At 44.6% G+C, this 54,530-nt stretch overlaps 1 protein-coding gene across 1 annotated transcript; it reads right to left on the bottom strand.

Moving 5' to 3' along the window:
- Window positions 1-10,763: 10,763 nt before the first annotated feature.
- Window positions 10,764-53,284, bottom strand: SHISA5 (shisa family member 5). Its single transcript, XM_066615938.1, has 6 exons — window positions 53,123-53,284; window positions 38,432-38,603; window positions 35,668-35,742; window positions 18,547-18,665; window positions 17,954-18,172; window positions 10,764-13,835 (listed from the first exon to the last, which is right to left on the bottom strand). Exons 1-6 carry the CDS (start codon window positions 53,190-53,192, stop codon window positions 13,765-13,767), a joined length of 726 nt encoding a protein of 241 aa, XP_066472035.1. The 5' UTR covers window positions 53,193-53,284; the 3' UTR covers window positions 10,764-13,764.
- Between the last annotated feature and the right edge of the window lie 1,246 nt (window positions 53,285-54,530).

Genomic DNA, 54,530 nt, shown 5'->3' with positions numbered 1-54,530 from the left:
TAATACCCTACCAGTCAAAGTGATAGGAATATTTCCCTTGCATGGCAGACAAAGTTGTGCAGTATTCAACACTAGACTTTCATTCAAACCTAGCAAAACATAGCATAGAGTGAGACTGAGGACATTGCATCTTGTAGTCTGCATAGTGGCACTAAATAACAGAACATAAGAACCCCACTGGATCAGGCCAAAGGCTCAGCTAGTCCAGCTTCCTGTTTCTCACAGTGGCCCACCAAATGCTTCAGGGAGCACACAAGACAACAGCCATCAAGACAAGGCAACAAGACAAGAAGTTGCATCTGCTCAAGTCCTATTAGAGCAAGGAATCAGGAAAGACAATTTGTCCAAAATTCAACATCTGGTATGCACAGGGCAAATTAGGAGGCTTCTGTGTCATGTTTTGCAACAGCTATTTCTATAAAACTTAAAAACCTACTTTTTTGTGAAGTCTTTGGAATGTAAGTCCCTTGAGGCAGGCACCTTTGTTTTCACATTATGTTAAGTACCATGCACACTGATAATGCTGTATAAATAAAGGAGTGTGTTCATGGAAATAACCTCAGAGCATCATCCTAACTGCTCTCTCAGCTGGCACAGTAGCCGCTACACCTGTGAAGGTGTTGTGAATGTGCCATAAAGCACGATTGTGGTACCTGGAGTGGAGGCTGTGCCACCCTGCCATTTGGTCAGATGGCACAAGTAAGATTGCTCTAGGCAGTGACAAGGCGTGGGGAGGGTGGCTGGGAGCAGGGAGGAGGCAGTTCTGGGGGGAGGGCAGAATGGGGGGGACAGGTTCAGGAGGAAGCGGGGATCAGCAGAGGCCTCCACCATATCCTAACCATTTGCCTGATGTTACACCTGGCTTCCTGGATTTGCACCAGCTATATAGCTGGCATAGATCCAAGAAGCCCCATACAGCAGGCTGGGGCTCGACACAGAGTAACGGAAACATATGTCCTTACCACAAGGAGACCTACAGCTTCTGGATACAGCACAGGCCATGCAGCCTGGCTGTGCTGGCAGAGGTTAAGATTGAGACTTTTCTGTTGTCTTGTGTGCTCCCTGGGACATTTGATGGGCCACTGTGAGATATAGGAAGCTGGACTAGATGGGCCCTTGGTCTGATCCAGCAGGGCTATTTTTATGTTCTTATGGTCTGAATAAATATATATAACTTTGATAGCTCTAGTGCTTTGGGACAAATTAATTTTGGAGCATGCTGCTTACCCAGTAGCCATTATTTTATGTTAGTCCCACAGGAATTGAAACTCATGGTTCCTGAAGTCTCAAGTCAGGTATTTTGGGGGTATAGTTGGTCACAAAATAAGTTGAAGAAAATTGCAAAACCTCTTCTCATGCTAGAGTAGATTTTAAAGTGAGATATTTAGATATTCATAAAGATGTGTGGCTACTGCCTCTGACATCAAGCCTGCACCTTTTCTTCTTTCCCCATAATGTCTTGAATTTTAAGTTGTGCGATATGTCATTGCTGCACTCAGTTTCTTCATCTTTACTTCTCTTCATTTAGGGCACTGGTTCCCAACCCATAGTCCAGGGATCACAGGTGGTCTGTGAGGTCTTAGAACAAAAATAACTTTTGATGACTTCTAGCATTTTGCTGAGCCCCATGGACTACCAGAGAGGGTGGAGAACGGACTGCCTGCAGCTGTCTGCAAAAGCAGCAAACCACAAATCTTTTCTATAAATAATAAATCTCTAATAAATCTTTTCTAATTACAGGTGGCCTGCATCATCCATGGGTTTGGTATCCTGGATTTCTTCATCCATGGATCCCCGAACCTGTGATGCAGGCTGACCTAGAGCCTCAGGTGATGAGGGAAACTGAGCTTGTGGAGGCTCTTCTGAAGCCCGTAGAAGACATCTGCCTGTGGCCTCTGCAGGCTTCAGAATGAAGTCTGGAATAATATAAAGGCAACTTCTGGTTTTCTGAGAAAACCAACTCTGGTCAGGTTTTGGGGGGGAGGGAACCATGGGTTTTGAATACCCATGGCTTTCCTTATCTGTGGCGTTCCAGGAATGGAACCCCTGTGGATAATGAGAGCTGCTTGTATCATAAATTTAGACTGCAACCCTAACCACACTTTCCTGAGAGAAAGCCCCATTGAACAAAATAGGACTTACTTCTGAGTAGACCTGGTTAGGATTTTGCCTTAAAATGTGTTTTAAATTTGGGGTATTGCATGTGGTCTATGACAATTCCAATTTTTGCCTCAGTGGTCTGCAGTCTCCTAAGGATTGGGAACCACTGATTTGGGGGCAGGGCCTCTAAGCTGAATTTTATCAGGTGGTACAAAGTTTCTTTGGGGCCCACTCCCAAGGGGTGAAACAGAGTGGGGTAGAATGGCAGCAGGGTGGGCAGAATAGCGGTGGGGAGGGGATGAAACAAGGCAGGGAGAGAATGGCAACAGCCAGAAAAGTGTTTGGAGCTCAGGTCTACCTGTTGGTAGTCCAAGTGTTGGTCCAAGTGTTTGGACCTCAGGTCTGCCCCAGAGCTCAGATCTATTATACTTGCCCAACAGCATCAGCAGCTAGATACAGTAATACAGAAACCCAAACATACTCCTGAATTATCTAAAGTCTTTTAAAGTATAGAAAATCATTGCATAAATTAGCATCATCATATTTAGGCTCACACTAGAATGGAAAGTCTTGTGTGCACCAAAACTCACTTCTGCAGCAGCTGTAGTCCTGCAGCTGTGTCCCTGAGGTCCTATATGCTCCTTCATGGTAAGTGGATCCACAAGCCAAAGACCTATTGTAGCAGGCCGGTTTCCTCCTAAAATTGACACTGTGCTCAGGAGGATCATGTATGCATTCCTGTGCCCAGTGTATATGGCTTGTAGCAGCCAGTATTTCACCCAGGCAGTAAGTCTGAGTGAGATTGGACAACATAGGATTCCAGGAAATTTCTGGGCCCCCTTCTGTGGCTCCTGGGCTCAGATACAAATTACCCCCTGTACCCCCCTCTCATGGGCCCCGTTTATGGAACTCTAGGCAAAATGACAACATGCATCTTGTTTTACTCCACATTTCCAATTTACAGAAGATATGTAAGGCTGTTTCATTTGCTGACAGCCACAGAAGTCCCACTGTACCCAGTTCTGCCCAAGTAAAGATTTGCAAGGGTTGCCTAGAGCAGTTACTGCACAACTATTCCACTGGTTTCAAGCAGTGATGGGATTCAACCGGTTCCAGCCGGTTCTATAGAACCCCTACCCAATCAAGTTCTTGGTTCTGAGAACCGTTTGTTGGCGGGGAGCGCACGCGCAGCTCTGATGCCTGCTGCGGTGCTCAGAACGTAGGAGAGGGCGCGAATCACCGGCATGCAGCCTCCCTGACAAGGGTAAGAGGAGCAGTTCAGCTGCCAGCCCCGCGCCTCTCCTCCCCGGCCGAGCTCTCCTGGTGGGTCTGGGGTTTGGGCGGGACGAAGAGGAGGGTGCTGGAGCTGCTCCTGCGCCACCCCGCGTCCCCTCCTGCCTGAGCCTGCCTGGGAGACTGGCCCTCTTGCCCTGATGCAAAGGTGGAGGGGGAGCTCTAAAAACTTCTGCAGTCTGGAGCTGGAAGGAGGAGGTGTCCCTTGGAGGTCCTGGGGCTGCGTTTCATTCTCCTCTGGATTGACAACGCAATGCTAGGCATGTTTACTCAGAAGTAAGCCCCATTGTGTTCAATGGGGCTTACTCCCAGGAAAGTGTGGATAGGATCCCGCCGCCCTGCCTCCCCTCCCACCAGAGCCTGCCTGCCTGGGAGACTGACCCTCTTGCCTGGATCAAAGGTGGAGGAGGAGCTTCAAAAACTTCTGCAGTTTGAAGCTGGAAGGAGGAGGCGCCCCTTGGAGGTCCCGGGGCTGCGTTTCATTCTCCTCCAATGACAACACAATGCTGACAACACAATGCTAGGCATGTCTACTCAGAAGTAAGCCCCATTGTGTTCAATGGGGCTTACTCCCAGGAAAGTGTGGATAGGATCACAGCCTCAGTGACAAAGATGAGATGCTTCCTTCTTCGCCTACTGATTGACAGTGGCTGCAATCCTAACCACACTTTCCTGAGAGTAAGTCCCATTGAACAAAATAGGAGTTACTTCTGAGTAGACCTGGTTAACTATAATGGGACTTACTTCTGAGTAGACGGGCATAAGGATTGTGCCCTTACTTCCCACAAGCACAGGACTGCACCATGGGGTTGGTTTTCATCCTTGGGGTTTGGGAATGCAGTTTTGTGCCTGGGATCTTTTCATTGCAATACAAAGTGTTGTTACACAATGATTATATAATATGCTATCAGACACAAAGAGGGGATGCTCCCACACCTGAAATTCCTCAGGTTAAAAAAAGGCAGGAATGTGGCACAAAACATTACTTCATTAAGGGCACAATCCTATGCAGGTCTTCTCAGAAGTAAGTCCTATTGTGTTCAATGGGTCTTACTCCCAGGAAAGTGTGGATAGGATTGCAGCCTTTGAGCAGAATCCTATACATATCTACTCAGAAGTAAATCTCATTATAGCCAATGGGGCTTATTCCCAGGAAAGTGGAAGTAGGATTGCAGCCTGCTTTGCACTCCCTGGTCAGTAGCAGCCCTCAAACTTGTGGGAGACTCGCCACTAGAGTAGACCAAAGTGATGGGTATCTGCTGTTGCCTGTCGGAAAGCAACCTAGAAGAACAGTCCCCTCATAGTACTTTTTTGCTCATTAGTGAAACTGTCCTTCAAGGCTGCCATTCTCTCTCAAACCCTGGAAGTCAACAACTCTCCTTGAACTTGTTGGGCTTCTGAGTAGACGTGCATTGGATTGCAGAGTTGGAAGTTGGACGGGGAAGCTTTAGAGTTCACTGGAATTCTTTTTTGGGCTGGGTGCTAAAAGTAATAGAGCAGCATTTCTCAACCAGTAGTACTCATACCACCAGTGGTACTTGAGATGGTGCCCAGTGGTACTCATGGCAGGACCCCCCCCCCAGACCTCCATTGCCTGGCAGTGAGACCAGCAATAGGATGCAACAAACAGTGGTAGGAGGCTCAGTTCTGCTTTTCTTGCACTCAAAAAAGCCCTCCCATCTACCCTGGGAGCCCAATTCTATGCATGTCTACTCAGAAGTAAGTTCCATTATAGTCAATGGGACTTACTACCAGAAAAAAGTGGATAGGATTGTAGCCTGAGCCTCTTACAGTTGTTTGTTGCATCATGTCTGACCTCTTAGTTTGGAAATAACTGGTGATAAAGTCATTCCAGTTACTTCCAGTTGTACTTCCCAGAGGTGGGCCATGCAAAATGGTACAGCGGGTGAGGGGCAGATGCTGAGGAATGCTGTAATAGAACAAAAAAGAAGGGGAGATGTAAAGATGTTACTATGCTGTTGTTGCTTTAGGTTGATGATGAGGTGCCAGACTATGTGCTCAGTGCACTTTTGCTGACCAGATATTCACCATTAAGAGTGAACCAGATCCTGGAGAGGATTGACTGCTCTGGTAAAAATCACCAAGTTCCCACTGAGAAGGAAGGTGGCCCAGCTCAAAGCCCAGTGCAGCAAGTTGTTTTGTGCAGATGTGAAGGTGCTATGCTGCTGTGGTGTCTCCAGAGGTTGGTAACCTGGAGCCCTGACAGTTCCCACCTCCTCTTCTTGGTGCCTTCCTGATTTCATTATACAACTGCCTTGAGAATTCAAGAAAAAATGTCCATTTGAAGTGCGCATTTCAGCCGCATGTTTGTCCTCCTTGGAAACTAGTGGCCAGAGGCCTGTAAGTATGACTATAGAGGACAGAATTGCAGCCTTGCAATTTGGATTTAGACATTGGGTGCATGTTAAAGTTACAGTACAATCCTATGACTGTCTACTCAGAAGTAAGTCCCATTATGTTCAATGGGACTTACTCCCAGGAAAGTGTGTACTGTACAGTATAGGAAGTCTTTCAACTTCCTTTGCGGCAGACAATTGAAGCTGAGTTGCTCATTGCTCATTAGGACATAGAACCTGTTGTTAATTTATTTGAATCCCACCACTGGTTTCAAGCATTTGTGGCATTCAACTAAAATTTAAGTGCATTGGCACTAAAGTGCACTTGCTTCTTTGTGAACAAAGATCAGTCATTTAGTGGTTGCTAAATGATTGTTGTTTTTTTTGCCTTTCTATAAACACATAAACACACACAAATACACATATACAAACATTGAGGTTTCAGGATACCATATGCCAATTAATTAATAATTTGTTCTACCAATAATTTCTTATATCTCTTAATATAATATAATATAATAAAAAAGAACAATTATAGAAAGGAAAAAAAATACAAAGGATACATATTCATCTCTAAAAACCCTGTTTCATATTCTCTATACTTTCATCATTTCCATCATCATAATTATCTCTTCCCTTCTTTTCCCATCATTCTTTATGTTCCTTCTTTCAATAAAATCTTAAACTTTTATTAATACAACTTATTCTATCTAATACAACTTACTACAAAATACTTATCATAAATCTAATTATAAACAGATCTACCAAACCACTCATATATTACATTTCCATTACTTTCTAAACTTTACTTTCTACCTTCATATCATTTCCCCATCTATAAATTCCAAAACAATGTCAAATTTAAATCTAATTTATCAAAATTAACCTATAAAATGCCTACATACATTTTCTCTTCGCTCAAATCAAATATTTCACAACTACCAAATCATGTCATTATCTTGAATATCAATTAAATCTTGCATATCATCTCTAAACTTTTTTTTCTCTTTTCTTTTTCTTTCTTTTCCTAATAAACTTCATATCAACAACTCTCAACAGTTGCTTCTTGAAAATCCATTCTCTTTGTGCTCCTCCCAACAGCTCCAGTTCCTGATACATTCTCTCCATCTTTTGACCAATTTCTTGATCAGTCCCTTCAAGATCTATTTTTTGTGGTATCTCTTCTCCCTTCCAATCCCGATAGTTTTTGAATTGGAGAAGGGAAAATCCCTTCTCCCGATAGTTTTTGAATTCTGATCTTCCAATTTACCCCATCAGTTAGTAACTCAAATTGTTGGTCATTAGTTTTCTCTGGTGTTACTTCCAATTCACACAGCTTAGAGACTGGTTGGTTTAAAGTTTCCACACTAATTTGTATTTGTAGAATTTGAAACACCTAATTTCTGCTCATCACAAGCAGATTCTCCAGCTGGCTGTGGATCAGGATCTGCCATTCATCTTCTAGAAGTTCCATCATTCCTTCTTGCAATTTTCTTTTAGTCTACTAGATGTCAACTCTCTTTTACTATAAAGTTCCTTTTGTTTTTTTTCTATGGAATTTGAAGAATTTCTTTGTCTCAATTAGTAGAAATAATAAAGCCTAATCACCAGTTCATATTTCACAAAATCCTGCCGTGGTGAAGGATTCAAAATAATCCAAAATCCAAAGTCTAATAAAAGGAAATTATATCCAGTACAGGGTTACACATTTATAAATGTATATAGATGAAATCATGCACCATAGAATACCAAGTGCTCAATAATCTTCTCTGAAGTAAAGTGGAGGAATCCTCCCCCTATTTCTTATTTATCTTCCAAAGGCTTGAGCTACATCAATCCTTTATAGCCGGAATTTGCATAACATAAACAGCACTTACTTAGTTCTTCCAAATATCTTTTTTCAATCAGATGGTATCTCCACAGGGGTTCAGCAGCTTGTCGAGGAAAACCATGTTTCAGAAAACCGAGTTGCCTCCTTTACTGCCTTACTGGCAAAGTCCTGAAAAGAAAGCTCTCAGGCTGAGCTCTAAACTTTCCAGAAACTTTAAAAGCTGCCAGGATAACAGTGCTTCTCCTAGCACTCCTTACCAGGTCTCTACCTGTTTTTCACCTGAAACTGCAGGTCTAATCTCCAAGAGCTGATCCTGGAGACCATCCTGTTTCGTTTGCTGCTTAGCCCCTCCTCGCTAAATGATTGTTTAGTTCACCAAGAGGCAAGCGCACTTTAGTATGATGTGCCATTTGCATACAACTTTTATTGCTGTCTTAATTGTTGAGGCTTTTATTTGTGATCAAGACCTCAATCTAACTTCCAGGGCACCATTTACTTTGTAAAATTAGTATGAAGGAAGGGTTCTGGAAATGACATAAATGAGCTAACTCCCAGGGTAAATCTCTGACGAGTACAATTCAGGCACCTGGCAGCAAAACTGAGAAAGTTGTTTTCTTAAGCAGTGCTGGTATCAGTTTGCTAGGGGTCCTCATGCACAGTTCAGTGGCATACTAGGCACCGCCCCTGATACCTAGAGTTTTGGGTCTGAAAAACAGGAGTGAAATATCTTCTTTCTATCAAAAGTTAGTGGTAAAAAACTGGAAAACAAAAAATGCCTGGAGCCCAATGGAAAGTGAAACCCAGCCGTATCGTGTTTACTCACGAGTAGATGAACAACGTGCCTAATCACAAGTAGGTGAAAGGGCAGGCTGAGAGGAATCCAACAACACCAGAATGGTCCTGATCCAATGAATGTAGCCCCCAAAAAACACCTGAGAAGGAGGTCCCTCCCTCCAAGCTGGTGAACTATTGAGCCCTATGGAAAGCCAAACTAAGCCACATGGTCGAAAGTAAGCCACATTTACTCGAAAGTAAGCAAACGTGCCTTGGCTCCTGGGCAGTTCAGGAAAAGGGAAATGTGAGGCCACCAGAATGGTCCTGATTTGATGCAAATGGAGCTCAACAAATGCTCCAGAAGGCAGCCCCCCCACCCCATAAAAAGAAAAACAGGCTTGACAGGATAAGGTGAATCTTTTTGTTTTAGGCTGAATTCCTATCCACACTTTCCTGGGAGTAAGCCCCACTGACTATAATGGGACTTACTTCTGAGTAGACAGGCATAGGATTGGGCTCTCAGACTTGTAAAGCCAGGTGGATCCTGATAGTGATATGCTTGAAATATAAGAACTTAAATTGAACTGGGTACTGGGTAGAGGTGAAAATCTTACTGGTTCTTTTTTTTTTGGGGGGGGGGATGTTATTGCAGGCAGGCTATAGAGAAAATTCACTTGGTGGAACAGGGCTGGCTTTCCCTTATTTATTTATTTTACTTTATTTTACTTTAATTTATTTTAATTCGCTTTATGATGGGTCCTGGACAGATTGTCATTCTAAAAAGTGGGTCCCAGTGCTAAAAGTTTGAGAACTGCTCCAGTAAGGTGTTAGTAAGTTGACACCCTGGGGGGAGGTGACACCACCGGTGACCAAAATCAGTTTGCAAAAATAATACCATCATGTTATATATCAATCAATGTGTAATTTCATGCAGAATGTGTTGGAACAAACTGCATTGAAATATCTTTATTCTAACAAAAGATACAGCCAAAAAAACCAGTGGGGGCGGGGCGATGGTGGATCACCACGCCCACCACCTGGGGCGTTGCCCTGCCCACTGCATGGGGGTGACATGCTGGCCTCCCGCACCGGGCAATGCGAGCCCTAGTGACCCCACTGCCTATGGGATAGGGAAGTGGCTGGTGTTCTCCCCAGGGTAAGGGAACAAACATTGAGCAATGGGAGTCACAACGGGTCTCCTCAGATCTACAACAACCTATCATTCTGGTGCAGGAGCCCAGCACCAACTGGTGCTGGCCCAGCATCCTTACTGCTGTTATAGTTCCTTATAACACGTTTTGTGATGCTCAGAGCCGGAGGTAAATCTGGAGCACGCAGGGATAGTCTGACTGGATCAGGTTGCCCGTCTCCTATTAATCTCACTAGAAGAGAAAGTATGGAGATCTTTTCAATGTTCTAGACCAAGGGTTCCGAAACCCTGGCCCAGGGGCCACTTGCAGCCCTCAGGGACTCCCAATCCGGCTCGCAGGAAGCTCCCAGTCTCCAATGAGACTCTGACCCTCCAGAGACTTGATGGAGCCCATGCTGGCCCGACGCAACTGCTCTCAGTGCGAAGGCAACTGTTCAGCCTCCGGTGTGAGCTGTGGGATGAGGGTTCGCTTCACTGCTTGCTGTTTCATGTCTGTGATGCAGCAGCGGCAGCAAAGGAAAGGCCAGCCTTGCTTTGTACAAGGCCTGTTATAGGCTTTGAGCTTAAAGGCTTATAGGCTTTGAGCCACCCTAGGTGGCAGAGAGGAGTTGCCGTCAAGTGGAGCGTGGGAGGCGAAGGGCCAGAGCGAGGCCAGACCAGGAAGGAATCCAGCTGCAACGAGGAGTTCTATGAAAGACTGGAACTATTCAATTGTAAAAATCCCTAAGGGAGTTTAGAACAGCCTGCCTATGTAAACCGCCTTGGATTAAAGTCTGAGGAGAAATCTGACAACCAAAGAAAGGCGGTATATAAATACCTGTATAAATACGAGATATTGCAAGACCTTCATTCATTCATATAAATTCCGTCTTTAATTTATTCAAATTTGAAATGTAAATTTTTTCCTGGCCCCTGCCACAATGTCAAAGAGATAATGTGGCCCTGCCAAAAAGTTTGGACATCCCTGTTCTATTCTAGTACAATTTAGGTCATTCTCCAGTGTCTGTCACATCTCAAAGGCTCTAATCCAGAAGTTTCATTTCCCAATAAATGTAAAGCCTGCTAATTTAAAGTCCACTGAGATTGAGCCATTTCTGCTTAATACTGCATATATGCAACAGGGATCAACCATGTACACCTTTGGGTTGGGCAGAATTAAGGAGATTTAAGTGCAATTGATTTTCTTTGGATCTACTGTTTTTCAGGTAGAAACCATACTAATTTTAGCACAATTAGAAAGATGAGGTTAAAGTGTGTATTGGCATAAATCTGTTTTATTACAAATAATGCATCATGCCAAACCTTTTGAATAGGTTTTATTTACTATGAGAAACATTCAAAGCAGGGTTATAAAAAAAGTGGAAGAATTGCATGGCTCATTGATAACAGTATACTGAATACATTTAGAAAATTCTGCAAAAGGCACTTTCAGAATTCACAAGTAAAAAATGGAACACCTATAACTTAAAGCTTAAATTCCATTTTCTTTCTGCTCCAGTGAGGGGGAAAAAATGTAATCGAATTAAAACATTTGCTATACAGACACAATCTGACTGGCCGTAATCCTCTCCTCATGTATAGCACATGACTTCAGGAAAACTCATGTTGAGTAACTTCAGGAAAACTCATGTTGAGTAACTGCAGGATTGCCAACAGAGAATTACAAGCAATACACAAGCAAATACTTTGAAAGATATGTTCTGTTCTTAGTTGTATATTCATTCAATTTCCTCCTAACTCATATGTCTACATGAATCGATATTAGATCGATCACAGTGGAGCAGGAATTACTCATAAGATGCATGATAGATTTTGTGACAACTATCTACCTGGTAATGGGAATGAAAGGGAAAGAGTAAGCAGAAAGGCTTTCATGAAACCACACATATTCAAAACAATACCACACAGTTCAACATAATTGATATGCCTTATCACCATAGTATAGTGATGAGAAGGTGGGGCTATACTCTGACACACAGTAACTTTACCTGGGAGTATACAGGGTTTCAGCCATGCTGCCATTATGGCTAGGTTAGCCTGGTTGATATAGGAGACCTACCATTACTCCTCTGCTACTCTTCCTGAGAGAGGTAGGGTCAAAGTTTTGTTTTTTTTTAAAGCATTTTGTTACTGCTTATACATCAAGGAGGGAACAAGTAAAGCTTAAAAATATGTCCGTTTATAACACATGGAAATCTAAATATTTCTTTGTCACCAAGAAATCACATATATTACAGGACTTTCCATTACAAATGAAAATTCACGGCGAGGGAAATGTATCCCAGATTACTACATTCAGACATGTTTTTTTTACAGTATAATCTGAACAAATACACACAGATATGGAACTGGTCTACGCCTATGTATAAAGATTTTGCTCTTTTATCAGTAACTTAAGAGAAATACAGTGAAAAATATACAAGATCTTGAGAAGGCACAAAGGTTACAGTCACAGTCGAAGTGCAAGCTGCTCACAAGGACAAATGCAAGATTTATAACCATAACAGTATAAAAGAATGGTATACCATTCTTTTGGAATGGAAGAAAAGCCGCTCCAAAAATAGGACTGGACTGACGGGTTGCCTCCTCTTCATGGTTTTCTGTTAAACCTGCCAAGTCTGTTAATGGTTTGCAATGTTTTTGTAATGTGCCACACTCATTCTGAATGCCTGCATCCTCAGACTGGCTAAGCAAAAATGACAACACTGTTTATGCCATGTATTAATGTTTGGTATTTACTATCCTATAGCTCAGTCTGCTTTTTCATTCATACCCACTGTATTCTGCAGCATCAGAAAAAAAGTAACAAACAGAAGAATAATACTGTCCCTGCCTCATTTTGTGCATCCTAAATAAATGTTAGGCATGTGTGCATATTAATATTAGAATAATATGTATAGCAAAGGGGATAGATAATAAAAAACTTCAAGTAATAACATGCCCTAAATTACACCTTTTCAGTATATGACGACTGCTGAAATGTTTGCAGAGTACAAACATGACATATACAAGCATGAAGGCTGTCGGACACAGACTTCCATTAGGTGTCTAATTCCATTTTCCCCATGGCAGAAGTAATTTTTTTAAAAGGAAGTATTGTTTTAACTTTAGGTTGCTTTCAAAGGCCCAACTGAATGCAATTTTAAAACTATAATCTGGCATGTAGAGTCTGCAGTGCTCAAAGTACACCAGCAATGGTGATCTGCAAATGATAAAACAAGTGTTTCTTCATTTACAAATACAAGTCAGTTATTGCCAAGAGTCCAATCAATCAATTACAGTTCTGAACACAAACAGAGGGTTGTAGGGCATATGGAAATTTTAGTTTTTAAAAAGATTTTTTGGAGATGTTTCTCTTGCATAATATTTGAAATAGAACATTTAATCTGAAGGTGAATCTCTGAACTGTTCAATTTCGTTCTAGTCAGTTCTGGTGTACCAAAGATATCAAGACTAGCTGTTATTCTCTGGAACAAATAGCACATTCTTTTACAGTTACTTACTCCAGGATCTGAGCCCACATACAAGATGGACTGAAGAGAACACCTTTTAGATAACAAAAATATTATTCTTAAAAGGCATTAATAGCTTGCTTGCTGTGAAACTTTGTTACTAAAAGATGCAACTAAAATTCTCAATATTCCTCATGTTCACTCATGCAATGTGAACTTAGATGCTCTACTTCTGGTATAATTTCAGCAAGAGTCTTATTAGCATTAAAATGGAATACTAAATCTGTTGGGTGAACACATACGGCTGAAAATTGGGAGAGGTTATAGTGTAGTAAACGATCATGCAAAAACTGCACACAAGACAAAAAATTGGATAACTATTCCTTGCCAAAGGCTGAACAGCCTTCTACAAAAGACTACTTCTGCCTTGGAAGTATTTTTCATTAGACCCAACTTCATAATAAAAAATGGTACAAGAATATTCAGGTTTGCACTGATTTTGTAAAGGTATACCTCTCATTTTCTGAACAGTAATCATGACTAGAAAAATAATGGCAGTAAATGCTTGGAGCTACTTTGCTTATCAGGAGCACTCTCTTTTAACTAGACCTATAAACTATTTAATTGTGCGAGGTATAGAAAAAGCAAAATCCAAGTAAAGGATCCTTTTCTCGTGATATTCAAGACATTTGAATTGTGATATTCAGACCATTTCTGAGATTTTGTTCCCGTGTAACAGAGTAGTATTTTTTTAAAGTGTGCCGCCACAAGACAGATTCATTTTGAAGAAAACAGCAATACGTCCATTTAATAAGTAGACTTTGGAGGATCCATATATGCTGGGTTATAAGGTGGTTGAGTTACAGGAGCTCCGGCACCTGTGAAACAAGAGCACATTTTAAATATACAAGGTACCAAGGCAGTTAATGCTAAAATGTAAATATAATCCATAACAAAATTAATATTTAAACACAAAGTGAAATCAAAAACATCAGTCAAATAAAGAAGCAACCATCAAGCAGCAAACTCAAACCATCTTGAACAACCTTCTTACCTCCCCAACACCTGTTCAAACAGGTATATTTTTAGTGTCTTAGGGCCCAATCCTATCCGATTTTTCAGGGCCAGTGCAGCGGTGCCAATGGGGTGCCAATGGTGTGCACAGCTTCCTTTGGTGGGAAGGCAAACACAGAGGCCTCCTCAAGGTAAGGAAACATTTGTTCCCTTACCTCAGGGCTGCATTGCAGCTGCACCGGTGCTGGAAAGTTGGATAGGATTGGGCCCTTAAACATTTGGAGAACAGATTTCACAGCCAGGGTCTGTCATGGAGAAGGACCTGTTCCATACGCATATCAACTGATCCTTAGACAACAATGGCATGTGGAACAGTCTCCTCTGAAGATCTCAATATGAAACTGAATCATACGACAGAAGAATTTTTATATACAGTAGCGAGAGTACACATTTCTTTCTTCAGGTCATCACAACTACATTCAATTGGATTATTTTCTTATATCATTCTCTTTTTTTACTCAAAATGAAAGCACATGAAATAGAGGTTATTGTAAAATCCAATCATGCTTTTATTCCATTGATTTTCCAGATTTTGGCTGAGGTTAGAACACATTGATCATGGCATTTTGATGTTTCTCTGTTAAATGTGAAAACTTTAAAACTCAAAGGATCAGGGATTTCAAGAAATACCATAGATACTCACCTATACGGTGATAAATTTGTCCCAATAGATTGCTCCTGAATCTACCCTTCGCCTTATCTGCGGGGCGACTTGGGGTCAGGGCTGTTTCAGGCACACTGCGGAGCAGCAGTGGTGCTGCTGGGGAGGCTGAGGCGCCACCCGCTCCCCCACCGTGCGCTTCCCACCTGGAGCAGGGAGCCTGACAGAGCTGCTCGGCTCACCTGCCGCTCCCTCCTCCTCGCTGCTTCTGGGCATTGCAGTCCCGCCCGCTCAGGCTCCCCGAGCCTGGTCTCCTTGCTCTGACTTCCTCCTTCTCCGCCCCTGCTAGTCTTCAAAAGGACAGGAAAGGGGAGCAGGAGCCTGGAGCGCGTCCGTCAATGGGGCTTACTCCCAGGAAAGTGCGCATAGGATGGCAGCCTTTGAGCCCAAGCCAGTGCATGCCTACTCAGAAGTAGGTTCCATTACTGTCAATGGGGTTTACTTCCAGGAAAAGATCATAGCTTGAAGATGGGGAGAGAGACGGGAGGGCCGCTTCTTCATGCAGAGTCTACAGCTCTGCATCTGCTTCTTCCCAGCAGAGGGAGGAGGGGAGCCCCCCACACTGCCTCCCTCCCTCCCACACGCCCCCACTCCTGGTCTGCCTGCTTCTCTCTGCCCTTCAGCCCCAGCCCCTCTCTTCCCTCCACCAGCCTTCACTCTGTTGTACTGTTTTCTCCCCCTTCTCCTCGCCTGCTGTGCCCCCTTCTCTTCTCCCTTCCCCACTGTCCCTCTTTCTCTGCCCCCTATTTACAAGCCATGCAATCAGGGAAACTGACCAGGAAACTGATTAGAGCAGCAGACAGCAGTTTCCATTCTAACATCCCCCCAAGGCAGAGAGCAGAGCTGAACCGGCTCCCCAGAATCACCCCACTTCTTTAAGAGTGAAACCCCCCGACAGCCTTGATCCTGCTGTAAATCAAGAGGAGGAGACAGGGTGGGCTTGTTGCAGCTGCAGGATGCACCTTCCCTGAAAGTGGAAACACTCCCATCAAATGTCTCACAAACTACAATTCAGAGCACTATTACTTAGGAATAACACCCAGGGAAAGCAATGGGTCTGCTTCTGAGTAAATAGGGTTTCAGCTATGTGCAGCTGCACTTGGTCACGGCCATTTGCTGTTGCTTGTCTCTGCTATGAATTGAATTGCACACTCCCAGTTGTGTTCTAAGTTGTATGTTATATGTTGAGCTTCTGGCTTAGGAGCAGAAGACTCTGCCTTTGCACTGTTTTGCACCAGAAATGTCCTGAGAAATTCTGAGTGATAGATCACTTTTTTTATGTTTTAGTTTTTTTCCTGTGCTGGTCTTCAATCACTGGTTCATACATGAATTGATCACCAAAAATTAGCTATTGGTGGGGCTTTCATAGTCAACTAGCTACCTCCCTTCCTGCCTTGCTGGCCCTGCAAGGCATTCTGGAGCACTGCCATTATTCCATTCTCTTTCGAGTACCCCTAAAGGTCCTGTTGAGTGCCCCTGGGGGTACATGAACCCCAGGTTGGGAACCACTGTTCTATTAGTATGTTGTTTATAGTGTTTACAAAAAGATGGTGAAGACCAGAATTTAAAAGTTTATGAATAAAAATGAATCTTATGATCTTTTACTATATTTTTTAATAAATTAGAGACCGTCAGTTCTTAGGTAACAATTACTGGTAGGTTATTTTTCAAGATCTGGCCTAGAATAAAATCAGACAAAACTATAATCAAACCACCACCACCCCAAGTTTATGACCCCGACTTATCCGAGGGTCATAGAAAATTCTATGATTCTTGCCTCAAAACCTGCCCTTGACTTATCTGTGAGATCGACTTATAGGTGGGTGTCTGCGGTGGTTTTAAATTGGTGAATGGATGACTTAGTCATGTGGTGTGAAATAGGAAACCTACAAGGTTGTCATAAGGGAAAACTTTCCTATGTTTCTTATAAAAAAGCACTTAGGAAAATGAAAAGAGGAAGCTTTGAAAAACAGACTGAAATATTTACTGGAAGCTAGCTTTTCTCTTTCACAATAATAATATACAACCTGAATTGAGCTTTCTAAGGGATGTGAAGGTTTTGGCAACCTTCAGTCTCGAAAGACTATGGTATCGCGCTCTGAAAGGTGGTTCTGGAACAGCGTCTAGTGTGGCTGAAAAGGCCGATTCGGGAGTGACAATCCCTTCCACACTGGGAGCAAGTGCAGTCTGTCCCTGGTCTGTCTCCCTGGCTGTGGGCCTTCCTTCTTTGCCTCTTAGCCTCAGACTGTTGGCCAAGTATCTCTTCAAACTGGGAAAGGCCATGCTGCACAGGTTTGTGAAGGTTTGTGAAGGTTACAAATGTCAGAATGGCAGAGTTACCCGCACAGACTAGAAGGACGAAGGGTCTCCCCATTAACCGCAGTAAGGGCGCAATCCTGACCCGGACTTGGTTGGCACAAGTCCCTTGTGCTGGCCCAGACGGGTCACAAACATGCTGTAAAGCACTTTGTGCCTCTTCATGAGTTGGCCGGGCCAGCCCATGGACACACACTGGCCCACGGAGGCTGAATCTAGCCTCCGCGCTGACTCAGGGAAGGAGTCTTGTGTCGGCCAAGCTTGGCTGACACAAGGCTTTGGGGTGGGTGGGGAGGAGGTGGGAGGGAGGCGTTTGGGGGGGAGGGCGGTCCCAGAGGCAGGTGAGCAGGGAAAGGGAGGTGGGGCTCAGACCCAGCTCTTATGCCGGATCCCAACCCCCATTCCCGAACAGCACAGAGTGGCTTCAAGCTGCTCCACTCTCTTCGAACTTATGCCATCTTGAGGTGGCACAAGTCCAAAGAAACCCATTGGGGCTACAGTGGCTTATCCAGGGGTAAGGGGAAGAGCTTCACCTTACCTCTGGCTGAGCCATTTCAGGGCCCTATCTTGTGCTGGATACAGCGCAGGCCCCTGGCCTGCCCGTTTCAGCGCAAGATAGGATTGTGCTGTAAGTCTTGTCACATTGCAGCTAGAGAGCCAAGATTGAGAGAAAGTGGTTTCCATAAAGCCAAGCTGGTAATTTTATGGCAAAAGAAGAGAGTCACATCACTGAATTTACAATCTGAAGCTTACTCAGTGGCTTAGCTGTTATGTCATACCAACTCTCCAAAAAAGTAGCAATGAACATGCAAGTTAATGAATTATATGTATTTAAATTATACGTAGCAATTAACATATATGTAATCCATGTTGTTTTCAAGCAACTTAGAGAAAGAAAATGAATGATTTTCAATTGCCTTCACAAAACAGATGTGCTGTGCTTACCTGCCATTGTTTCATGGTAGGCTGGTGGAACTGCAGGCTGTGTGGGATAAGGTGGAGGATACTGTGTCGGGTAGGGTGCTGCTGGCATTCCATGTGGTGGCTGCACTGGGACAGGATTATAACCTTGATATGCTCCTGCTGGATAACCTGCTGGTACCCCAGGCTGCTGGGGATATGGCACCTGAACCACAGTTGTAGCTGTGGTGGTGGTCACAATAGCTGTAACACATGAAACAATAGTGAGGAAGGCAAACATTTCCAAATAATTCCCTGTTCCTTCTTTCACAAGCTACACACACAAGTTACTTCTCAAGGTGATTTCTCTTTTTTCCCCTTTTTTTGTACAACTAGCAATTTCATTTTACAATCATTACCACTACATGCTCTGTTGGGGGGGGGAGGAGACTAAAGGTTTACCCTCCCTACACACCCAAGATCTTGGCCCTGCTAAAGGATGTATAACAGCATACATGTGCTGTACTCAGTTGCAACGCTGGCCCCATGACCACAAATTCCGCCACTGTAATCACCATTATAAAGTGAGGGCCCATTATACCTGGAAAAACAAAATAGAGGCTTGAGAGGGTACTTACGCCGTGGTTGCCTTCGGCACGCTTTATATAAACAGCAGCAAGAACAGGTGAAGCAGAGAATGATGGTCACTACGAAGAGCATAAATAACGTGATTCCAATTGCTAAGAAAGTTCCAAAACTGGAGGAGAAAAGGATACATAAGGGTTAAGTTTTGAATGTCACAATTTTTTTTTTCTAAAGTAACAATAAAAACAGTACACATGTAAAAAGTGACACAACGGTACAACAAAACTGGAATTAATTTTCAATTTAAACAGAATGTTGACAAGTCACATAAAAATACTATATTTTACTGATTAATCTTTGCTGGGCAGACATCTGATCTAATTTGTTACATTAAAGATTAAGGACATAAAAATATGAAAACAAACCATCAGTGAGCAAACCCAGCTTTCCCTTAAAGATGTGTCCTAAGAATGAGATTTACAAAAAAACCTATGAGGCCTTAATTCTCAAGTGTATGATCCAGAGAGAAATCACTGTCCAAAAAATAATCGCACACATCAGCCCAGAAACAGACATGGATGCACATTTGTATCAAAAAAGAAACAAAGAGGAGTGCCATGATCTGGCCTTGGTATGCAACAGAACACAGTTACCCAGCATTTGTTTTAAGGCCTTGCTAAAGAATTCTTAAATAAAGAATTCTTTATTTTAGTGGTAAAATAAAGTAATGGTAAAGCGTGGTAATGGAAGAAGCACTTGGCACCAGTCAGAGATCCCTAAGGAGAGTATTATATGTAACCACCAAGCATGATGAGCCCTTCATCTGGTCACCACCACCTTCTCTTCCATGAACAGGTGGTTGGGGGGGGTTAAGAGGGCACCTCTCTTTTCCTCAGTTATTTAGGTTACCACTGTCACTTCTCTCTTTCTAATCTGAAATGAGGTGTGTGGGTGTGTGTAAAGATAGCAGCAGCAATAGATAGGTGTGTGGGTCTGTGTAAAGATAGATAGGAAATGCCAGGCACCATTTCCTCTGCGGCCAAGCCTGAGCATAACTGCCTTCTCAGCTACGAAGATGACAACCTTTCTTTCTCCCCTGCATCTCTTCAGTTTTCACTTTTTGAAACAAATCACATTCTCCAGTTATAGCTGAACACACAAAATAGCTACAACTAAATAAAACATCTACAGTTGTGGGGGAATATGGGATCCACTACATTGCTCCCATCTCCCCCTTTTGAATAGAGGTTAAAGTGGAAAGGTAGTTGTCACTACCATCGCCCCAGGCTAGAGGGATTCAGACAGAAAGATAACCTATTGGGATACCTCCCTCCCAGCATGGGAGGAAGCCCCACAATCTGGGAGAGGGGGTGAGCCTTAAAGCCAGATGGTAGCGGATGGATTGCATCACATTCCGTAGGACAAGGACATTTACCACCAGGACCCACTTTTTAGAATGACAATCTATCCAGGACCCACCACAAGTAATCACATGGCCAGAAGTGACATCATCAAGCAAATTAAAATAAATAATTATAAATAATTAAATTAAAACAAATAATTAAATAAGGGGAAGCCAGCCCTGTTCCACCAACTGAATTTTCTCTGTAGTCTGCCTGCAATAATACCCCCCCCCCCGCAAAATCAGTAAGATTTCAGTCCTACCTAGTGCCCAGTTCAATTTAAGTTCTTATATTTAAAGCATGTCACTATCAGAACCCCCTAGCTTTACAAGTTTAAAAAGAAAAAAAAAATCACCTTACCAGCTCAAGCCTCTGTTTTGTTCTTTTTACAAGACAGGGGCCTTTTTATAGGGGGCCTGCCTTCTAGAGCATTTGTTGAGCTCCACTTTCATCAGACTGGGACATTCTGGTGGCCTTGCATTCCTCTCTGTCTGACCTTACCATGAGCCAAGTACATTTGCTTACTCACAAGTAAAAATGAACATGTTGCTTAGTTTCACTTTTCATAGGGCTCAATACATTTATCAGCTTGGAGGGAGGGGCTTCCTTCTCAGGTGTTTTTGGGTAACTGCATTCATCAGATTGAGACCATTCTGGTGTTGCTGGATTCCTCTCAACCTGCCCTTTCCAATAGACTAAGGCAAGTTTGCCTGCTCATGAATAAACACGTAATATGGCTCAATTTCACTTTCCATAGGGCTCCAAGCATTTAGTTCTCAGTTATCCACTTATCAGCTAGACCTTCACAACCCACCAACAATCAGGTCATGACCCACAGAGAGACCCTGCCTTAGGAGACAGGAAAGTCAAAAAAGTGAAAAACCACAATATTCTCACCACAATAACAGTATTAGCCTTAAGTTGCATATTTCTCTTCATACTTATGCCATGGACCATAAACTTCAGCTGGTCAAAAATGTGGTTTCTGTCAATGACCTGGTTCAACTTAATACAAGCTAAATACTAAAATACTAAGATTCAGCTGTAGTGATGTTTCCACAATATTGTGAGGTACTTGAAAGCAGTTTAGTTATTTGAACTTTAAACCAAAAATCTGTCACAAAATGCAAACTGGTTCATCCCAGAGACTGCAGGAAGCCATCTGACAGCTTCAGAACAGGCTCCAAATTCCTGGAACTTATATCAACATTTTAAAAGGGGAGGGGGTGGGGGAACATAAGAACAGCCCCACTGGATCAGGCCATAGGCCCGTCTAGTCCAGCTTCCTGTATCTCACGGCAGCCCAGCAAATGCCCCAGGGAGCACACCAGATAACAAGAGACCTCATCCTGGTGCCATCCCTGGCATCTGGCATTCTGACATAGCCCATTTCTAGAATCAGGAGATTGCACATGCACATCATGGCTTGTAACCCGTAATGGATTTTTCCTCCAGAAACTTGTCCAATCCCCTTTTAAAGGCGTCCAGGCCAGACGCCATCACCACATCCTGTGGCAAGGAGTTCCACAGACCAACCACACGCTGAGTAAAGAAATATTTTCTTTTGTCTGTTCTAACTCACCCAACACTCAATTTTAGTGGATGTCCCCTGGTTCTGGTGTTATGTGAGAGTGTAAAGAGCATCTCTCTATCCACTTTATCCTTCCCATGCATAATTTTGTATGTCTCGATCATGTCCACCCTCAGGCGCCTCTTTTCTAGGCTGAAGAGGCCCAAACGCTGTAACCTTTCCTCATAAGGAAGGTGCCCCAGCCCCGTAATCATCTTAGTCGCTCTCTTTTGCACCTTTTCCATTTCCACTATGTCTTTTTTGAGAAGCGGCGACCAGAACTGGACACAATACTCCAGGTGTGGCCTTGCCATCGATTTGTACAACGGCATTATAATATTAGCTGTTTTGTTCTCAATACCTTTTCTAATGATCCCAAGCATAGAATTGGCCTTCTTTACTGCCGCCGCACATTGAGATGACACTTTCATCGACCTATCCACCACACCCCAAGATCTCTCTCCTGATCTGTCACAGATAGCTCAGAACCCATCAGCCTATATGTAAAGTTTTGATTTTTTGCCCCAATGTGCATGATTTTACACTTACTGACATTGAAGCGCATCTGCCATTTTGCTGCCCATTCTGCCAGTCTGGAGAGATCCTTCTGGAGCTCCTCACAATCACTTCTGGTCTTCACCACTCGGAAAAGTTTGGTGTCGTCTGCAAACTTAGCCACCTCACTGCTCACCCCTGTCTCCAGGTCATTTATGAAGAGGTTGAAAAGTACTGGTCCCAGGACAGATCCTTGGGGCACACCACTTTTCACTTCTCTCTACTGTGAAAATTGCCCATTGACACCCACTCTCTGTTTCCTGGTCTTCAACCAGCTCTCAATCCATGAGAGGACCTGTCTTCTAATTCCCTGACTGTGGAGTTTTTTTAGTAGCCTTTGGTGGGGAACCGTGTCCAACGCCTTCTGAAAGTCCAGATATATAATGCCTACGGGTACTCCTGCATCCACATGCCTGTTGACCTTTTCAAAGAATTCTATAAGGTTTGTGAGGCAAGACTTACCCTTACAGAAGCCATGCTGATTCTCCCTCAGCAAGGCCTGTTCGTCTATGTGTTTTGAGATTCTATCTTTGCTGAGGCATTCCACCATCTTACCCGGTACAGATGTTAGGTTGACCAGCCTATAGTTTCCTGGGTCCCCCCTCTTTCCCTTTTTAAAGATCGGTGTGACATTTGCTATCCTCCAATCTTCTGGCACCGTGGCCGTTTTGAAGGACAAGTTGCATATTTTAGTCAAGAGATCTGCAATTTCATTCTTCAATTCCTTAATAACTCTTGGATTACTGGGAACTCTTGGAAACTCTTGGGAACACCCACAAACAGCTTGAACTAACTGATTGTTCCTTTTTTATTTGTGATAAACAAGGACTTAGAAAGCAAGCTAAGAAAGGAAATTAGACACAGGACCAAGTGCTACAAGACTGCTACTACTATTGAGCATTTATATACCACTTTTGAAAAGTAGTTCATTAACTCCAATGACTTACCAAAAATAAAAAATCCCACAATGAAATATGGAGTGCAGTTGGGGTGAGGGAAAGTGAAGACTGATTGCCAACAATAAGAAATAATCTTAAGCATAGCTGTTACTGGGATGCTGTACCAGGTTTTTGTCCACATTCCGTTCCAGCCGGTGCTAGACTGGAATGGTTTATCAGTCTTATATATACCAGGAATATGCCCAAGTCACTAAGATGGAGTTGTGAGTCACTGATCCCACGAATCTACTCACAAGTCATGGCATGTGCCCATCAGGAGTTGACTTGAAAAAACAAGTCACGAGTCCTTGAGCACCAAAAGGGAAGATGGTTGTGGGGTGTGTAAGCAAGCAAGAAAACATGCACACTCAAGAGACAAGGACTCAAGTAATTTAAAGTTCAGACTCTTTTTCCGAGTTATTGGCCCAAGTCGTGATTCGGTAACATCCACAACTTGGGTCAACTCAAGTTATCAAAAACAGTCGCTTAGCATGACTCATGTCAAGTCAACCTGAGTTGATCACCCATCCCTGATATGTACTATTTTCAAAGGCACCCATGGCTCAACAGAAGCATGCATGGTTGCCAATGTTAAAAACAAGGCATCTCCTTTTATGTCCTTCAGACAGACAGAAAAACCAGACTAGGCTTTCTTTTAAAAGCATAACATGTTTAAACTGCTGGACACCAATGTTCTCTGTAATATTTACAGCAGTGCATGGAGCTGCACAGTGGCTGTTCAGGGGCAGCTCTGGAGTACTCAGCAATGATAACTTCACTGAGCTCTGAAGCACCCTATCAGAACCAGGGGACATCCATGAAAGCTGGGTGTTGGAAGCGTTAGGACAGACAGAAGAAAATATTTCTTTACCCAGCGTGTAATTAGTTTGTGGAACTCTTTGCCACAAGAAGTAGTTATGGCATCTTGCCTGGGTGCCTTTAAGAGGAGATTGGACAAATTTCTGGAGGAGAAGTTCATTATGGGTTACAAGTCACAGTAGGTATGCACAAGCTCTTGGTTTTAGAGGCAGGCTGCCTCTGATTGCCAGATGCAGAGGAGGGCACCAGGACGCAGGTTGTGCCTGTTGTCTTGTGTGCTCCCTGGGGCATTTGGTGGGCCACAGTGAGATACAGGAAGCTGGACTAGATGGGCCTTTGGCCTGATACAGCGGGGCTCTTCTTATGTAAGCTGTTCAGGGTTCCAATTTCAGTTGTGTGGTGATACAGTTTAGAGGAAACAGTACTTGACACAATTGAAAAGATGGCAAGAAATACACCAATACATTATGTGAATGAAAGTGTTAAAATTTCAATTTAAGCATATCTGTTTCTTAGAGACACTGTGCATGAGGGGCATGGCTTCTAGTTTTGGCAACAATGGAAGCTAATCAGGGGCACATTTTTCACCACAACTGCAGTGCAGCATGAAAGGATTAAATATTGCCTTCCCAGTGATCCTGATCAGCTGCTGTACAGCTGCTATTGAAGATTTTCTTGTTACTTTTTTTTTTTAAACCACACAAGGTGAAACTAAATGTGACATGCTATTTGGTCCTACAATTCTTCCCTCTTTGCCTCAGGCAAACTCTTCAAATAAAATTTGTCCTTTCTAGAAACACATTCATTCAATTATTACCCTTAGTCTAGCCAGGGTTTTGTTGCGATAGGCATTCCAGACAGACTGCTCAGCAGGCCACACTCCAACTTCTGCACCACTTTGGGACATAAACCGTATGCACGCACACTGTAATACTATGAAAGCATTGGGAAAGATATACTGTATAGAAACTGTTGTATTAAGGAGCAAAGTTAACCCACTATTCCAAAGTTGAAACATACCATTAAAATGGGACAGCTGACAAGATCAGGGGATACATATTTTGCTTTAATTGCTTTGGCGCTCATATGCCATTAGTCATCTTCCCCATTCCTTCAGAGGACAGAAGATGCAGGATAACAATATTTTAAATAAGTATTTACATGAATCTCTAGGACTGAACATCCTACTTGGTCCACCATTCCAAAAAGGTAATCAAAAGGAAACCATTGTCCTCAGAAGGCAATATTGCCTGCCACTCCCAAATCAATGAATACAATCAGTGCATAGAGATCAGTACAAAACATTAGATCCAGATTTATTGGAGGGCACTGAGAGATGCTGGTGGAGAAATAAGACCATTGGCAGCCACGTACTTGCACAATAGTTAGGTAGCTACAAGAGCAAAGCAAACCTTCATGCGTAGAGCTGATGACCTCAATGTCTCCTCACAATGCCCTTCTGAGGGAATACACGGTTTGAAAGAATTTCAACTTCCTTCCAGCAGCTATAGGTGTAAGAACATAAGATGAGCTGCTGGATGAGGCCAAGGGCTCATATAGTCCAGTTTCCTATATCTTACAGTGGCTCACCAGATGGCTCAGGAAACACTCAAGACCACAAGATACCCACATCCTGTTGCTACTCGCATCTGGCATATAGAGATAAGCTACCTCTAAAACCCGGATGCTGCGTATAGTCATTGTGACTTGAAACTTGTGATGGTCTTTTCCTCAATAAATCAGTCCAACCCCCTTTTAAAGTCATCTAGGCCAGGTGCCATCACCACATCCTGTAGTGATGGCACTTGTTGCAGTCCTCACAAATAGTTGACTGCAAAGTATGAACATGGATGTGCACACTATGTTAGAGGCTTAACAAGCAGAGAAGGTCTTGCAGGGCTTTCACTAGACAAGAAACAGAACTAGTCTGCTCCCCCCCACTATGAAATACTTAGTACTTAAAAATATCAAAAATAGCTTAGGAATAGCAATACATTGTTATTCAAGGCCCGAAAACGGCCATTTCAAAGGTTATCTGTCTAAGAAAATTTTTTATTTATTTTTATTTTTATTTATTTTTCACATTTTTATACCGCCCTTTCTCCAGAGAGCTCAGGGCGGTGTGTACACAGCTGCTCCCCTCCTTTTGTCCTCACAACAACCCTGTGAGGTAGGTGAGGCTGAGAGAAAGTGACTGGCCCAAGGTCACCCAGGAAGCTTTGTGGCTGAGGGGGGACTTGAACCTGGATCTTCCAGGTTTAAGTCCACCTCCCAAACCACTACACCACCCTGGCTCTATCAAATAACAAAAAAATCAAACAACTAAGTATTCCAAATATCGCTGGAATACTTCATTTGTGGATAATTTTCTGTTTAAAAATAGATTTATACTGCAATCCCTCAGTTACTTTTTTCCTACATAGATGGTTACACTAGGTCCTAAGACCTTCCCTTCTGGAGAAAGGGAAGTCAGCCTTTGCACAAATGTAGCATGAGCTGCATTATGGTCAACAAAGAACTTTCTGACACTTTCTGTAAATAGCACTTTAGGAAAGGGAAGACAGGGGGAGAAAAATATGAAGATGATCCAGCTGCAGTAGAAGCAAAGCAGAAAAGCCCCCCCATCTCCCTCCACTGTAGTTTTACAGCATTTTGCATGCCCCTCCTCACTCACTAACAAAAGAAAGCAAAACACATTACATACAGCATTAAATACATATATCATTTGGCCCTGAAAAAGCTGCCACTTTAAGAGGTGCTTCTTTCCCCCAGTGAATCACCTGCCTTTTTTTAATGGCTTCCCATTTTCAGTTTTGGTGCATAAATGTAGTATGAAAGACAGAAAAATATAACACTGTGTTTTGATGCAAGTATTTATTATCATTTATAATCCTTTCTACAATTAAATGTGCAAGTCAAAACATTTAGTTAAGTGGGCTGTTACTGTAAGCAATCTTGCTGCTTGCATGCATATGATAGGCACAAGGTTGCTGCAGGCAGAAACCTATACAGAATCCTGACTAGGCTTTGCATCCATGCAAGCTGTACAACACTTAAATCCACTGCTGCACAATATCTTCTACTCATGCAAACATGTGGAGAGCAGCACAAAATGCTGCCTTGCTTCTACATGCATTCCTTACTTTTGTATATATGTCAATAAAACTAACATGAAGTTCCAAAGGCTGCAATTTCTGCTTAATAAAGCTAAAAGTTGCTTCAACAAAATTTCCAAATTGAGAAGGTGTAAAAAAAAAATTCAGCCTCAAAGACTGGTGTTTTTCAGTAAACATTAGCTTTAGTAAGAAAAGATTCATTAAAATCTGTTTCAGATGGAACATGCAACAAAAATTACTTACTAAGTAGTAATTCAGTGCAATTATTCAGTTAGTATGTTTATATTACACAGTCAATGAATACAAGACTAAATGATGCACACATTTCTCTGGTTTTTGATGGTGATGGTTCCTGCCTAATTGTTCTAAGAAATTACTTGGCTTCCCACAAAAAAGTATGTTTTCTATTTGGCAAAATGTTAAACAAAAAATAACTGGGGGGAAACTGTGCTGTATACCACACAAGTACAACTCTAAAGCAATGTTGAAAATCCCCCAAGGTTCAGAGTTCTGAACATGAAAGAACATAGGCCAGCAAACAGAACTACTAAAGCTTACCTCATGTTTGCTCTCAAGCTTTCAGCCCAATTTTCTTCTCTAAAATCTCCTCCTTTTAAAACTCTTAGATTCTAGTCTGCGAGAAACGAAACTGACTGCATTTCCGGATGTGCCTTGAAATCTACATTCTATTCTGCCTGCAGTGACATCAGCAAAGAAACATAGCAGGCTTCTTTGAACACATGAGGCTTGAATGCACAAAAATCCTTCTTAAAGGCACACAGCATTGCTTTTCACTCTGGACTACAGAAAAATCCAAGACTCAGACTTGTCGGGGGAAGGTGGAGGTTAACTGAAGGGAGTAGAGCTTGTGCTCAGTGCGCTGTTCCCTACTCTCCCCAGGTTTACTCAACAGCGAGGGGAGGGGAAGAGTGTTGGCACCCTTTAGTCTCGGAAGGCTATGGTATCGCGCTCTGAATGGTGGTTCTGGAACAGAGTGTCCTCTCCAGTGCGCGAAGCCTGGGTAAAGTAGGTATGGAGGATAGGCTGTTACCCATGCAGCAAATGGAAAGGCAGAAGCCAATACGGCAGGAGTTGCCAGAATGTGACTGTGTTCAGCCACGAACTGCCTCAGGGACTCCAGCTCTGAATTTTGCCTCGAGGTTGACTCCTGAAGCCTTTTCCATAACTGGATGTAGCCACAAGGCAGTGGAGGTTTGGGATCAGAGTTTTCCTTCTCTCAGATAAGCTGCATTCCCAGGCTAAGTCCTATCTACCTATCCTATCTAGATAGGCTAGTCCTATCTACCTGTTTAGTCGCCTCTTACAACAAGTACAGCCAAACTGAGGGCCTATTCTTATCCCCCAGCCCCCAGGGGAAGGAGGGGAAGAACTGGAAGATCTATCCACTGCCACTAGCCCAAGCTAAGGAAACCAGGCAGAGAGGGTCTGCCTGGAAAAAGTCACCTCTCCCAGGATAGCGCAGAATCCAAGCGTCCTTCTAAACAAAGGACACAGTATACACAGTATAAACACAGTATAGTAGCACTCACAAGTGATCAGACAGCACAGCCCACTGAATTACTCATGAATGTGAACTAGGGAGGCAAGGAGTCAAAATATAGACAGTTTATTAGAAGTCCAAAAGAAAAATGAATTAAACAAAATGGGGGAAAGAGACAGAGAGAAGTGCAAGCAGCAGCTGATGAAAAAGGACTATGCTTGGCTAGACGGACAAAAGATACTTTGCTGCATCCAGTTTAGTCAAACACCCAGCAGAGTACCTACCTGAGAGAAAAGCACACAGAATCCCAAACCCTGGGCAGGGCCTCTGAGAGGAATTTATTAGGGGGTACGGAGTTTCTTTTGGGCCCCTTCCTAAAGAGGGAGGGCGTGAAACAGAGTTGGGGGTGGCAATGGGGGTGGGCAGAATGGGGGTAAAACAGACAGGAGGAAAGTGGCAACAGCCTTGGAGCCTGGTCTATCAGTCTTCCAAATGCAGAGCTCAGGTCTACCTGCCTGCCCGGCTTTGGCAGCTAGATACAGTAATACAGAAAACCAAACACACTCCTAAGACTCTCTAAAATATTTCAAATATAGAAAATCATTGCAGGAGATTAGTAGCATTACATTTAGTAGCACAGTAGAATGAAAAGTGTCCTGTGTAAACCAAAACTGACTTCTGAACATAAGAACAGCCCCACTGGATCAGGCCATAGGCCCATCTAGTCCAGCTTCCTGTATCTCACAGCAGCCCACCAAATGCCCCGGGAGCACAACAGATAACAAGAGACCTCATCCTGGTGCTCTCCCCTACATCTGGCATTCTGACTTAACCCATTCCTAAAAATCAGGAGGTTGCACATACACATCATGGCTTGTACCCCATAATGGATTTTTCCTCCAGAAACTCGTCCAATCCCCTTTTAAAGGCGTCTAGGCTAGACGCCAGCACCACATCCTGTGGCAAGGAGTTCCACAGACTGACCACGCGCTGAGTAAAGAAATATTTTCTTTTGTCTGTCCTAACCCGCCCAACACTCAATTTTAGTGGATGTCCCCTGGTTCTGGTATTATGTGAGAGTGTAAAGAGCATCTCCCTATCCACTCTGTCCATCCCCTGCATAATTTTGTATGTCTCAATCATGTCCCCCCTCAAGCGTCTCTTTTCTAGGCTGAAGAGGCCCAAACGCCTTAGCCTTTCCTCATAAGGAAGGTGCCCCAGCCCCGTAATCATCTTAGTCGCTCTCTTTTGCACCTTTTCCATCTCCACTATGTCTTTTTTGAGATGCGGTGACCAGAACTGGACACAATACTCCAGGTGTGGCCTTACCATCGATTTGTACAACGGCATTATAATACTAACCGTTTTGTTCTCAATACCTTTCCTAATGATTCCAAGCATAGAATTGGCCTTCTTCACTGCCACCGCACATTGGGTCGACACTTTCATCGACCTGTCCACCACCACCCCAAGATCTCTCTCCTGATCTGTCACAGACAGCTCAGAACCCATCAGCCTATATGTAAAGTTTTGATTTTTTGCCCCAATGTGCATGACTTTACACTTACTGACATTGAAGCGCATCTGCCATTTTGCTGCCCATTCTGCCAGTCTGGAGAGATCCTTCTGGAGCTCCTCACAATCACTTCTGGTCTTTACCACTCGGAAAAGTTTGGTGTCGTCTGCAAACTTAGCCACTTCACTGCTCAACCCTGTCTCCAGGTCATTTATGAAGAGGTTGAAAAGCACCAGTCCCAGGACAGATCCTTGGGGCACACCGCTTTTCACCTCTCTCCATTGTGAAAATTGCCCATTGACACCCACTCTCTGCTTCCTGGCCTCCAACCAGTTCTCAATCCATGTGAGGACCTGTCCTCTAATTCCCTGACTGTGGAGTTTTTTCAGTAGCCTTTGGTGAGGGACCGTGTCAAACGCCTTCTGAAAGTCCAGATATATAATGTCCACGGGTTCTCCCACATCCACATGCCTGTTGACCTTTTCAAAGAATTCTATAAGGTTTGTGAGGCAAGACTTACCCTTACAGAAGCCATGCTGACTCTCCCTCAGCAAGGCCTGTTCGTCTATGTGTTTTGAGATCCTATCTTTGATGAGGCATTCCACCATCTTACCCGGTATGGATGTTAGGCTGACCGGCCTATAGTTTCCCGGGTCCCCCCTCTTTCCCTCTTTAAAAATAGGCGTGACATTTGCTATCCTCCAATCTTCTGGCACCGTGGCCGTTTTGAGGGACAAGTTGCATACCTTAGTCAAGAGATCTGCAACTTCATTCTTCAAATCCTTAATAACCCTTGGGTGTATGCCATCAGGGCCCGGTGACTTATTGATCTTTAATTTATCAATGAGGTCTGAAACATCTTCTCTTTTAACCTCTATCTGACTTAACTCCTCGGTTAGGAGGGGCCGTTCGGGCAGCGGTATCTGCCCGAGGTCTTCTGCCGTGAAGACAGATGCAAAGAACTCATTTAATTTTTCTGCCATCTCTAAGTCTCCTTTTATCTCCCCTTTCCCTCCCTCACCATCCAGAGGGCCAACCGCTTCTCTGTCGGGTTTCCTGCTTCTAACATATTTGAAGAAGCTTTTATTATTCCCCTTAATGTTGCTGGCCATGCGTTCCTCATAGTCTCGCTTGGCCTCCCCTATCACCTTCTTACATTTCTTTTGCCACAGTTTATGTTCCTTTTTATTCTCTTCATTAGGGCAAGACTTCCATTTACGGAAGGAAGCTTCCTTGCCCTTCACAGCCTCTCTAACTTGGCTGGTTAGCCATGCGGGCACTCTCCTGGATTTAGTGGAACCCTTCTTTCTTTGCGGTATACACCTCTGCTGGGCCTCTATTACTGTTGTTTTAAGCAGCCTCCATGCACTCTGGAGAGACTGGACTCTTTTTACCCTCCCTTTCAACCTCCTTCTAACCAGCCTCCTCATTTGAGGGAAGTCCGCCCGTCGGAAGTCAAGGGTTTTTGTTAGAGATTTGCCTGGTATTCTTCCCCCAACGTGCACGTCAAAACGGATCGCAGCATGATCACTGTTCCCCAATGGCTCAGTAACGTTTACATCTCTAACCAGGTCCTGCGTACCGCACAAAATTAAATCCAGAGTCACCTGTCCTCTGGTGGGCTCCGTGACTAGCTGATCTAAGCCACAGTCATTTAGCACGTCAAGAAATCCGGTTTCCTTATCGTGACCAGAACACAAATTGACCCAGTCAATATGAGGATAATTGAAGTCCCCCATGATTACAACCCTGTCCTTCCTTGTCACCTCCCTGATCTGTTTCCTCATTTCAAGGTCCCCATCAGATTTCTGGTCTGGAGGGTGATAGCACGCCCCCAGTATTACATTGCTGCACAAGCCTGGTAATTTAACCCACAGAGATTCTACGGTGGAGTCGGACCCACCTTCAATCTCTACTTTGCTGGATTCTATCCCTTTCTTAACATAAAGGGCCACCCCACCTCCAACACGCCCCTGCCTGTCCCTCCTGTAGAGTTTATAGCCCGGGATTGCGGTATCCCACTGATTCTCCGCATTCCACCAGGTTTCCGTTATGCCCACTATGTCAATATTTTCCCTTGTCACCAGACATTCCAGTTCTCCCACCTTTGCTCGTGGACTTCGGGCATTCGCATAAAAGCATTTATACACGGAATGCCCCAGGATGGGCTGCTTATTCGCTCCTTTGTCCCCGCATCCTCTCATTGTGCCAAACCGTCTATCACATCCCATCACCCTACCTTTCCCAATTTCTTCTCCTACCCTGCCTTTGTCTTGTTGTTCTCTAACCTCCCCATCCTCATCCCATAGGGATGAGGAGTCCTGAACCGGATGCCCCTCGGCTCCTGTCGGCCTTCCCCCAGGGATCAGTTTAAAAGCTGCTCTGCCACCTTTTTAATGTTATGCGCCAGCGGAACATTAATTCCTTAAACATGTTACAAATGCAGTCTCTATTTCGAAGAATTCTGGCCTTTGGCACTTGCTGCAGAGTAAATGAGTGTGCCTTTCAGGAACCAGCAGCTAGTTCCAGTAGCAGCCAAGACACACACAACCAAGGCATCCTAGTGCCTTGGTTCAATGATGTCAGAGGCTATATATTCCCTGTTAGGGAATGCACCAAACTTGTGCGTGGACCCCACCTATTGCTGCATAGCGTTGCAACACTGTTTCAGACACTTGACAATGATGTCACATGTCACTGCCAAACTTTCAGGTTGTTGAGCTCCATGTTGCAGAGCTTGGCTTCAGACTGTGCAGCTTAGCAGGAACCCTGGTTGAGATTACCTGATGGGGTGGGATAAAGCCATTAGGCCATTCCTACCTCTTTATTTGTACAAAATATGCAATTTGTACACACCAATCTCAGTAAGAGGGTTGGTTAGGAGCTATTGTCTCTGGGGTAACAATACAAAGACAGACTAACACACAAACATGGCTGTTTGGGGATGGCATTTCAAACAAAGGCAGGAGATCGTCCCAGCAGGTTGAGGATGCTGAGTCACCACAGATACCTCTGGGCGATTAGAAATGCCCCAAAATAGGGGAAGACACAGGGTATTTATCACAAGGCAAAACAGAAAGGCCACCTAGCTATCCTAAAGCTCCTGACAACTTTAGTCCATTCTGCACTCTTTTTGAATGAATGAAAATAGAACAATTCCAAATATAGGCCATGTAATTTAGCATAACACCACATTAATATTCTGAGGGCCCAATTCTATCCAACTTTCCAGCATCAATGCAGCTGCAATGCAGCCCTGAGGCAAGGGAACAAACATACCTTGAGGAGACCTCTGTGATTCCCCCCACTGCAGGATGCAGCGAATGCCCCGTTAGCATGGATGCATCAGTGCTGGAAAGTTGGATAGGATTGGGCTCTGAGTCAGCTATCAACAAATTATATAAAAAGGATTCAGAAACCTTCCAGCGTGATCACCTAAGACAGTTTAATGTTTTGTTACCTGCAAAAAAACCCTTAGGATTTGGAAGTCTAAATATAAATAAAGGGAATTTGTTTGCTTTTTCTTTGGCTAGGTCCAGTCTGTCTTATATTTTAATAATCCAATAACCACTATTTGTCAGAGCATTGTCGTAGGGGAGGGAGAAGGAAAAGAGAACTACACACAAAAGGCTCATAAAGAGCTGCTGAAATACCAGGAAGTTCAAAGCCCAAGCCCAACTTGTAAACATATATTAATCACCAAGTATATAATTACTCCATAGAAAGTAAAATCAGCAGTTTTGGTTTCTTTGTATTACTATTACAATATTACATTCCTCTGATCTTTCAACAATCATACTAACAGACAAGACTACAAATTTCTTCACTATTATCTGAAGCTAACCTGACAAAGTTATTTGTGGTCCAATCTTTTCCTGAAAAGCTAGCTCAAATATATTTAGCAGATGTCAGAAAACAGTTCTAACATCAGCTTCTATCATCAGTATTTTGTTTGCTCTCATCAATGCTGTGAAATCAATCATTAATATCCCCATTTTATCTCTGGAGAACCAAATACTATCGACAATAGTTGTGAGTGGTAATTTAAATATAAATCTTCAGAAAGACTTCAAGCCTTGATAACTGAACTGAGCCTTTATGTTCCAAGGCAGTATGCACTTTGTCAGGGACAAACAGGGGAATCAATCACTCTTATGCTCTGCTTATAAGCTTCCCAGAGGAAGCTGGCTAGGTGCTACAAGGAAATAAAATGAAACAAAATGTGATGCCAGGTGGCCATTGGAGATGTCCATAATATTGCTCAATTTTAGGACAAAAATGCCAATCTGTTTCGAAGACATACATATGCTTAACTTGAACAACTAAATCAGAACACAGAATATCCTCATCATTACATCACTGGAGACTGTCACAACTAATGTTGAACTAAACTAATGCACAAGAAAAACATGTAATTTTTTGTTCTTCAGTCATATTTCTGAGCACACATAAGGATACATCCTTATCCAACAATTAAGGTTTAAACTAAAGGTTTGATTCAATCAACAATATCATGCACATAAACCTTTTAGCACCAGGACCCACTTTTTAACTCTATCAGGACCCACCTAGCTTTATAAGCCTTAAAAAAAAAAAGTGTCTCACTTTATCAGCCACTTAATCCTCTGTTTTAATCCTTCTTACTATAATGGGAGGACCACCTTCTTGAGCAAATTCATTGGATCAGGACAATTCTGGTCACCTTGCCGCACCTGGCCTTTGATAAGAGCTGAGGCACTTTGGTAAGAGCTAAGAATAGAAGTAACTTCCTTCTTGAGTTTGTTGGGAGCCTACATTCATCAGATCGTGTCAATTCTGGTGGTGTTGTTTTTCCCTTGGCCTGTCTTTGATGTGGACCAACGCACGTTCCAAGGCAGCTCCTAAAGCAGGTGTTCCCAAATTTTTCTGACTGGCAGCTCCCTTGAGCTACTGGGCCATTAGCCACGGCTCCCCACTAGGGTTATAATTCCATACAATCTATAGGGCAGCAGGTTTTTCACTAAGATTGCGTGACTCCCCTGGCTGGTTCCTGTGGCTCCCCAGGGAGCCACGGCATACAGTTTGGGAACCACTGCCCTAAAGGCTACTGCCCAATGTATGAATGTCTAGGAATGTGGCTATAATGGTGTTTGGGCAGTAGTGCTCTCTCCCCAAGTAGCAGCTTGTTTAAACCTTGATACACAGAGCCTGATCTGCCCTGTAAGTTTTGCAAACCACCAAAAATTGGGTCGCAACCCATGAGTCTGGGAACCACTGTATACACATTAATGCAGAAGATCATCGCAACATGTTCTATATAGTCTTGGGAAGACAGTATGGAGAGGTCATTCTCCTCTGCAAAATATGTGAAAAAGTCTAGACGGAAAATGCCACTGGATTAATTTCACAAATTACACTAAATTTAAAAAAAAATGTCAATTACGTATGTTTGAGGGCACAATCCTAACCAGGTCTACTCAGAAGTAAGTCCTATTTTGTTCAATGGGGCTTACTCTCAGGAAAGTGTGGTTAGGATTGCAGCCTGAGAGTTCAGTCACCAACTTCAAATCACTTTTGAAAGCATAATGAGGAATTTAAAGAGAAGATTTCATTGCCTGAAGACCAATGCCTGTCCCTACAATTCTAATGATACAAAACTTACAACCCTAAGCAATGCTTTCCACATATGCCATAAGTGTTAAGAATACAAGGGTGTGCATGTGCATATATAAACATCAGATTATTTAAAATGTTTGTACCTAAACACGTTTACTCACCTGGGGGGAGAACTCCAGTTGTCATCAAAGTCAGATTTGAATTTCAGTGCATCTCCCATGTCTGGCAGATCTATTCTGTAGGACAAAAACATACACAAAACTTTTCAGATTGCTAAGCCATTATTTCACGCCCTGCAAGGATCCTTTATGACAAAACAATCTCACATATTTTATTCCCCTGTACACCAACATTTTAGAAGCTGGCTGAACAGTTCAGGTAGCCCCGGTTTAAGTACAGGTTCTGTTCCAAGAATTTGTCATAAGTTGGAACCGATGCAAGTCAGAACAGTGCTATTACACAAGTGCGAAAGCACAAACCAGGTGGACTATGCCTGCACAAAAGCACTGATGTGGCTGTGAGGCCAACTCTTCCCAGCTCAGTGCTTTCACATCTGTGTGACAGCACAAGGCCAGATTGACTGCACCTGTGGAAACTGCCCCAAGTTATGGCTGTGCATAACTTGGGTTGATGGTTAAGTCAGATATCCTTAAGCTGGGGACTACTTGTACTTGCATTCTTACATGCCAGGTAAGAAAATACTGGCACTGCTAACGATCCAAAACAGATGATCACAAAAATACATGCTTGACCCTTCAATTGTGTTCCTTTTTAAACCAAAAATATGTGGGATGGGGACAAGCAAAATAGGTAAAAAAGGCAACCTTTTGGGTGTTTCAAAACTATAAATAGTGCATAGGAGTGTGCACGACTGGGCTAGAAACCATAGGAGAGCCTCAGTGTTACACCCATCATACTGTTTTGGGCCATTTCACATGCTCCTCGCCCATTGCCTAAAAAAGAAAAAAAATTAAAGGATCAAACCTCTGAGCACCTATCTAGTTTGAGCCTTGCTAAACTCACAAAGAGAGATTTGCAGATGACCAAATCTTATTAGCTGATGAAACACCACAATTAGGCTAGCAACGACACATGGGAGTTCATTCTCTTGCACAGTGATTCAACTCTAATGTTTGTGCTTGTGTAAGCAAAGAAGAAGCTTGTTATTGTGCCAGAGTTCCTTAGCCCCTCTAACTCACAGCACTATTGCGCAAAGGATGACTTGTGTCACAGTCACCAATAGCGTTCTGTACAAAATGCTGAAAATGAGTAGAGTGCAGGTACTCTGTGATAAAATGGAGAACACTGTGCTGAAGATGCAACTTTATATGGAAAAGCACCCAGCATAATTCAGGTCTATTTCTAAATGGCAAAAGTTATGTTTAGTCATTTCTCCCATGTTTGACAAAATTAGTTAATTTTCAACCATTCCTTCTGTTGCTAAAGTGTCCGCAAGCGCTCAATTCCAATATTTACTATTTTATATCTTATCTTTGACAAAAGAGTCAACCTCAAGGCAACTAACAGAAAAACAATCAAAACTAGTGTTCTTCAACTGTGGGTTATGAAGCCTTATTTAGAGCGTCACAGCAACCTTTCAAAGTCTGTGCAAGAGAGGGCGTGGAGCCAGTCCAAAATGGTACTGCCTTATCAAAACTGAATTATTGATATAATCCAGCACAGCCTCTTCTTGCTGTCTTGCTCTACAGCTCCTAAGATCTGCTCTGCTCAGGCTGTTACCTCTCAGGGTTGTCATGAAGACATGTGGTAGGGGAAAATGGGTGGGGGTAGGTGTGGGCAGATTGAGTTCTGGGTAGGGGGCAGGAACAGCAGTGGGTTCCCAGTCTTACACTTTTATCTATCATTGGGATTATGGCACAAAAAGTGTTGAAGACCACTGATCTAAATAATAAAACTAAACAAATCGTAAACAAGACCAGCAACAGAAATTAACAAAATAGAAGCAAGGAAATATGACCCAAAGAACAGAAGACAACCCAGGTAAGAATATCATCAGCTTAGCCCAAAGGCCTTCAGAAAGAGCCAGGTTTTTGCATGGTGCCTGAAGATGGGGGACTCAGGGGCCTTTCTGGGGAGAACATTCCCCCAAGTTGGTGCCATTGCTGAAAAAGCGCTACTCCTACTGTGCAACTGAACCTCATTTAGCAGCAGCACTCAAAGTAGGACGTCCAGTGTTGCACAGAGTGCACAAGATGCAGGAGATGGCAGTACTTAAGATATCCAAGTCTAAAGCCATTTAGGGTTTTAAAGGTGAAGAACACAATTGTTAAGTAACTCCCTCCCCAAAAAGCAACTTATATAAATCAAACTAAATCAGAGTTCAGGGGGTCCCCATGTCCACAGATTCACTTATCTGCAGCTCGGGGCTGTGGCTCCCTCGCACGAGTCCCCACCAGAGGCTCCTCTGAGCCTAGTAGAGGCTACAGATGTCTGCCTGCGGCCTCTGCCAGGCTGAGACTAAGCATTTCTGTTTAAAAAACATGACGTCCAGTTTATCAGTGAAACTGGAAGTGACTCTTTAATGCCTTATAAGGCTTTAGGAAGCCCATGGAGGACGTCCACAGCCTCTGCTAGGTTCCAAAGAGTGGGAGGAGATGTTTGCCCATACCCACAGTTTCACTTAACTGCGGGGGGTCCACAACAGAACCCCCATGGATATGGGAGCATGTCTGTTATATAATCTGTTTGATCTGTTCCAACCAAAAGTCTAGTTGCTGCACTCCATACCAATGAAGTTACCAGATTCTTCTCAAGACAGCCCTATATAGACAGCCCTCTATAGAGTTTGCTGTGGTAGCTACAGCTCACAATAAATCATGCATCAAGGTAAAAGCATGCTACAAAAGGTGAGAAGTATTCAATAGCTGATAAATATACTACAAAGCACAGCCTTAGTATTTGTACCTTTCAGACAGCTGCAAATTACACATAAATTGGTCATCTTCATTCAGTTTATGTATTGGGTTTGAGCAACAATATCGACTGGTGCAGGTTCCACAGCAGAACTTCTCACAACGTCTTTCTGAATATAAGTGCCCATCAGAATTTTCATATGCCTTACAGTTTTCACACAAACCTGCAAAACAAAACGAGTCATTGCACCAGATAAATCATATTATAAAGTTTGATCATTCCCACCAGATAATTCAGCACAAGACTAAAAATCAAAATGGTTTCTCTGGTTTGGACCTTTTCTCATCCTCAAAACATTTTGCACCTTCGTGCATATACAACACACACACTCCTTTCAATGCTACATAATTACACCCTTCCAAGGCATCACAAGGTGTGTGTGTGGTAGGGTGTGTGTGTGTGATATCACTGAGTGGAGAAAAAACTTCAAAAGAGCAACTAGGACATTAGTAAGACCCCTACTGAAATCATGGGACAAGGACATGCAGGGTTGCCAGGTGTCTTGTATTTTACAAGTTGGTCTGTGCTAGAGTCTTTCAGCAGTCCTTCAGTTCGGCCTAACACAGAGCTATTATGCATCACATAAGAGCAGTCCAGTTTGATCGGGTCAAAAGCGAATCTAGTCCAGCATTCCATTTCAAATTGTGGTCAATCAGATGCAACATTGCTCTTTGAGAGAAATCCATTGCAGAACTTGCTACTATCTCCACGGACAAATAGTCAAAACAGCATACAAGATCTTCAGCAAGAGATCCCTCCCTCTAGTCTGATCTTTTTTATTCAATGAAAGAATCAAATTCACTGTCTATTTAGCATTAAGAGAAAATGGTATTTAAAATGGCCACACAATTTCAGTTAACTCCACTAAGGATTGCCAACAGTGCATATCTTGGTAACAGCAGCTGTTGATATTGTAATTTTATTTATTTGAAAAATTTCTATCCTGCCTTTCCCATGCCAAAGCAAATGCCCAAAGCAGCTTACAAATTTCCATAGTAAATATACAACAACTAAGGGGGGGCATCACAACAATTAAGGGGGACACACACAACAAAACAAGGCATTAAAACATTAACTTTAACTGTTAAACACTAAAACAAAGCAAAACCACATACACATTTTTGAGCCACTTGGGGGGACTAGGACAAAGACCAGCTAGTCTAGGGAAGCAGTCAAGCCACAGCACTACTACAGAGGCGCAGGCAGCAAACAGCCACTGATCAACCAAATGGCAGGCGAAACAGGTAATAAAACAGACGAAACAGGCAAGAGCAAGCATGCTCATTTTTCAAGTCTTAAATGGTGATTTAGAGCAAGGGTCTCCAAACCCCAGCCCAGGGGCCAGATGCAGCCCACGGCAAGTCTCTATCCAGCCCACAACCAGGCTCCTGTCCCCTGAAAGCCCCTGGCCCACTTTGCCAAACATGACTGGAACTATGCTCTGGTTGCATCTGGTGGGTGTTCTAAGGGCCAGAAAGGTTGAATGAATGAGCCCATTCAATCACTTATTCACACATCTAAGTTCCATCTCTAATTTATTTATATAAATTCTATATTTAAATTTTTTTTCGACCCTCAAAACAGTGCCAGACATTTGATGTGCCCCTCTGGCCAAAAAGTTTGGAGACCCCTGACTTAGAGTACAATTCTGGAGAATGGTAACACAGATTTTGCCTGGTTTTCCAATGACAAGCTTCCTGTTGGCACAAAATGAGACAGAACAATGCATCCAACTGTTATCCCTGCTAAAGGTTAGGGCAGCAACTTTCAACCTTCTTTCATCTCACAGCACGTTGACAAGGTGCTAAAATTGTCAAGGCACACCATTAGTTATTTTTTTTTTAAAAATTGATAAGGAACGCGGGGGGGGGGCTCACATCCCTCAATGGTCCTACTAAGTGACCTTTTCCCAAACTACAGCAGCGCACCTGCAGAACATTTGCAGCATACCAATGTACAAGGCACACTGACTGAAGATCACTGTGTTAGTGTATCATACGATACACTGTGATACACTGTGTATCACAGTGATATGTGATATCATATGATACACTGTGTTAGTGTATCATACGAGATCTCATAGATCTACAAGTACCTTTACAAGGGTGACTTTCTATTATGGGATCCTGCACTGATGTATACACAAAGTCTTAATTCACAATGGATAAAAGAGCTACATCCTGTATAACAGGGCTTCTCAAACTGGGGTGTTGCAATGCCCCAGCCTGAGGGCCCTGGCCTCTGCCCCCTTAAGGGGCAGGGGCAGGGGGGAAGCAGCGATGCAATCCCCAGGATTGCGTCGCTAAGGGGGCTGCAGGAACTGGCATGCACTTACCAGCCTCCCAGGGGTTTGAGGAGTCTTGCGCGACCCTCCGCAAGGCTTCCCAGCCTTCAAAAAGTGAAAGCAGAGCGATTGAGCTCCTGGTTTTGCGGAGGTGGAGCACACTCACTCTGCTTTCAGTTTCTGGAGGCTGGGGAGCCCTGCAGACGGTTGTGCAGGGCTCTCTGCACCCCCAGGTGGCTGCTGAAGGGACTGGTAAGCGCATGCCAGTCCCTGTAGCCCCCTTAGCAAAGCAATCCTGGGGATCATGTTGCTGCCTCCCCCCCGCCCCCACTGCCTTCCCTGCTCCCACGCAATAACTTACTGTGGTCCTCAAACTCCCTGAGAGTTCGAGAACCACAGTTGTATAAAATGAGTTCATGGCTTAGATACGATTCTATATCATGCTCAATGTGTTCAGGCCTGTCATGGGAAGGAGTCGGCAGCACCCATAGGTAACAGGGTAAGCTACTCCAGAAGCAGCATGGTGGGCCAGTCGCAGCTGGAGTTCACTGCCTGGGAGGCAAGGAACTGAATGGCCATAAAAGCGATCCAAGCCATGAACCTGGGGCAGAAGATGGAAGCAGCCAGGCCTGACTTACCCTTGCCAGGTCTGCCCGTCAACAGGCAGGACTCACTGCTGCCACCAAGTGGGTTCTGCCCCTCCATGGGACAAGAATCGGCATGGGGCAAGTGGGAGCTTTGCCCTGCTTGCGACCATTGTTGGCTGCAGCCAGGAGCAGCAGAAAGAGTACAGGCTAGCTCTTCGCCTTTCCTGAAGGAGACAGAAGCATACAGCAAAACCAAGACCCACACAGGTAACCTTGAGCCATACTATGACTGAGCAGATGCCCTGAGTCTCCTGGGGGAGACATCTGCCCCACCTCACTCTTGAAGGGACCCCATCCCAGAAGGGATTCATCTTATTTGGCTTTGGATGTGGGGAGCTGTGCTTTTTGGGCTGGGAACTGTTTCGCTGAGATATGCCTTCTTTTAGTTCGACTGGGTCATCCTGCCCCCTGGTGAAGTAACATGGAATAGAACCTGTACTGCCAAGAAGCTTACTGTCTTGCATGGTTTCTCATAGGGTCAATCCCTCATGTCCTTGGTTGACCCATTTGCCGCCGCCACCCCCCCTCTGAATTTGGGGATGGGCCGGCATAGCCAGGAGACGTGACAGGGCCAATATTAATTGTATACTTAATTATCCATATTGCATGATTTTTTAACTGCTTTTTATAAGCAATTTCTAGGTATCACTATTATCTGATAAATGAAAACTTTTTTTGAAATGAAAATGACTGCTACAGCTATTTTTGCATAGGTAGCTGCATAAGAATATGCTGAATCCCGTTCTCACCAACACCATCTATCCAGATTCCTCCTATTTTTAGTTACTGATTGCAACAGCTAGTACTAACTTATTTAAAATTATTTAAAATATTTACACTGTACCCTAAAACAGCCGTTGACTGCTCTCTCTCTGCCACTGTGTCTGTCAGGAATATATTTCCCATGCAAGCAGCAGAGTCAGGTCCAAAACAAACATGATGTGGGAGATCTGTGATAAATCTCAGCCCCATCCTGCGCACAGGACCTTGAATTTTGATTGGGGCAGTGTTATTTGCAGTGGGAGTGTGCAACTTAACCCTTCCCCTGTACCAGAGACATCTTTCAGCAGATGGCCAAAAATAAGCACAGAAAATAAGTAACGTAGAAACTCATTAGCTGCAAATGACAGAAAACGGGCAAACCTTGTTCGTAATTTCAAGATATGAGACAGCCCAATTATAACATGGGGCAGATAAATTGCTTCTGGGAGCCACACGCAGCCTGTGGGCCTTATGTTTGACACCCCTGCTCTAGGATTCAATCCTGCTTGTACCAACAAAAACTTAAGGGAAAAGAAACCCCTAAATTTATTTTTTCCCCTCTAGTTTTTATACCATGTTGACAGACAAAATGAAACCCTGAAAAGTAAACAAACACAACATATTTAGCAACATTCCACTTAAACCTTGCCACATAGTTTCAAGGCTCAACTCAAGCCACTGGCTTGAACCTGCAAAGCCCCTCACCCTCACAGCTCAGGACCTGAACTGCATAACTAAGACGTCATCCTTCCTTGTATGAACCCACCCACATATCTAGATAAGAACATAAGAAGAGCCCCACTGGATCAGGCCAAAGACCCATGTAATCCAGCTTTCTCTGTCTCACAGTAGCCTACCAGATGCCTCAGGGAGTACACGAGACAACAAGAGACCTGCATCCTGATGCCACTCCCTTGCACCTGGCATTCTGAGGTAGTCCTAAAAGCAGGAGGTTGCATATGTTCATCATGGTTTGTAACCTGAGATAGACTCCAGGAATCTGTCCGATCCCCTTTTAAAGGCATCTAGGCCAGATGCTATCACCACATCCTGTGGCAAGAAGTTCCCCAGACTAATCACACTGGGTAAATAAATATTTTGTTATGTCTGTTCTAACTCTCCCAACAATTTTGGAGAGTATCTCCGGTGCTGGTGTTGTGTGTCAGGGAAAAGAACAGCGCTCTCTCCATCCCCTGCATAAGTTTGTGCGTCTCAATACCGCCCTGTTCCAATAGGGCCCTGATCAGAGTCCAAGAACAAGTTAGAACAGCAGTCTGAAGGAATTTAATCTCTGCAGTAGTTACCCCAGTATTTAAAATTGATTGTCCAGGTGCAAAACAAGAGCCATCTTCATGACTTCCCACCCCGGCCCAAATCAACAGCCCATTATTATTACACATTCTTGAAACTTAAATAAGAGAGCTCAACCATGGTTTCCACATTGGCAGCAAGCCATATGTGTAGTTTCCTGCCAGTGGCTTTTAGATTCTCAGCAGGCTTTATCAGATTTTAGGTTCTTTTGCTTTTACCTCGCCTGTGTGAGCAGACTTAAAATGACAAGAAAGGCAGGATATAATTGCTCTAAATAAATAAAACAAACCTTAATATTGTTTCCCTTGCTGGCAACACAGTGGATACACATTATATACAAACACATATGGACTCTTTATTATAATGTGTAAGTGGCCTCCACTTCTACAAATCAAACACATAATACCAGCTTGCTTTTATAACTAAATTCTATTTATTATTAAATGCTTTGTCTTGCAGTGGAAACACATATGGCAGTCCTTCTTCAGCTTCAAACACCTCTCCTAATTCTAGGGTGTTTTGCTTTTCTAAAGACCCAATTTTTGCGCTTTGCTCCCACAGCAGTTTGCTGTTTCTTTAGACAAGAATTGCTTTACAGACAAAAAGGGGTGGGGGTCCAGAGAAGATTAGACACCAGCCACAAGCCATGAGTAGAGGTGAATGAAAACGTTTTATTTTTTTCACAGATTTTGTCACTTTCCAAAGTTAGAAGTGCAGAAAGCAGTGTTATGCGTCTTGACTCCAAGGGCCCATTTTTATAAATTATAATCACTTTTAACTTGTGCTAAGTAAGGTAGGTTGTATAGTGTCAGCCACATGCATGTAGAGTTTTTAGAGAATACGCAGAGATGTTAGAGAATGGTTTTATTTTTTGCAGTTTTTGGTGTCTTTTTTTACAAAATGAGAAGTGCAGAAAGCAGTGTTATGTGTCTTTATTTCGTTATCTGGTGTGCTCCCTGGGGCATTTGGTGGGCCGTTGTGAGATACAGGAAGCTGGACTAGATGGGCCTATGGCCTGATCCAGCGGGGCTGTTCTTATGTTCTTATCACTGAAAAAACCCACCTCTAGTCATGAGGCAATGCTGTTTAGAAGGAAGAGAGCTACCATAAAAAAATATTGGCCAATGGCATGCTATCAGCTGTGAACCAGGCCACAAAAAAATACAGGAGAAAGATAAAAGATTAATTTGAAACAAGCTGGAGCAGTCTCAATACTGTAGTTCCCTAATTCCTCTTGATATTGAAAGGACTTTTTGTCACTGGGCCTCCGAAGGCCTACAGAAGCAGTCAGAAAGTCACTTCCAGTTTACTTCTGGGTTCATGAAAGTGACTTCCAGTCACTTCCAGAGGCCCTGCAATGGAGAAGGAGGTGGGTCACGGCAGGGTGGGAAGTTTGAGGATATATTATTCTCTGTATTAACCTATATATTGGAGAGTATGAGCCCATTCCTGTAGTCCGCGGTGCAGACCATAGTCACAAACGTGCCGTAAGGCATGTTTCCAGGACTTACCGCCGGGCTCCTGCCAGAGCTGGCTCAGCTCCAGCCGGCACTAAGCTACCGCCCAGCGGGCGCCCGCGTTCCATGGCTCAGCGGTGCCTGCGACCGCCAGGCTGATGAACAGGGAATGGGGGCGTGGTCGGGGGCATTCCAGGGGGCTGGGGGAGACAGATCCTAGGCGCTCGTGGAGGGCTGTGCGCCCTACACGAGCGCCCTCACTTTAGCGGCAACCAAACAGTCACTACTAAAGTGAGTAGCCCCATTGTCTCCTTCTCAACAAGGAGAGCCTCCCATGGTAGCGTGGAAGGCTCTGGATCCGGCCGGAGCCTGCCAGGGAGCCGCCGGGCCCTCAGCTCCGGGCAGCTCAGGATTGGGCTGTACCTGGCCCTCCTCACCCCAGCAGTGTCTCTCCTAGTGGCTGTCTGCTGGTGTTCTTTTGCATCTTTTTAGATTGTGAGCCCTCTTGGGAGCCATTAGTTGTTTGATTTTCTCTGTAAACTGCTTTGTGAACTTTCCATTGAAAAGCGGTATATAAATACTGTTAATAATAATAATAATAATAATAATAATAATAATAATAATAATAATAATAATAATAATAATGTTAGAAGCAACTGTTCTGCTCAGTTTAGATTTGTGACTATGAAGTAGTAAATGAACACCCTTCATGAAGGGAGGAATTCCTCTGATGGTGAAATATCACACTATTCACGAGGCATTATGCAGGACCAAGCCATCACTAATACGGACTCATTTACATAGGGCTTAAATGTGGAGGTTACACAAAAGTTCTTCAATATTAAAACTCAGGACTGGGTTCAAAGAAAAGGTAGAAAAAGGGCGACAGTTAAGATCAAAGATTAGCGATGTCTGATAGTTGCATTCCTTGGGTGCAAAAAGTCGAGATCATACCAACAAAGGTGTGTGGTCATTGTACATGGATGCAGCAACAACAACAACAATGGTCTTGTGATATCTGTACATGTATGAAACAGTTATTCAGTTTGGTAACCCAAACAAATCCTGGATAGTCTTTTCTTGGAATAGGCAAATAAGGACACCACAAAATAGTGTTTAATTATTGCTACAGTAGGGAATGTGCTTGGATTTAAAGCTAAAAACACAGCATTTGTATAGTAGGCATACACATCTGCTATTTTTAGGATTTCCACTACATGTGTATTTCTGATATTTTCCAGCGTGATGGGAAGTTGCCATAACAAATGTCTCAAGAGAATAATAATAATAATAATAATAATAATAATAATAATAATAATAATAATAAAACTTTATTTTTTATCCCTCCCTTCTCCCTAACGGGACCCAGGGCGGCTAACAACATATTAAAAAACAATAGAATTTAAAAACATTAATACAAACAGATAAAAACATTTAAAAACACACTACAGGGCCATAAAAACAGTAGTCAGATTAAAAGAGTAAAAGAGCAGATCACCGAGGAATCAAGCCTGTAAAACTAAAAGATGTATAAAAAAAGTTAAGAAGGCCAGAAATCAGAAGGCTTGTTTAAACAACAGTGTTTTCAGGCCTCGCCGAAAGCTCTCAAGAGAGGGAGCCATTCTCAAGTCAAGGGGAAGGGAGTTCCATAATGTTGGTGCCACTACCGAGAAGGCCCTATTTCTTGCAGCCACCCCCCCGGACCTCCTTGGGTGGCGGCACTTGCAAAAAGGCCTTCTCTGATGACCTGAGATGGCGAGCCGGATTGTACAGGAGTAGGCGGTCTCTAAGATATCCTGGCCCAGAGCAGTATAGGGCTTTAAAGGTCAAAACCAGCACCTTGAATTGGGCCCGGAAACGAATGGGCAGCCAATGCAGCCCCCGGAGAAGTGGGCTGACAGAGTCAAACCGCCTGGCTCCGGTGACCACACGGGCCGCCGCATTCTGTACTAATTGTAGTTTCCGAACCGTCTTCAGGGGCAGCCCCACATAGAGCGCGTTACAGTAATCTAACCTCGATGTCACCGTGGCATGGATCACCGTGGCCAGGTCTGCACGATCCAAGTACGGTCGCAGCTGGCGCACCAGCCGAAGCTGAGCAAAGGCCCCCCTAGCCACAGCCGCCACCTGGGAATCCAGGAGCAGCTGCGAATCCAGGAGGACCCCCAAGCTGCAAACCTGCTCCTTCAGAGGGAGTGCAACCCCATTCAGAGCAAGTCGATAATCCAGCACCTGCATCGAGGATTTCCGAACCAGGAGAGCCTCTGTCTTATCCGGATTTAATTTCAACTTGTTAGCCCCCATCCAGATCCTCACTGCTTCCAGACAGCACTCCAGGCCCTCAACCGCCACCTTGGAGTCTGGAGGAAAGGAGAGATAGAGCTGGGTGTCATCAGCATATTGATGACACCTCACTCCAAACCCCCGGATGACCTCTCCCAGCGGTTTCATGTAGATATTAAATAGCATGGGGGACAGAATTGAACCCTGTGGCACCCGCACCTCAAGGGCCAGGGTGTCGAACAGGCATCCCCCAGCACCACCATCTGGGACCGACCCTCCAAGTAGGAGCGGAACCACCGCAAAACAGTGCCTCCAACTCCCAACTCGGCCAATCGGCCCAGAAGGATACCATGGTCGATGGTATCGAAAGCCGCCGAGAGGTCCAGCAGGACCAACAGGGACGCACTCCCCCTGTCCAGTCCCCGGCGTAGGTCATCCACCAAGGCGACCAAGGCAGTTTCCGTCCCAAAGCCCGGTCTGAAACCAGATTGAAAAGGATCCAGATAATCCGCTTCATCCAAGACCCTCTGGAGTTGGGCCGCCACCACCCGCTCAATTACCTTGCCCAGAAACGGGATGTTGGAGACTGGCCGATAGTTATTCAACACAGTGGAATCCAGGGAGGGCTTCTTCAGGAGGGGGCGAACCACTGCCCGCTTCAAGGCGAGCGGCAATGTCCCCTCCATCAAAGAAGAGTTGACCACCCTCCCCGTCCACTCAGCCAGTCCCCCCCGGGCTGCTCTAATCAGCCAAGCTGGGCAAGGGTCAAACAGGCAGGCAGACGGCCTCACACTCCAAAGGAGTCTGTCCACATCCTCAGGCTGCACAAGCTGAAAAGAATCCCACAATACTGGACAAGCAGTTGCCAAGGGGACATCAACAGACATTGTCAACGTGGCATCCAAGTCGCGACGAATACGATCGATTTTATCTGCAAAGTGTTGGGCAAGCACGTCACAGCGGCTGACCGTGTATTCCTCCTGGACTACCAAAGGGGCCTGATGAAGGAGGCCCCGCACCACACGGAACAGCTCTGCCGGACGGCTATCAGCAGACGCAGTGGTAGCAGAGAAGAATGATCTCTTCGCTGCTACCACCGCCACGGAGTAGGCTCTATAATGAGCTCTACTCCGTGTCCGATCGGATTCATCATGAGTTTTCTGCCACCGTCGCTCTAGACGCCTGCCCTGCCGCTTCATAGTTCGCAGCTCCTCAGTAAACCAAGGAGCCGCTCCGAGTCTGCGGCGTGGCAGAGGTCGCTCCGGAGCAATCTCATCCACAGCCCTGGACATTTCCCCATTCCAGAGGTCGACCAGGGACACAGATGAGGCGCCAGTCTTGGCAGTGGGAAAATCCCCCAGGGCCCTCAGGAAGCCTTCAGGATCCATTAGCCTCCAGGGGCGGACCATAGAAAATGGTCCCCCGCCTCTGTGGAGGTAGGAAGTCGCAACAAGCCTAAACCCTACCAGGAAATGATCTGTCCATGACAACAGAGTGATGTTGATCTCCTCTACCTCCAGATCATTGCCCCCATGCCCAGCTGTGTACACCAGGTCCAACACGTGTCCTGCTGTATGTGTCGGGGCCCAGATCTTCTGGGACAGGCCCATGGTTGTCATGGCAGCCATGAAATCCTGAGCTGCACCTGCCACAGGGGCCTCAGCATGAACATTGAAGTCCCCCAGCACTAACAGGCGGGGGGCCTTCAATGCCACCCCCGAGATCACCCCAGTCAGCTCAGGCAGGGAGACTGTTGGGCAGCAGGGCGGGTGGTACACCAACAGAATCCCAATCCTGTCCGGCCCTCTCAACACAACATGCAAGCACTCGAACCCAGGAGACTGCTGGACAAGGCACCTGGTAAGGGAGATGGACTCACGATAGACCATTGCAACTCCCCCTCCCCGTCCCTGCAATCTTGGCTGCTACAACACCTGGAAACCTGGCGGACACAGTTCAGAGAGACTAACGCCTCCCTCCCCGTCCAACCAGGTCTCTGTAATGCATACCAGGTCGGCTTTCTCATCCAGGATCACATCCCGGATGATACAGGTCTTGTTATTCACCGACCTGGCATTCAAAAGCAGCAGCTTCAGATCCAGGGACTCACCGCCAGGACCACCAAGTACCCGAGAATTGAGGGAAGGACCAGAAGGGGAGATAATCTGCCTACGATGAACTCTTCTTCTCCTGTAACGGCCTGTCCGACCCCCACCACCATATCTCCCCTGGCCCGTCACACTCTTGATAGTGGCACCCTTCCCTTCCCCTGAGCTCCCTCCGGAGTGAACAGACATGTGGCGAAACCAGCATTTAGTTTCAAATACAAAATCACTTGGTTTTTTTTGTTTTGTTAAGGCCTCTATAACAATACAAACAGACTCAAGCACCTCTCTATGTTGAATGGTTTCCTTTTCAAAGACCTCACCCTGGTTTGTTAGAACAAGGCTTGCTTCCTTTAATTAACATTAACAGATGGCCCTGCTCAACTGCTGCCAATGTTCTGGTTCAAGGAGCCTACAGTTACACTTATGTTGTTGGCAACCTTCAGTCCCGAAAGACTATGGTATCACGCTCTGAATGGTGGTTCTGGAACAGCATCTAGTGTGGCTGAAAAGGCCGATTCAGGAGTTACATTTACTGCTTGCAGTATTATTTAAATGCCAACAACAGCTAAACAAATGTGCCTCCTCTTTTAGAAAAGGAAAAGCTATTAGCATTAATACTTGAATTTCTAGACCAAATAATGACATGAAACGTAAATGACTGTTTTGTATGTCAGCTTTCCATTAGTCTATCTCAGCAGCACTCTAAGTGCGGTCCCCATTCAGACCTTATCTGAGTGTTCTGTCCAGGCACCTCGCGGTCCTCCTTGTCTGGAGGACAGGGACACTCTGGGCAGTCGTGTCTATTGCCTGGCATCCTAGAAGGTCAGGTAACAGGACATCCAGGCAGTCACAACTGCCCAGAACGTCCCTGTCCTCTGAATGAGGAGGACCTCACACAGTGCCCAGGTGGAACTGAAAGCTTCACTCACTGGTCAGATCAGCCCAAACCCCAGATCCAGTCCCAGGGATGGGGTTCGAGTGGTCCTGATCTATCCTAATGACCTACTGTAGTGATTTTCAACCTTTCTCATCTCATGGCACACCAACAAGGCACTAAAATTGTCCACACAATCAGTTTTTTTACAACTGACAAGGCACAATGCACTGCTGGCTGGAGGCGCACATCCTCTAATGGCCCTACTGTTACTGGGGGGCCCTGTATCTGCTGATCCCATACCCATGGATTCACTCATCCATCGGGACCTCCACGCATACCTCCCTGCACATACTCCCTCCAAAGGCGGAACAGAACCCCCACGGATACTGGGGCATGCCTGTATACGACTCTCAACCAAACTTCCATGGCACACCTGCAGGCCATTTGCAGCACACCAATGTGTCGCAGCACAGCAGTTGAAATCACTGACTTACAGAAACTGCTTTTTTGCACTATATGTAGTTCCTTGTTCTGCCCGCAAAGACCATCCACCAACTTTAAAGGTTCTAAAACTATTCTCCGCTTCCACAGGAAGATTATGGCATGTTCCAAGTTTCACAAGTAAAAAATGTTTCTTTATACAGAGTGTTTTTCCCCACTTGATTACTTCTCTGTTGTAACTGTTTTTAATACCCTTCATGGGGTATAAGATCATGGTTAAAAAGCAGGAAACATAGTACTGAAGTCAGTGCTATATTTCCTGCTTTCTAACCATGATTTTCATTTACACAACCAGCAGTCACCTCTCCTTAAGTCTTTCAAGCTCAACCTCTAGGCCTCCCTTGTTAAAAAAGACATTCTTCCTTGCCTTCATTTTAGTTCTAGTCTGCACAAGCTCATTTACTGACAACTGCTTTCAATATCTGTAACAATTTGCCAAACTGTTTCCTGGACAGCCTCCCCTAACTGGAATTTTTGCAAGTGATATAATTGTGCAAGAAGCAGTGTTATGAGTAATGTAAACCATGCCTGATGATAGTTGATGCAAGCGGTATATTTAATGGTCATAAGAACATAAGCAAAGCCTTGCTGGATAAGGTCAAAGGCTCACTTAGTCCAGTGCCCCCGTTTCTCACAGTGGCCCACCAGCTGTCCACAAACAAACAAGAAAGGCACACTTCCTCCCTCCCACTGGTCCCTTGCAATTGATACTCAGAAACATACTGCAACTGAACCTGGAAGCAGCACATGGCTATCCTGAGTAGCACTTTGTCCTCCACAAATGTGTCAAATCCCCTTTTAAAGCCACTCAAGCTAGTTGCCATCATGACAACTTGTCTGAAGTGCTTACTTTTGTCCATCCAGAAACCCCCACCAATCACTTTATCAGGGTGACCACACTTATTCTAGTGTGGTGAAAGAGGAAGCCCTCTGTCTACTCTCCCCAACCCATGCATAATTTTGTAAGTCTAATTCACCTTCCCACCTCCCTTTGGGGGAGATTTTTCCAGTGGTGGAAGCAAAAGTTTAAAGGTACTTGCCAGGAATTCAGATGAGCAAAAGAAAGCACAAACCAATGACACAGATTCAAACATGGCTAATGACTCAGGTTTAGGATGAAGACAGAAATTCTAAGGCTGTCATCCTACATGCTTATGCCTACTTGTGAGTATGCTCCATTGAACGCAATGAAACTTACTCCCATGTAAACATACACAGGCTTGTGCTGCAAGTGTGGAGGAGGTAGTTGGAGCCACAGGCTGCAATCCTATCCACATTTTCCTGGGAGTAAGCACCACTGACTATAATGGGACTTAGTTCTGAGTAGACATGCATAGGATGGGGCTCTGAGGCTGCAATCCTATCCACGCTTTCCTGGAAGTAAGCCCCATTGGCTATAATGGAACTTACTTCTGAGTAGGCATGCATAGGCTTGAGCTCTCAATCACTGCAGGAGCAGAGCCTTACTTTCACTCTAGTTCCACTGCCTGTCTGTCTTCCCCTCAAGGCAACATTCTGGATAGCCAGAAGCACTACACAGTGGAGAGCAGCTCATGAAAAGCGGAAGGAGGTTTTCCAGGCCCAGGGCAAGAGCCCAAGTGAGGTCCTCTGTGGCCAGTCCAAGCCCAGTGCTCCCAAATGCCAGCTCCAGGGCATCCTCCAGCAGTGGCAGCAACTAACATTCTCCTCAGAGGTACCCAGACCACCCCCAGCTTGAGGGTGCAATCTTATGCACACTTTCCTGGGAGTAAGTCCTACTGACTAAAATGGAACTTACTTCTGAGTAAACATCCACAGGATTGGGTTCTTATTACTGTTAACAGTATTTATATACTGCTTCTCAACAAAAAAGTTATCTAAGTGGTTTACAGAGAAAAATCCCATGACTCATGGTTCACAATCTAAGGGCTCACAATCTAAAAAGATGCAAAAGGGCACCAGCTGGCAGCCACTAGAAAAGACACTGCTGGGGTGAGGAGGGCCAGTTACTCTCCCCCTGCTAAAAAAAGGAGCCACTTGAAAAAAGTGCCTCTTACCCAGTTTGCAGCGGTTAGGCTTCTTAGGCTACAATCTTATGCACACTTTCCTGGGGGTAAGCCCCACTGACTCTAATGGGACTTACTTTTGAGTAAACGTTCCTAGGATGGGCCCCGAGGCTGCAATCCTAGCCACACTTTCCTGGGAGTAAGATCTACTGACTAGAATGGGACTTACTCACCCCTGGCCACCTTCTCACCAGCCCTGGTGGACGCCGCTCCCTTCCCGGAAGGCCACCCGGACCCTCCCAGCAGCCCTTCTCCCTCCCGCTGCTTCTGATCCCCCACATCTGCAGCCAGGCCAGCCAGTTCTCGATGGCCCCGACGCAGGGGCAGCCCCCAGCAGCGGCCAACGGGGCAGGCTCCCCCCGCGCCTTCCCAGGGTCTGGCTCTGCGAACTTCCCCTCCTCACTCACCGCCCAGCGGCAGCAGCAGGAGCCCCAGCAAGGCGCAGAGGGCCAGGGGGCTGCTTTGGACCAGCGCCATCGCCTTCCTCCCCGGGAGCCGGAGCACAGACCCCGACCAGACGGCTCTGAGCCCGGCGAAGGGCGGCTCCTGTTGCCCGTAAACCAAACAGACCAAGCTCCGCCCTTCCTTTCCCTTCCCTTCCTTGGACGGCCGTCGGAGCAGGAGCCAGAGGACCGCGTGCGCTCTGCTCTGCTCTGCTCTGCTGGGCGCCGCGGGGAAGCGCCGGGTCCCCCTGCAGCCCCGGGGGACACGCAACAGGTCCAGCTCTGGGAGCGCAGGGAAGCCAGAAGACGCTTCTGAGCGTGTACAGAACACCTATTATTAACTCCCACCCACCCCAGCATCTCAGGCTGCACTCCTAGCCACGCTTACCCGGGAGCAAGCCCCATAGGACTTACTTCTGAGTAGACATGCATAGGGTTAGGCTCTGAGGCTGCAATCCTATCCTCACTTACTGAGAGTAAGCCTCATTCACTCTGATGGGACTGATCTCTGAGTAGACAGGCATATGATGGGGCTCTGAGGCTGCAGTCTTGACCACGCATTCCTGGATGTAAGCCCCATTGACTGTAATGGAACTTACTTCTGAGTAGACACGCATAGGATGGTGCTCTCAGGCTACAATCCTATCCACACTTTCCTGGGAGTAAGCCCCACTGACTGTAATGTGACTTACTTTGGAGTAGACATGCATAGGATGGAGACTCTGAGGCTGCAATCCTATTGTCTCTTACCTGAGAGTAAGCCTCATTGACTATCATGTAATTTACTTTTGAGTAGACTTGCATCGGATTCTGCTGTTGGTCTTCCTACGCAGAGGAAACAGCCTGACATTGAATCACACCATGGCTTGAGTTCACATTGTCTCTACTCTCATTGGCAGAGACTCTCTTGGGCTCTAGACAGGGGGCTTTCCCAGACAGGGTGCTTTGAGCCTACAGCAAAGCAGCTGCACCAACTTCAGCTAGTAAACTATGTCGTCATCCCACAATCTGGGATTAAACATGTAGATGTGGTTTTTTAGCATACTTCAACTGCAATGTCTGTTGTTTTGTTTTTTTATTAAAGACTAGAGACTAGAGTAGCATAGTGGTTAACAGTCCACTCTTAAGCATGCCTTGTATTGGCAACCTTCAGTCTCGAAAGACTATGGTATCGCGCTCTGAAAGGTGGTTCTGGCACAGCGTCTAGTGTGGCTGAAAAGGCCAATCCGGGAGTGACAATCCCTTCCACACCGGGAGCAAGTGCAGTCTGTCCCTGGTCTGTCTCCCTGGCTATGGGCCTTCCTTCTTTGCCTCTTAGCCTCAGACTGTTGGCAAAGTGTCTCTTCAAACTGGGAAAGGCCATGCTGCACAG

The sequence above is a fragment of the Tiliqua scincoides genome, chromosome 2 (assembly GCF_035046505.1).
Source record: "Tiliqua scincoides isolate rTilSci1 chromosome 2, rTilSci1.hap2, whole genome shotgun sequence".
In the NCBI taxonomy this organism is placed as follows: Eukaryota; Metazoa; Chordata; class Lepidosauria; order Squamata; family Scincidae; genus Tiliqua; species Tiliqua scincoides.
The sequence above is the reverse complement of the archived record's forward strand: the minus strand, read 5'-3'. Positions and strand labels throughout refer to the sequence as shown.

Excerpts from the sequence above, each read along its gene's own strand:
- SHISA5 (XM_066615938.1), bottom strand. The coding sequence starts at position 53,192 with ATGGCGCTGGTCCAAAGCAGCCCCCTGGCCCTCTGCGCCTTGCTGGGG. Across the intron at positions 18,666-35,667 it reads AACTGGAGTTCTCCCCCCAG|TTTTGGAACTTTCTTAGCAA; the intron begins GTGAGTAAACGT and ends TTTCTCCTCCAG. Across the intron at positions 13,836-17,953 it reads CTACCATGAAACAATGGCAG|GTGCCGGAGCTCCTGTAACT; the intron begins GTAAGCACAGCA and ends CTTGTTTCACAG.